General features: G+C 43.5%; 3 protein-coding genes and 1 long non-coding RNA gene across 5 annotated transcripts in view; 1 reads left to right on the plus strand and 3 right to left on the minus strand.

Annotated features, from left to right (window-relative positions):
* Positions 1-3,160: 3,160 nt before the first annotated feature.
* LOC121554036 (poly(A)-specific ribonuclease PARN-like) lies at positions 3,161-22,454 on the minus strand. The gene is made up of 26 exons (XM_045219085.1): positions 22,353-22,454; positions 22,064-22,141; positions 21,827-21,906; positions 21,264-21,331; positions 20,760-20,841; positions 20,538-20,598; positions 20,240-20,405; positions 19,372-19,434; positions 19,165-19,203; positions 18,829-18,871; positions 17,593-17,673; positions 17,239-17,295; positions 15,332-15,409; positions 15,174-15,217; positions 14,688-14,730; positions 14,504-14,579; positions 11,739-11,849; positions 10,807-10,876; positions 10,627-10,682; positions 10,048-10,134; positions 9,246-9,320; positions 7,581-7,776; positions 7,222-7,370; positions 5,492-5,558; positions 5,204-5,364; positions 3,161-3,265 (listed from the first exon to the last, which is right to left on the minus strand). Exons 1-26 carry the CDS (start codon positions 22,369-22,371, stop codon positions 3,219-3,221), a joined length of 2,097 nt encoding a protein of 698 aa, XP_045075020.1. The 5' UTR covers positions 22,372-22,454; the 3' UTR covers positions 3,161-3,218.
* A 9,003-nt stretch (positions 22,455-31,457) lies between these two features.
* LOC123488190 (gastrula zinc finger protein XlCGF57.1-like) lies at positions 31,458-33,743 on the minus strand. The gene is made up of 2 exons (XM_045219088.1): positions 33,283-33,743; positions 31,458-32,345 (listed from the first exon to the last, which is right to left on the minus strand). Exons 1-2 carry the CDS (start codon positions 33,703-33,705, stop codon positions 31,458-31,460), a joined length of 1,311 nt encoding a protein of 436 aa, XP_045075023.1. The 5' UTR covers positions 33,706-33,743.
* A 22,629-nt stretch (positions 33,744-56,372) lies between these two features.
* LOC121554035 (zinc finger protein 883) lies at positions 56,373-66,667 on the minus strand. Of its 2 annotated transcripts, none has more exons than XM_045219086.1 (3): positions 66,500-66,667; positions 58,976-59,552; positions 56,373-58,531 (listed from the first exon to the last, which is right to left on the minus strand). In XM_045219086.1, exons 2-3 carry the CDS (start codon positions 59,489-59,491, stop codon positions 57,053-57,055), a joined length of 1,995 nt encoding a protein of 664 aa, XP_045075021.1. In that variant the 5' UTR covers positions 59,492-59,552; positions 66,500-66,667; the 3' UTR covers positions 56,373-57,052. The 2 variants fall into 2 exon arrangements, with proteins under 2 accessions (XP_045075021.1, XP_041723408.2); XM_041867474.2 differs by lacking the exon at positions 66,500-66,667 and adding an exon at positions 60,000-60,084.
* A 5,286-nt stretch (positions 66,668-71,953) lies between these two features.
* LOC123488191 overlaps positions 71,954-72,089 on the plus strand; it is a 1,007-nt gene continuing 871 nt past the window's right edge. The window contains exon 1 of the long non-coding RNA XR_006659945.1: positions 71,954-72,089. This exon is cut by the window's right edge and continues 125 nt beyond it. This is a non-coding gene — a long non-coding RNA (uncharacterized LOC123488191).

The following is a 72,089-nucleotide window of genomic DNA, read 5'->3' on the forward strand; positions in this document are numbered from 1 at the left end:
TTGTATTATCTTTTACCAGATCTAATGTGTTATATTCTCCTAAATTAATTTCAACGTGTTCAAACCTCAACGTGTTTCCTTTCAAATGGTATCAATAATATGCATATCCTTGCTTCAGGTCCCGAGCTACAGGCAGTTAGATTTGGGTATCAGTTTAGGTGAAAAAAAAGGTTAATGCGTTTGAGCCAATCAGTTGTGTTGTGACAAGGTGGGGGGCGGGGTATACAGAAGATAGCCCTATTTGGTAAAAGACCAAGTCCATATTATGGCAAGAACAGGAAAGGAAGACCCAGAGTTACCTCTGCTGCAGAGGATAAGTTAATTAGAGTTACCAGCCTCAGAAATTGCAGCCCAAAAAAATGCTTCACAGAGTTCAAGTAACAGACATCTCAACATCAACTGTTCAGAGGAGACTGTGTGAATCAGGCCTTCATGGTCACAATTGTGTATTTCCCACCGTAAAGCATGGAGGACGAGGTGTTATGGGGTGGGGGTGCTTTGCTGGAGACACTGATTTATTTAGAATTCATGGCACACTTAACCAGCATGGCTACCACAGCATTCTGCAGCGATACGCCATCCCATCTGGTTTGGGCTTAGTGGGACTAGGATTTGTTTTTCAACAGGACAACGACCAAGAAGGAGAGTGATGGCGTGCTGTTTCAGATGACCTGGTCTCCACAATCCCCTAACCTCAACCAAATTGAGATGGTTTGGGATGAGTTGGACCGCAGAGTGAAGGAAAAGCAGCCAACAAGTGCTCAGCATATATGGGCACTCCTTCAAGACTGTTGGAAAGGCATTCCAGGTGAAGCTGGTTGAGAGAATGCCAAGAGTGTGCAAAGCTGTCATCAAGGCAAAGGGTGGCTATATGAAGAATCTCAAATATAAAATATATTTTGATTTGTTTAACACTTTCTTGGTTACTACATGATTCCATACGTGTTATTTCATAGTTGATGTCTTCACTATTATTCTACAATGTAGAAAATAGTACAAATAAAGAAAAACCCTTGAATGAGTAGGCGTTCTAAAACTTTAGACCGGTGGCGTAGGTGATGTGGATCTATGTCTATACAGGTTTGTGTTGAAAAATATACAAAAACTGAACTATAAGAAAACACCTATACCAAAGCCTGACAGATGTAATGTTGCCATGGATACAGAACAGTTCTAAACAAGATTAAAAAGGAACACTGGATTACTAAGAAACCTTTAATTTTTCCTGTTCATAAGGAAATATTTGTTTTAACATTTTTCATACAAAAACAGCATACGTATTCTTAACGTTGACACATTTTGCATTGAAACAATCTTTTGACACAGTTGCAGGGGAGGAGTTACAACAAGGGGGAAGTAAGACTGTAAAAGAATGACATTTTATTATAATAAACGACCACAAAAATGTCTTCCATACAAAAGTAATAATGCCACAAGACCGTCTGTTGTAAAAGACCAACCTCTCTCTGGTTCCGTCCCAAATGGCACACTGTACCCTTTATAGTACACTGCACTGTACCCTTTATAGTACACTGCACTGTACTCTTTATAGTACACTGCACTGTACCCTTTATAGTACACTGCACTGTACCCTTTATAGTACACTGCACTATACCCTTTATAGTACACTGCACTGCACCCTTTATAGTACACTGCACTGTACCCTTTATAATACACTGCACTATACCCTTTATAGTACACTGCACTATACCCTTTATAGTACACTGCACTATACCCTTTATAGTACACTGCACTGCACCCTTTATAGTACACTGCACTGTACCCTTTATAGTACACTGCACTGTACCCTTTATAGTACACTGCACTATACCCTTTATAGTACACTGCACTGCACCCTTTATAGTACACTGCACTGTACCCTTTATAATACACTGCACTGTACCCTTTATAGTACACTGCACTATACCCTTTATAGTACACTGCACTGCACCCTTTATAGTACACTGCACTGCACCCTTTATAGTACACTGCACTGTACCCTTTATAGTACACTGCACTGTACCCTTTATAGTACACTGCACTATACCCTTTATAGTACACTGCACTATACAGGGTATAGGGGGCCATTTGGGACACACACTTGGAGAAGGTTCTAGCAGGATTGATAAAATTAGAGGGGAGGGGGCTTTAACTTTATACATTTTTTCTTTTTTAAAGGAAGGACAAAAGTTATTTGAATTACAATTAAAATATTACAGCACCAGGACAATATTACACTAGAATCAGTCAGGTGGCATTGATGGTTTAAGAGACACTTAACGGTTTCACTATGAACTGGACTTGGGGACGATATTTACGGTTAAAACTAAACCGGTTTGGCACCGGCAACAGACGCAGAGGGGGGGGGGGAAACATTTCAGACTCGGTGACAGTAACTAGGTGGTAGAGGAACCACTAGCCTGGGCTGGTGTTCAGGAGGATATCATGTAGAAACGCACACACCAGATGAATGACACTATTCCCTCTTCCATAGAACAAAGCAGCACGTCAAATCTAGATGGTGTATTTCTAGATGAATATTCTGTAACGTTGCTCCTCATGGAACACTGACCCCTGGCTGTGTACTAAATGGTACCCTATTTCCTATATAGTGCACTACTTTTGACCAGAGCACCATGGACCCTGGTTTAAATGGTAGTGCACTGTAACAGGGATAAGGCTGCCATTTGGGACAGACCCTGATGGTTAGGCGCTAAGAGCTAAGCTTGGGTGTGCGTTATGCTCTCCGTATTGAACAGCTGTCACGACATGCAGAGTAGTAACTAGCCAATCGATCACGATACGGGGGGTTTATCAAATCAAAAAAATCAGAATTGAAAAACAGTGAAAGAGCAAAAATACAAATAAAAGGACAGTGAAAAATGATTGATTGTGTCCCAAATGGCAGCCTATTCAATCCATAGTGCACTACTTTCAACCAGACCCTATTGACCCTGGTTAAAAGTAGTGCACTATATAGGGAATAGGGTGCCATTTAGGAACATCCTGCTATACCACATGCTGAGGACTCCGATCATGACTTATGGCTTTAATAGGGCTCTCTCAGCCAGTCAGATAAGCGCAGCTGGGTTGAAATTTCAGGCCTAGTTCCAAACCCGGTCCTAGGGGTAGGAGTCAAGTGCCCAGGGGGTAGGGAAGTAGGAACCAAGGTGGTAAGGAGAGGGACCTAGATCGGAGTCGGTGGCTGGGTTCCATCGCTACCACACCTGAGGAACTTCGAACAGAGAAGACGTGGTCTCTGCACCTAGAGGGAGGGAAAAGGGAGAGGTGAGACAGAGAAGACGTGGTCTCTGCACCTAGATGGAGGGAAAAGGGAGAGGTGAGACAGAGAGACAGTCAACCTGAGGTACACCACCGGTGATGGTGCCGTTCACAACTCTTCAATAAGGAGAAGTGGAGATCAAACTCTCTTGGGCTCTAACTATCAGGGTCCGTCACCAGAGGACTTCAGCTCCACAGATAAATTAAGACTATTAAGTGATTTAAACACTTTGGATGGCTCACAACTTCCTCCAGCTAAATCAAGACAAGACCAAGATACTTATTATTGGAGCCAAAGCGCAGAGAGAGAACATGGCCACGCATTTTAATTCACGGGCCATAAAGATGAAAAACCTAGGTGTTATTTTAGATTCTGAACTAAATTGAATCACATTAGGATTGTGACCAACGGCATTTTACCACCTGAGGAACATTGCCAAGGTGGGGCTGTTTCTCTCTCAGGCTGATACAGAGAGACTCAGCCATGCTTTTATTACAAGCAGGCTTGACTACTGTAATGCTCTCCTGTCTGGTCTAACCAAGAAAGCCTTTGGTCAACTGCAAAACATACAGAATGCTGACCAAGACCAGACGGTTTTAAGGCCTCTGCACTGGCTGCCTGTGAGTTTTAGAATTAAATGTTAAGATTCTTCTATTGGTTTTTAAATCAATCCACGATTGTGCACCCCAATACATGTCAGACATGCTTTTAAGTTATGTACCCAGTAGGTCCCTCAGGTCCTCTGGCACTGGCCGTTTAACTATCCCAAAGCCTAGGGCCAAGAGGCATGGAGAGGCAGCCTTTAGTTACTATGACCCCCAGAAACTGGGGACAGCCTAGGGCCAAGAGGCATGGAGAGGCAGCCTTTAGTTACTATGACCCCCAGAAACTGGGGACCGCCTAGGGCCAAGAGGCATGGAGAGGCAGCCTTTAGTTACTATGACCCCCAGAAACTGGGGACAGGCTAGGGCCAAGAGGCATGGAGAGGCAGCCTTTAGTTACTATGCCCCCCAGAAACTGGGGACAGCCTAGGGCCAAGAGGCATAGAGAGGCAGCCTTTAGTTACTATGACCCCCAGAAACTGGGGACAGCCTAGGGCCAAGAGGCATGGAGAGGCAGCCTTTAGTTACTATGACCCCCAGAAACTGGGGACCGCCTAGGGCCAAGAGGCATGGAGAGGCAGCCTTTAGTTACTATGACCCCCAGAAACTGGGGACAGGCTAGGGCCAAGAGGCATGGAGAGGCAGCCTTTAGTTACTATGCCCCCCAGAAACTGGGGACAGCCTAGGGCCAAGAGGCATAGAGAGGCAGCCTTTAGTTACTATGACCCCCAGAAACTGGGGACAGCCTAGGGCCAAGAGGCATAGAGAGGCAGCCTTTAGTTACTATGCCCCCCAGAAACTGGGGACCGCCTAGGGCCAAGAGGCATGGAGAGGCAGCCTTTAGTTACTATGCCCCCCAGAAACTGGGGACCGCCTAGGGCCAAGAGGCAGCCTTTAGTTACTATGACCCCCAGAAACTGGGGACCGCCTAGGGCCAAGAGGCATGGAGAGGCAGCCTTTAGTTACTATGACCCCCAGAAACTGGGGACAGGCTAGGGCCAAGAGGCATGGAGAGGCAGCCTTTAGTTACTATGACCCCCAGAAACTGGGGACATATTTAAAAGAGATCTTAAAACACTCCTTTTTAGCGTTGCTTTTCCTCAGGCTGCTTTTTAGTCCTTCAGTTTTATTGTTATTCTTTAGTTTTTTTATCCTCTGATGTTTGTTGTCTAGTAAATATTTCTGTTTTATTTTCATTGTTTTTATTAGTTTTTTCATGTGAAGCACATTGTGTTGCATTGCATGTCTGAAATGTGCTGTATTAATAAAAGCTTGATTTGATGGGGCAATATACACTTTAAAAACACACTCGTCTCACCATCAGTCTTCCTCTTCTTGTTGTTCTTGCGGCCCTTCTTGCTCTGATTGGCTGAAGACTGCTGTTGCCAGTCGCCCGCCGCTGGATCACTAGCGTCGTCCACCGCCTCTGACCCCACCTCTTCCTGGATCGGACTCATGCTCGACGAATCAGACCCAGACCTACAGTGAAGAGCAACCAATCACAGACTTAACTTCCTTCAACGAACACCCAGGTAGTTTTTCTAGTTTAAAGCACCACTAAAAGTTCTAGAGTTACATGTTCAACTGTTCACAAATCTTTACTTACTGAGTTTTCAGCCAACCTTCTGACGTCCTGCTGTCCACTACTCCTGCATACGTCCGTACACACCCCCCTGGAGGAGACAACACCACATCAGGTCTACACCCCCCTAGAGACAACACCACATCAGGTCTACACACCCCCCTGGAGGAGACAACACCACATCAGGTCTACACACCCCTAGAGACAACACCACATCAGGTCTACACACCCCCCTGGAGGAGACGACACCACATCAGGTCTACACACCCCTAGAGACAACACCACATCAGGTCTACACACCCCTGGAGACAACACCACATCAGGTCTACACACCCCCCTGGAGGAGACGACACCACATCAGGTCTACACACCCCCCTGGAGGAGACACCACCACATCAGGTCTACACACCCCCCTGGAGGAGACAACACCACATCAGGTCTACACACCCCTAGAGACGACACCACATCAGGTCTACACACCCCTGGAGACGACACCACATCAGGTCTACACACTGAGACCCCTGGAGACACACATAGGTTAACGAGACAACACCACATCAGGTCTACACCCCCTGGAGGAGACAACACCACATCAGGTCTACACACCCCTAGAGACGACACCACATCAGGTCTACACACCCCCCTGGAGGAGACAACACCACATCAGGTCTACACACCCCTAGAGACGACACCACATCAGGTCTACACACCGCCCTGGAGGAGAAGACACCACATCAGGTCTACACACCCCCCTGGAGGAGACGACACCACATCAGGTCTACACACCCCCTGGAGGAGACAACACCACATCAGGTCTACACACCCCTAGAGACGACACCACATCAGGTCTACACACCCACCTGGAGGAGACGACACCACATCAGGTCTACACACCCCTGAGAGACAACACCACATCAGGTCTACACACCCCCCTGGAGGAGACAACACCACATCAGGTCTACACACCCCTAGAGACGACACCACATCAGGTCTACACACCCACCTGGAGGAGTCGACTCCACATCAGGTCTACACACCCCCCTGGAGGAGACAACACCACATCAGGTCTACACACCCCTGGAGGAGACAACACCACATCAGGTCTACACACCCCTGGAGGAGACGACACCACATCAGGTCTACACACCCCTAGAGAAGACACCACATCAGGTCTACACACCCCCCTGGAGGAGACAACACCACATCAGGTCTACACACCCCTGGAGGAGACAACACCACATCAGGTCTACACACCCCTGGAGGAGACGACACCACATCAGGTCTACACACCCCTGGAGGAGAAGACACCACATCAGGTCTACACACCCCCCTGGAGGAGACAACACCACATCAGGTCTACACACCCCCCTGGAGGAGACAACACCACATCAGGTCTACACACCCCTAGAGAAGACAACACATCAGGTCTACACACCCCTAGAGAATACAACACATCAGGTCTACACACCTAGAGACGACACCACATCAGGTCTACACACCCCTGGAGGAGACTACACCACATCAGGTCTACACACCCCTAGAGAAGACAACACCACATCAGGTCTACACACCCCTAGAGAAGACAACACCACATCAGGTCTAAACACCCCTAGAGAAAACAGACCACATCAGAACAGGTGTTTCTCGATCAGTGTTTTCCTCTGAACATTCTGTTCATGATTAGTACACTGGTGATGGATATATACACTTAGTTACTGTCCGTCTCCCAGCGGGGGGGGCGGGGGGGTCCTTACCGTCAGTCCTGATCTTCTTGCTGCCCGTGTCGGAGTGTGTGTGACAGTGAGCGTAGCCACTCCACCCGTCAGTGTGTGTGCTCAGTGCCCCTCCCTCCGTAGGCTGCTCCTCCTGGATAGGACTGATGCAGCGTTTCCCCGACGACTGCCTGACACGTACAAAAGAGTGCACACAAGGACCGCCTTCACATTTTAAAAAAAATCTACCTGCCTTAGAGAGACTCCACCATGAACGGTGGAGCAGATTCTTTGCTTCTTTTAAATAATACAAAAAATAACATTGACAGACGCCTTTCAATACACTCAAGGACCCCCTTGCATTAAAAAAGTATATGAAATAAAGTGGTGTCTGTGTAAACCTGTTGTGACCGTAGCTGTAGCCAGTAGGTCCATCACCAACGGTAGAGGGGGAGATGTAGTGTGGTTTAACCCAGCCGTCCTCATCCCAGGACTGGGTAGTGTGGCCCTGGCTCTCCCTGACTTGCTGTCTGCCCTGGACGTACTCCGCATACGTCTGGATACGGTAGCTCTCCGCATAGCGACTCGTGTTAATCGCTATACAGACAAACGGAGACGGCCACACAAAGGAGAGAATGGGAGTCTAGTCAGAACGATCGCAAAAAAATATATAGAAAAATATCAACTTTGATTCATTTGAAGTGAAATGTTGAGTTTTCTAGAGCAGTGTTGCTCAACCTTTTGTGTACCAAGGGTTGGAGACAGACTGACAGGAACAGAGTGAGACCACACCAACAGTACAGCCAAATAAAGCGCTGGTTAATAGTAGTGCAGGAGGATTGGGTAACGTCTCTGGCAGCGCTCCACTTGGCCTGAAACAGCTGGTTAATAGTAGTGCAGGAGGATTGGGTAACGTCTCTGGCAGCGCCACTTGGCCTGAAACAGCTGGTTAATAGTAGTGCAGGAGGATTGGGTAACGTCTCTGGCAGCGCTCCACTTGGCCTGAAACAGCTGGTTAATAGTAGTGCAGGAGGATTGGGTAACGTCTCTGGCAGCGCTCCACTTGGCCTGAAACAGCTGGTTAATAGTAGTGCAGGAGGATTGGGTAACGTCTCTGGCAGCGCTCCACTTGGCCTGAAACAGCTGGTTAATAGTAGTGCAGGAGGATTGGGTAACGTCTCTGGCAGCGCTCCACTTGGCCTGAAACAGCTGGTTAATAGTAGTGCAGGAGGATTGGGTAACGTCTCTGGCAGCGCTCCACTTGGCCTGAAACAGCTGGTTAATAGTAGTGCAGGAGGATTGGGTAACGTCTCTGGCAGCGCGCCACTTGGCCTGAAACAGCTGGTTAATAGTAGTGCAGGAGGATTGGGTAACGTCTCTGGCAGCGCTCCACTTGGCCTGAAACAGCTGGTTAATAGTAGTGCAGGAGGATTGGGTAACGTCTCTGGCAGCGCTCCACTTGGCCTGAAACAGCTGGTTAATAGTAGTGCAGGAGGATTGGGTAACGTCTCTGGCAGCGCTCCACTTGGCCTGAAACAGCTGGTTAATAGTAGTGCAGGAGGATTGGGTAACGTCTCTGGCAGCGCCACTTGGCCTGAAACAGCTGGTTAATAGTAGTGCAGGAGGATTGGGTAACGTCTCTGGCAGCGCTCCACTTGGCCTGAAACAGCTGGTTAATAGTAGTGCAGGAGGATTGGCTAACGTCTCTGGCAGCGCTCCACTTGGCCTGAAACAGCTGGTTAATAGTAGTGCAGGAGGATTGGCTAACGTCTCTGGCAGCGCGCCACTTGGCCTGAAACAGCTGGTTAATAGTAGTGCAGGAGGATTGGGTAACGTCTCTGGCAGCGCGCCACTTGGCCTGAAACAGCTGTTCATCCTCAACCATTTAGATTTAGGTGCAGGAACTCTGCAATAGTTCTAAGTCTTCTATAAGAGGTGCCAGAACTCAAGCAGTAGAACATTTGGAGGTGCCGGCCCAAGTCAAGTCCTGGTCTCTGGTCAAACGTAGTGCACTATATATAGGGAATAGGGTGCATGTTGGGACGCTAGTTGAGGCCAGTACTCACCGATCTGCACCTGCTCCGTCTGACTCAGAGACACAAACGCTGACGTGTCATCAATCCACGACACCTGGATGTTACCTAGGAGACATGCGGGCAGACACGGGCATTAAAAGCTGTCCTGGTGTGTGGCCCAGTTGGAAGTTACTGGTTTGTGTGGTGTTTGGTGTCCCAGTTGGTAGTTACTGGTTTGTGTGGTGTTTGGTGTCCCAGTTGGTAGTTACTGGTTTGTGTGGGGTTTGGTGTCCCAGTTGGTAGTTACTGGTTTGTGTGGGGTTTGTGTGTCCCAGTTGGTAGTTACTGGTTTGTGTGGGGGTTTGGTGTCCCAGTTGGTAGTTACTGGTTTGTGTGGGGTTTGGTGACCCAGTTGGTAGTTACTGGTTTGTGTGGGGTTTGGTGTCCCAGTTGGTAGTTACTGGTTTGTGTGGGGTTTGGTGTCCCAGTTGGTAGTTACTGGTTTGTGTGGGGTTTGGTGACCCAGTTGGTAGTTACTGGTTTGTGTGGGGTTTGGTGTCCCAGTTGGTAGTTACTGGTTTGTGTGGGGGTTGGTGTCCCAGTTGGTAGTTACTGGTTTGTGTGGGGTTTGGTGACCCAGTTGGTAGTTACTGGTTTGTGTGGGGTTTGGTGTCCCAGTTGGTAGTTACTGGTTTGTGTGGGGTTTGGTGACCCAGTTGGTAGAGCAGAGCACTTGCAACACCAGGGTGGTGGCTTTGATTCACACTGGGACCACCAATGTACATTGCTTTGGATAAAAGTGTCTGCTAACAACAGCATATATTATTTTCATATTATGTGGCGTGTGTCTTACCAAAGGCACTGAATAGCTGGTAGAGGTCACTGGTCTTCCACTCCTTAGGGAAGGTGACGTACAGAACATGATCCCTCTTGGGCTGGACTGTAGAGGAGGAGAGGGGGGAAGAGGGGAACAGAGATGGATAGAGAGAGAGGGGAACAGATGGATAGAGAGAGAGGAGAACAGAGATGGATAGAGAGAGAGGAGAACAGAGATGGATAGAGAGAGGGGGGAACAGAGATGGATAGAGAGAGAGGGGGGAACAGAGATGGATAGAGAGAGAGGGGGGAACAGAGATGGATAGAGAGAGAGGGGAACAGAGATGGATAGAGAGAGAGGGGAACAGAGATGGATAGAGAGAGAGGGGAACAGAGATGGATAGAGAGAGGGAACAAGGAACATTATTAGTTCTCACCACTGCCCAATGATGGGTTTATATACATCATTGTCACGGCCCATTTCTATATGTCATCTTTAATAAACTCTCTCCATTTTCTTTGGCTGCTGACTATACGCAGGTGAGGCAGTGTATAATACTACCGTTCTGTAGGATACGGTGTTGGACAGTATATTGTATCACATAGAACTACTCACGGTCTGGTCCGCTGATGTTGAGGTAGGGGATATCTATGATCCTCATCAGGAACAGTCTGGAGAAGACATGAGACGTAAATGTAGCATTATAAGGCTTCATACACTAAGACATGTTGAGGTAGGGAATACCTACGAGTCCCCATAGGAGGTAAAGAAACTGAAGGGGAAAAAATATCTTACTTGTTGACGAAGGGTTCGATGAGTTTAGATCGGGACGGGATGTGGGCTTTGGGGGGAGTCAGGAAAGTACCTGAGGTGGAAAGAGATGAACAGCCACCGATGACAAAAACGTTACAGCTTCTACTGCTTTAGCCTATATGCCGTCACAGAGACTCCAAGCTGTCCATGCCTACGGTACTGTCCCCATCCATTTTCACTAACGGTAAGTGGTAGTGTTACCTAGGTGGCTGGCCATGGAGATGGCCTTTTCTCAATTGGATTTGCTCAACTCCTGCATCCTCTCTCGCCTCCTTCTGAAAAAGGTCGAAGGTCACGGAGGAGAGGCGGTGGAGGAGAGGGAACGTGGATGAAAACGCGCCGGTATGAAATGATCCTTCTCTACTCGCGCCACATAACGCGGATGACGTTTCCAGGGGGTGGATCTCGGAATAAATGTGTAAAGTGATGAAAACTAATGAAGGTAGTTGACATTTTCTAGATAAAACGATATGCTCCTTATGGTGAGCGCATGCTTCTCTCCTCTGACAACCTGACTGGAAGGGGGCCTGGCAGATCTTCCACCAAGGACTTAGGTAGGATACACGTGACTATCCTCAATGAAAGGTGGCTGTCGACGAGGGGAGGACACGCTTCTGTTCCCTACTCTCTCCTCGACCACGGAGGAGAGAGCGTAAGGAGGACAGACTTTTACCCAAATGAGAAAAGGCCAACGAAGCAGAGGCCAGTGATGTAGGGTTAGAGCAGTAGTAGTAGTAGTAGTAGTAATAGTAGTAGCAGTAGTAGTAGCAGTAGTAGCAGCAGTAGTAGTAGTAGTAATAGTAGTAGTAGTAGTAGTAGTAGTAGTAGCAGTAGCAGCAGTAGCAGCAGCAATAGTAATAGTAGTAGTAGTAGTAGTAGTAGTAGTAGCAGTGTGTATAGGTAGAGTTAGGTACCTAGGTAGTTGGCCATGGCGATGAAGCAGAGGCCAGTGATGTAGGCATCGTAGCCCGCCTCGTGGAGCTGTTCCTGGGCTGTATCGTAGCTGGGGAAATCCTCCGCCGTCACTGGTCCATGGAGGAAAGAAGAGAAGCAGGGCTAAATCAGACACTACACTTTAATAGATGTCTCTCATTATTGTCCCTGGCCATAGACATTCCAGCAGGAGTATTCAAAAGTTCAGCAGGGACACCATTTTTCCCGCCAGAATTTCTGGGGACCCCATTTTTTTTTTAAATGACTCTAGCGACCAGTGGCATGTACTCATGGATGCCAGGGGAAGCCAGGCTTCCCCAAAAACTTTACCAATTTAAAAAAAAAAAAACATTAAATAATGTCTCTTTCGTCTCAGTTTCATAATTTTCCTTCAATTCGCTAGAGGCTGAATGTATCTCACCGGAGAAAGCATCCGAGTGAGCGAAACAGCGCCCCCTCTGTCTCAGTACGTGTAGCCCATCTATCTGATGCTGTCTGGTCATAAAGAGTATGACATTGTTGCCGACCGTAGGATTGAATGCCAGGGAAGCCAGAGAGCATTTGGCCTCCCTTGATAAAAATGACAAACCTTTCCAAGCCAAACCATATCATAACTGCTACACACAGCCTACATCATATTAGCTAAAGTAACATCATAGTCAACATAGCTAATAGAACTAATGTGCAAGTAAACTCGCTACAATCATGCAGTAACGTTACAGTGTACAGTCAAGTAAGCAGTTTAGCTCTTACACCGGCGGGCCCTGGTGGCAATACATTTATAAAACCAGAAGCTTATCTTGACTTGGAAGAGTTCCAGTGTTGGATCTTCATAGCCAGCTAGCTAACATAGCATCCCTATGTTTGAGCAGGGCGTTTCAGTAGGCTAAACTAGCTAGCTGCATTTGCTAGCTAAGTAAGTGAAACTGAAAGAAAATGAACTCTTAGCTTCTCCTTTATTTAGGAAGAAATTACTTTATTAAACACTGTTCAACTATTGCCTTTGAGTCAACTACTCACCACATTTTATGCACTGCTAGCTAGCTGTAGCTTATGCTTTCAGTACTAGATTCATTCTCTGATCCTTTGATTGGGTGGACATGTCAGTTCATGCTTGTCGTAGAATTACAATATTATGTTAAATCACATTACTTTTATATTAGAATATATTCCTATATTAGTACTTTCACAATTTCTGTTCTTCCGAGAGGAGCCTCTGAGGCTTAATGCTGACAGTTGATTTACGATGGCCTGGTGATAAGAAAACACTCCATTCCATTAGCAGTGTCTATGTTGAATGCTGGTCTGTCTGCCAGGGAGAGGAGAATCCTCCCTCCAGATTATTAATGAGCACTGGACTTCATAAATTAAGGGAAGGACTTAGTATCCCATGTTGCATTAGTGTTTCTGTATAAACAAGTAGTAAATTAACTAGAGATATTTGGCGCCATGTAAATCTTGCTGTCTGTTGCATGAGAACACAATGTACCTTTGTATAAAGTCACATCTGTTCGTCGTCACGAGGACTCAGAAATACTAAAAAGTTGTAACCTAACCCTGCTTATTTGGGCATTAACTCTACACCATTGGGCGACCGTTAACGCTCCATTACTGCAGTAATGATTAATAAAGTTTGATGGTTATGAAGAAATCTAAAAGTCTCTCTTTTGGTTAGAATAATTACCACGACATGCTGCAAGAGCTTTGATAGGTTGGAGGACGTCCTCCGGATGTTGGTCATAACTGTTTAAGTCTATGGAAGGGGGTGAGAACCATGAGCCTCATAGGTTTTGTATTTAAGTCAATGTACCCAAAGGAGGACAGAAGCTAGCTGTCCTCCAGCTACACCCTATAGAGTGCTGTTGAGGCTACTGTAGACCTTCTTTGCAAAAATAGTGTTTTAATCAATTATTTGGTAACGCGATATTATATTTAGTATAGTTTTATCTAAAAAGGATAACTTTTATGTTTTACAATTTTTATGAAATTCAAATATGTACTTTTTTTTCCTGGCTTGGCTTCCCCAGTGATCTAATGACGATAAACATAGATTTTTGTTAGTATATGGTCCCATACAATAATCTGTAAAAAGGGAACCCCACTGCAGTTGCCCTGGGGTCGCTTCCCCGACTTGGAATACCACTGCATTACAGTATCTACACAGGTCCAATAGATCAATGGTTCTCAACCTTTCTTGGTTACTTATACCAGCAAGTACATGTGGCTCTGTCTGGAGTACCCCTGAAGTACTCCCTCTTGCATTCTACCAGTAAACCTATGGTCTTCATCAGTCTTCAAGTACCCGCTGTGGATAAGCCAAGTACCCCCAGGGGGTTCTACTATCCCTGGTTGGGAACCACCGCTATAGATTTTTGTCCCTTACCATAAACATAGGTTGATTAAGTTAGATTTGTACACAAATGTACCAACATTTCTATTATGTGTCAATTGTTGTATGATTAGTTAATGCGATTATGTAGTTATTTTGTTAGATACATCTCCCTATTAGCTGAATTCTTATTTTTCCAAAGCCGTTTTAGCCTTCGAGCTAGCTGTTTGATCATTAGCTGCCGCGCTAGCTGTTTGATCATTAGCTGCCGCGCTAGCTGTTCGACCATTAGCTGCCGCGCTAGCCGTTCGATCATTAGCTGCCGCGCTAGCCGTTCGATCATTAGCTGCCGCGCTAGCTGCTAGCTTCTGAAATAGCTTACTCTTAAACATGGTGTAGTTGTAAATGTTCTCTTACCAACTTTAGGAGGTTTGAAGGGGCTCTCTTTCAGCTGTTTCTGCAGCTCTGCTAGAGATGTGATGTTGATCAACTCCTAGAGGGGTTCCAATAACATTTCACAATAAATACTATTCAGATTTCAACAAGGGGGTTTCCTTACATCGTTTTTAAACTAACATCTAAATACTTTAAATATTATTACCTTGAACGGTTGTGTTGTGGCCATGAGCTTGGTGTCCAACAGCCTGAGAAGAGGATAGAGGAGATACTTTATTGTCCATTGGTTAGAGCGGAATGTCTGCCTTTCCCAACAGCCCCAGATATACACGCGCGTTGAGAGGCAACGTGTTGACAGGGAGGCAACGCGTTGAGAGGCACAGGATCAGACGCAATTGCAGCGCTCCTGGATCAAAAACATGTGGTGGGTTAAGTGCCTTGCACAATGGCAGGAGACGGTATATGGGATCAGACCAGCAGCCTTTCCAGCTGCCAGTTCATTCCCATTTGTGTCGCCGGCCTTTCCGGCTGCTGGTCCACCATTCCAACCTCTAGGCTACTGGAGAAGTTTATAGATTAACAGTACACCAGATAAATAGACAGACTCCCAGAGAGATTAGGTCAAAGTAGTGGTAAGCCTTGTCGGAGCCAGAACGGCCCATAGAGAGAAGTAGCAGCAGTATGTCTTTACCTGGGGAAGACACACTGAGTGACCTCTTTAAAGTCATTCAGGTCCTGTGGGGGAAAAAAGAAAAGACTGTTTGTCAAACAGGAAAGAAACAAGGTTCCGATTCTAAACCATTGCGTGCGCATGTCTGCGATGTTCATCTAATTGGTGCGTGTTTGTACCTCTGGCAGTACGCAGTAGAACTGATGGATGGTATGCATGACATCCAACAGCATGTTGTGGCCAACCACCAACTTTCCCTGTGTTGGAGAGAGGGTGAAAAGAGATGAGTCCCATCCTAAAAGGTATAAAATAGTATAGCACCCAAGTGAGAAAAAGGAGAACTCACTCAACTAAAATATTCCTTATAGTTTCAGTGCTGGATTGCAAAAGCAGCTGGCATATACAGTGGGGAGAACAAGTATTTGATACACTGCCGATTTTGAAGGTTTTCCTACTTACAAAGCATGTAGAGGTCTGTAATTTTTATCATAGGTACACTTCAACTGTGAGAGACGGAATCTAAAACAAAAATCCAGAAAATCACATTGAATGATTTTTAAGTAATTAATTTGCATTTTATTGCATGACATAAGTATTTGATACATCATAAAAGCAGAACTTAATATTTGGTACAGAAACCTTTGTTTGCAATTACAGAGATCATACGTTTCCTGTAGGTCTTGACGAGGTTTGCACACACTGCAGCAGGGATTTTGGCCCACTCCTCCATACAGACCTTCTCCAGATCCTTCAGGTTTCGGGGCTGTCGCTGGGCAATACGGACTTTCAGCTCCCTCCAAAGATGTTCTATTGGGTTCAGGTCTGGAGACTGGCTAGGCCACTCCAGGACCTTGAGATGCTTCTTACGGAGCCACTCCTTAGTTGCCCTGGCTGTGTGTTTCGGGTCGTTGTCATGCTGGAATACCCAGCCACGACCCATCTTCAATGCTCTTACTGAGGGAAGGAGGTTGTTGGCAAAGATCTCGCGATACATGGCCCCATCCATCCTCCCCTCAATACGGTGCAGTCATCCTGTCCCCTTTGCAGAAAAGCATCCCCAAAGAATGATGTTTCCACCTCCATGCTTCACAGTTGGGATGGTGTTCTTGGGGTTGTACTCATCCTTCTTCCTACAAACACGGCGAGTGGAGTTTAGACCAAAAAGCTCTATTTTTGTCTCATCAGACGACATGACCTTCTCCCATTCCTCCTCTGGATCATCCAGATGGTCATTGGCAAACTGTAGACGGGCCTGGACATGTGCTGGCTTGAGCAGAGGGACCTTGCGTGCGCTGCAGGATTTTAATCCATGGCGGCGTAGTGTGTTACTAATGGATTTCTTTGAGACTGTGGTCCCAGCTCTCTTCAGGTCATTGACCAGGTCCTGCCGTGTAGTTCTGGGCTGATCCCTCACCTTCCTCATGATCATTGATGCCCCACAAGGTGAGATCTTGCATGGAGCCCCTGACCGAGGGTGATTGACCGTCATCTTGAACTTCTTCCATTTTCTAATAATTGCGCCAACAGTTGTTGCCTTCTCACCAAGCTGCTTGCCTATTGTCCTGTAGCCCATCCCAGCCTTGTGCAGGTCTACAATTTTATCCCTGATGTCCTTACACAGCTCTCTGGTCTTGGCCATTGTGGAGAGGTTGGAGTCTGTTTGATTGAGTGTGTGGACAGGTGTCTTTTATACAAGAGGGAGGTAATGAGTGGAGAACAGGAGGGCTTCTTAAAGAAAAACTAACAGGTCTGTGAGAGCCGGAATTCTTACTGGTTGGTAGGTGATCAAATACTTATGTCATGCAATAAAATGCAAATTAATTATTTAAAAAATCATACAATGTGTTTTTCTGGATTGTTGTTTTAGATTCCGTCTCTCACAGTTGAAGTGTACCTATGATGAAAATTACAGACCTCTACATGCTTTGTAAGTAGGAAAACCTGCAAAATCGGCAGTGTATCAAATACTTGTTCTCCCCACTGTACGTCGCAACATAACAGAAGATACAGATAAAACAAAGCAACAATTTGATAACAGGTTGTCAGGAACTCCGGTATTTGATAACAGGTTGTCAGGGTAACTCACAGATTTGGAGATGGCGTGTATGACCCTGGAGAATCCCACAGCGTCATTCAGCTCCTCCTGTAAAGATTGACACGGGTCATGTTCAGTAGGAAACATGGCAAAACGTCGCAAAGAAAAACTACAAAGAAATGTCTCTTATTGGACAAGTAATCTCCCAGATTCAAAACGTTACCTCCTGATCATGTTTATTCAGGGGGGGGTGAAGGTTTGGAACATTTCCAAGAAGAAATGTAAAGTTTGCTTTTTAGAGACGGTAGAAGGAAATTCAGCTGGTCATGTCAGTTTGTCGTTACTGTGTTTAGACCGTCTCCGTTTAGTTGGTTTGCTTTTTAGAGACGGTAGAAGGAACGTCACCTGTTCTCTCTCCTGTTTCTGCCGTTCTCTCCTCTTCCGCTCCTCATCGTCCACCTTGCTGATCTGGATGTAGCGCTCTTTCTGAAACACCAGATATCAGAATATAATATAGAATACATGATGTATGTTAAACACCAGATATCAGAATATAATATAGAATACATGATGCATGTTAAACACCAGATATCCGAATATAATATACAATACATGATGCATGTTAAACACCAGATATCCGAATATAATATAGAATACATGATGCATGTTAAACACCAGATATCCGAATATAATATAGAATACATGATGTATATTAAACACCAGATATCCGAATATAATATAGAATACATGATGTATGTTAAACACCAGATATCCGAATATAATATAGAATACATTATGTATATTAAACACCAGATATCAGAATATAATATACAATACATGATGCATGTTAAACACCAGATAACCAAATATAATATAGAATACATGATGTATGCTGTGTCTATACTGTACATAAACCGACTGACTGGAGACACTCCCACAGTACGACAGACTCACATCACATGACACATGATAGTATTTCTGTGCTCTAAGCATTGTGTTGTGCCTTCTAGATCTGGATGTGCTGCTCTTTCCGGAACACAACACCATATATAGTATAAACATACATGTGTTTATAACATATACAAACATACACCTCACTCTGTCCAGAGACAAAAAAGGCCCTCTAAGCACAGGTATACTCCAGAGAAAAGAAATGCCTTTCATTCATCCTGATGACCGACATGTAGAAAAATCCCAGAGTAACTCGACCAGAGGTATAAAATAACGTTTTCAAATGGAGCAGTAAACTAAATAGTTGAAAACGGTATCACGCGTCACATCCTCTCGCTTAAATGGTTTTCAAACCTCTCCTCGGGGGACACCCTACGACGTTCCACCATTCTGCTGCAGCCCTGAAGTAGCTCACAGTTGCAAACGGACAGTTTCTCAATGTAAAATGAGTTTATATTGGACAAATTCAGGTAGGCCCCTTCCAGTTGTATTCAGTTTGGTTCCCTAGTCACCATATAAAGGGCTTGGTGACAAGCTGAATCAGGTGTGCTCGTTCTGGAATAGATCAAATACATGGAACGGCTGGGGGGTCCCAGAGGAGAGGTTTGAGAACGACTAGCTAGCAGACTTACCTTCTCTGTCTCCAAGGTCTCTACGTGAAGTTGGAGAACCACTAGCTAGCAGACTTACCTTCTCTGTCTCCAAGGTCTCCACGTGAAGGCCCTTTGGGAACCTGTCGGAGATTAGATCAACATTAGCCTTCTATAAAGATACTTCATCTCTGTACAATATACACACACACAGTACTAGAAATATATAAACTAACATTTTATGATTAACATTAACTGTCACTAAGCAGCGTAAAACGACGGTAATAAACACCAATTCGTTTTAGAAATATCAGAATGTAAACAAACAGTTAAAAAGCGGGCTTCATTCATCTCCCTGTATTCTTGGGGTGGAACACTGAATTATATCTGCAGAGTTCAACAACACTGCTGCTCTTGAAGGAGAGCCAGTACTTACTTCCAGTTGAGTGTCTGGTAGATCAGTTTCCTCTGAAACCTGGAGCAGAGCAGAGAAAATAACAGGAGGAATGAAGTTTGTAAATAAACAAAACGACGGTAAATGTTGCTGGGGGAGTAGGAGAGCCATGTTTACACGGTAAAGCCCTTTGAGACTGAAGAAAGTGCTGTATAAATGCACATTCATCTCACACACACGTTTCTTTACCCAGTGCAGGGCTCCAGGTCCACAGTCTTCTCTGAGGTAGTGAACAGCGATTCCACCTTCTCTCTGCAAGGGACAAGAGGCAGGAGGAAGACTTAACAAAAAACAACTACAGGGATGCATTCAGGGCTGGAGCTGAATGGTGGTGTACGGGCTGTTAAAATGGATTTCTGCTCCGCTAGACATAAATCAGTCCCATGTGACTTCACTGTGGACCGTAGGACAGGTTCCGCACTGAGGCTGTAACTTCTGTTTGGAGGAGTTTAAACCACGCCTTATATAAAGGAGCAAATATGAAGGAACTGGTGTCAGCAGGTGGCTAGGGAAAGGGGCTAGGGGTGGATGGAGGAACTGGTGTCAGCAGGTGGCTAGGGAAAGGGGCTAGGGGTGGATGGAGGAACTGGTGTCAGCAGGTGGCTAGGGAAAGGGGCTAGGGGTGGATGGAGGAACTGGTGTCAGCAGGTGGCTAGGGAAAGGGGCTAGGGGTGGATGGAGGAACTGGTGTCAGCAGATGGCTAGGGAAAGGGGCTAGGGGTGGATGGAGGAACTGGTGTCAGCAGATGGCTAGGGAAAGGGGCTAGGGGTGGATGAGGAACTGGTGTCAGCAGGTGGCTAGGGAAAGGGGCTATGGGTGGATGGAGGAACTGGTGTCAGCAGATGGCTAGGGAAAGGGGCTAGGGGTGGATGGAGGAACTGGTGTCAGCAGATGGCTAGGGAAAGGGGCTAGGGGTGGATGGAGGAACTGGTGTCAGCAGGTGGCTAGGGAAAGGGGCGGATTTGGGACCAGGCTCTCGTCTCTCATACCACTCCGTTATCACATGCAACTACAGTCTAAAGTTGTAACTAGCAATGGGAGTCAGGTTTAACTTACATCACTCGTCCGATGTACTCCCTGTGCTCCTCTGGGATGCTGCCAGGGCCTTTGTTGGAGTTGGGGGAGATGTAGGAGGGGTTTCCTGATCCGTTACTCTGACTCCGCCTCTCCTCATATTGCTCCCGCAGCTGCACTTCCTCTTCCTGGTTCAGGTACGGGATCCCTATGGCAACCAGAAAAAGGAGGCAGGGTTAGATAGCTAGGTGTCAGCTAGGTTAGCTTCAATCAATAAAATAAAATCATCTTTATCGTCCCAGTTAGGATTTCTTTGGCAACCAGACAGAATGCATCCTACCGTGACGGAACACTTTGTTGAAGTCAAAACCCTGACTGGCCAGAAAGTCTATGCTGGAACTCTGAAATAACAAACATAATCATATTTAACAAAACACCACCAGGAGAAACATGGGTCCTATGTTTGTTTTCTATTTCTATAGCAAACGTTTTAAAACATTTCCCGTTGCATGCCCTAATGACTACCACCCGGATTAAATAAGACAGACCAAGGTTTTCTAACCTGGCAGATGAACTTGATGTCTGGTGAGGTTCTGTTGAATGGCTTTGGGAATATATAAAAATTAAAAGTCTTTATGACGTACCTGTGGGACAAAAACACAGGGAGAGAGAACAGCAGGTCAGGTTGGTTAAAACATGACTATAGCCTGCATAGAGATCACATTCAAAATGGCTGACCTAGTCTTCTATTTAATACTAAATCAGCGTTCTATTTAATTCTGTGACAGCCTGGTCCCAGATCTGTGTTTCAGACACAACCCGTTTGGCATGACAGTGAACCAACACAGCAGAGAAGAGTTGGCTTAAGCACAAACTGATCTGGAGTCAGGTCAGGGGTCGTATGCGTCAAGCTTATCTAAGTAAGAGGGCAGATATAGGGTCAGGTCCATGTAGTCTCATTCAGTATGATCCGAAAGGCTAAAAACTGATCCTAAATCAGCACTCCTACTCATTGTGGTGAAGGAAGGAAGGAAGGTTAAATCTAAGAAAGAAAGGTCCCACTCACTTGGACTCTGCCTGGTCATATGTGAATGTACACAGTCCAAACTGAAACAGCAAGAAGTCCATGGAATGCTGCAAGGGGGTTGAGAGGGGGTGGAGAGAGCCAGAGGGAGAGATACAAACGTGTAGATTTAAAGCCTGACCGCTAGCACATTACCTTGTTGTGGCCCACAAGGGGCCATACATGTAGACTCCAGTAATCAAAACACCTGAAAACCATAAAACCATGATGAAATTCAGCCATGAAATAAAAAAAAGTTGTGCGAGTTACCTCGCTATACTATTAGTTATATAGTTACTGACTCAGTACCCGACCGACACCGACAGTTGTAACCAGAGCCATATACTTAGTGTTACGAAATATTTTAGAATATTGTTCTAATTCTAGACTTTCAGTTACATAGCATTGTTAAATATTCCCCCATGTAATGTTAACGGGGACCTAACATGGCTGCCATAAAATGTTGTAGTGTCATGTAAATCATGCACCATAATGCAGAAACCGCATTGCCCCAACTCTAAACGCATGCCTCTGGCTCTAACGAGTTAGCATCTCTTGACCATTACCTTTTTTAGCTTCATGTAGCGCTCCTCTGGCGTGTCCAACCCGTTAGTTAGTGCGCTGACGTTGGGCCCATCGCTAATACCTGAAGTCGAAAATAGCGTATTAGCTACTGTATCACTCAGTTCAAAAGCGACTGCGTGTGTGGCTTGTAGCAGCCACGGAGACGGGTTGGCCAGCGAGCTAGCTAAATTGTAGCTAGAAATGTTTGCTAGTTAAATAGTTAGCTAACAAGGGCTTACCTGAAAATTCCCCATCGATTGCGAGAAAGTCCGCTTCCTCTATTGCGCTGTACACAGTGCTTAAACTGTCTTTGAAATCTGTAATACAAATACAACAATCAGCCAGTTTGTGGTACACTCAACGTGCTAGCTAGCTAGCGGGTTAGCATTCGCAACCTCGCGGACATGAACGGAATCATATTTTTGCTATTCTTCGGGGAGAAACGACAGCTAACGTTGTGTATCTAATAGCATATTAATATAATCTTGGTGTATATTATCTATAAGGGTGCATAAAGAGGTTAATTACTTGTTCGTGTCACCTCCATCCCTGCAGAAAAACAAAAATACAATGTATCAACCCGCTGCTGTCGCTCAAGTGGATTTTAACCTTTTCCTAAGAACACTTCCGGCGTAGTGACGTGTTTGACACGACGTCACTCAAAAATATGGCTATTACAAAATAAAGCCGTATGATGCGCGAATCACGGTTATGCGCTTTTTTAGCTCGAATGTACATTATGGGTTTATTAAACGCACGGTGAGCAGAACTGAACTTGTTGTAATGACTGTGTCCCCCCCCATTTTGAATAGCAATTTCAATGTTTCTTATCATGTCAGAGAGTTGCACCCCTCCTCAAAAAACCTACACTCGATCCCTCCGATGTCAACAACTACAGACCAGTATCCCTTATTTCTTTCTCTCCAAAACTCTTGAGCGTGCCGTCTCTAGCCAACTCTCCTGCTATCTCTCTCAGAATGACCTTCTTGATCCAAACCAGTCAGGTTTCAAGACTGGTCATTCAACTGAGACTGCTCTTCTCTGTGTCACGGAGGCTCTCCGCACAGCTAAAGCTAACTCTCTCTCCTCTGCTCTTATCCTTCTAGACCTATCTGCTGCCTTTGATACTGTGAACCATCAGATCCTCCTCTCCACCCTCTCCGAGTTGGGCATCTCCGGCACTGCTCACTCTTGGATTGCGTCCTACCTGACAGGTCGCTCCTACCAGGTGGCGTGGCGAGAATCTGTCTCCGCACCACGTGCTCTCACCCCTGGTGTCCCCCAAGGGCTCAGTTCTAGGCCTTCTCCTATTCTCTCTATACACCAAGTCACTTGGCTCTGTCATATCCTCACATGGTCTCTCCTATCATTGCTACGCAGACGACACACAATTAATTTTCTGATAACCAGGTGGCGAATCGCATCTCTGCATGTCTGGCAGACATATCAGTGTGGATGTCGGATCACCACCTCAAGCTGAATCTCGGCAAGACGGAGCTGCTCTTCCTCCCGGGGAAGGACTGCCCGCTCCATGATCTCGCCATCACGGTTACAACTCCATTGTGTCCTCCTCCCAGAGTGCAAAGAACCTTGGCGTGACCCTGGACAACACCCTGTCGTTCTCCGCTAACATCAAAGCGGTGACCCGATCCTGCAGGTTCATGCTCTACAACATTCGCAGAGTATGACCCTACCTTACACAGAAAGCGGCACAGGTCCTAATCCAGGCACTTGTCATCTCCCATCTGGATTACTGCAACTCGCTGTTGGCTGGGCTCCCTGCCTGTGCCATTACATTTACATTTACGTGATTTAGCAGACGCTCTTATCCAGAGCGACTTACAAATTGGTGCATTCACCTTATAGCCAGTGGGATAACCACTTTACATTTTTTTTTTGGGGGTGGGGGTGAGGTAAGGGGGGGTTAGAAGGATAACTTTATCCTATCCCAGGTGTTCCTTAAAGAGGTGGGGTTTCAAATGTCTACGGAAGGAGGTGAGTGACTCCGCTGTCCTGGCGTCGTGAGGGAGCTTGTTCCACCATTGGGGTGCCAGAGCAGCGAACAGTTTTGACTGGGCTGAGCGGGAACTGTGCTTCAGCAGAGGTAGGGGAGCCAGCAGGCTAGAGGTGGATGAACGCAATGCCCTCGTTTGGGTGTAGGGACTGATCAGAGCCTGAAGGTACGGAGGTGCCGTTCCCCTCACAGCTCCGTAGGCAAGCACCATGGTCTTGTAGCAGATGCGAGCTTCAACTGGAAGCCAGTGTAGTGTGCGGAGGAGCTGGGGTGACATGAGAGAACTTGGGAAGGTTGAACACCAGACGGGCTGCGGCATTCTGGATGAGTTGTAGGGGTTTAATGGCACAGGCAGGGAGCCAGCCAACAGCGAGTTGCAGTAATCCAGACAAGTGCCTGGATTAGGACCTTCGTAAGGCAGGGTCGTACTCTCCGAATGTTGTAGAGCATGAACCTACAGGATCGGGTCACCGCCTTGATGTTAGCGGAGAACGACATGGTGTTGTCCAGGGTCACACCAAGGCTCTTTGCACTCTGGGAGGAGGACATAACGGAGTTAAACCCCTACAACTTATCTAGAACGCTGCAGCCCGTCTGGTGTTCAACCTTCCCAAGTTCTCTCATGTCATCCCGCTCCTCCGCACACTCCACTGGCTTCCAGTTGAGGCTCGCATCTGCTACAAGACCATGGTGCTTGCCTACAGAGCTGTGAGGGGAACGGCACCTCCGTACCTTCAGGCTCTGATCAGACCCTACACCCAAACGAGGGCACTACGTTCATCCACCTCTGGGCTGCTAGCTCCCCTACCTCTGCGGAAGCACAGTTCCCACTCAGCCCAGTCAAAGCTATTAGCTGCTCTGGCACCCCAATGGTGGAACAAGCTCCCCCACGACGCCAGGACAGCGGAGTCACTGACCACCTTCCGGAGACATTTGAAACCCTACCTCTTTAAGGAATACCTGGAATAGTATAAAAGTAATCCTTCTACCCCCCCCTCCCCCACACACACACACACACAAAAAAAAAAGTGGTTGTCCCACTGGCTATAATAAATTGAATGCACCAATTTGTAAGTCGCTCTGGATAAGAGCGTCTGCTAAATGATGTAAATGTAAATGTAACGTCATCAAGGGTCACTCAATGCAAAAGCACAAAACTCTGCCATGAAAGACAGACTGAAATGAAGATCCACATTTTTTTAGATAGGTGACAAATAAAGGTACTGTAGCGATCTTATCCAGATGAATGTGTTTATGTTAAAATTACACATATTACTATTGTTAACTAACTGAAGCTAGAATTACACTATTATTAATGGCATTATTGATCAATAATAATTAATAACAATCAATAACAATAACAATTTGTGCACAGGGGCATTGTCATGCTGAAACAGGAAAGGGCCTTTCCCAAACTGTTGCCACAAAGTAGGAAGCACAGAATCATCTAGAATGTCATTGTACGCTGTAGCGTTAAGATTTCCCTTCACTGGAACTAAGGGCCTTGCCAGAACATGAAAAACAGCCCCAGACCATTACTCCTCCTCCACCAAACTTTACAGTTGGCACTATGCATTCAGGCGGACTTTCCTGGCTACCGCCAAACCCAGATTCATCCATCGGACTGCCAAATGGTGAAGCGTGATTCATCATTCCAGAGAACGCATTTCCACTGCTCCAGAGTCCACCACTCCAGCCGTGCTTGGCATTGCGCATGGTGATCTTAGGCTTGCGTGCGGCTGCTTGGCCATGGAAACCTATTTCATGAAGCTCCCAACTAACAGTTATTGTGCTGACGTTGCTTCCAGAGGCAGTTTGGAACTCGGTAGTGAGTGATGCAACTGAGGACAGACGATTTTTACACTCTACGTGTTTCAGCACTTGGCGGTCCCGTTCTGTGAGCTTGTGTGGCCTGCCTATTCGTGGCTGAGCCGATGTTGCTCCTAGACATTTCCACTTCACAATAACAGCACTTACAGTTGACCGGGGAAACTCTAGCAGGGCAGAAATTTGACGAACTGACTTGTTGGAAAGGTGGCATCCTATGACGGTGCCACGTTGAAAGTCACTGAGCTCTTCAGTAAGGCCATTCTACTGCCAATGTTTGTCTATGGAGATTGCATGGCGGTGCGCTCGATTTTATACACCTGTCAGCAACGGGTGTGGCTGAAATAGCCGAATCCACTAATTTGAAGGGGTGTCCACATACTTTTGTATATATAGTGTATCCAAACATCAACTGTTAATACAAAAACTCCCAGGCTAAAATGTGAACTCAACATGAACGGAGAGACGATCAGCATAATTTCAGTTTGAGACAGATTGACAAAATATAATTATATTCCAAGTCATACAAACAGAATACAACTGCATGGCATTTAGCATTTAGAATGAACTAGTCACTGTGGTAAGATTGCTGACAAGTCTTTTAAAACCAGCAATCAAGACTCATGGACCCAATCCTAAATTTCCCCCTAGACCCTATGCACTTGTTGAGATCTGAGAGGATTTGAGCCGTTTGTCTTTGGTAACCTCAGTCATCTTGTCCCAAATCCCTCTCTAGATCTGCCAACATCGAAGGGTGAGGGCTAGGGCTGTTAAAGTGACAGTGACCGTATTACCACCACACAGGCGGTCACGAGGCATGATGGCAGTCAAATTCCATGTGACAGTTTAGTCACGGTAATTAGGCTTCTCCAAGCTCTGATGCTGCTGATGGTCATTAGTAGCCTACCAAACTTGCTAACTGCCTGGTACTCAGCACTCTATTGTCCCTCTAATCACTCTGACATCAATGCAAATGTCATCTAAAATCTAATCAAACACTTCATGAGAGCCCATGAGCTCATGTTGTGCAACATTTCTATAGCCTACGCAATTGCTTGAGAAAACAGTTTCGATGGACTATTAAAAAGAGGAGGATCCCATCAGCTTTCTATAGGCTAGGCCTACTATTTATCAACTTTCCTAATATTACCCACATTGCTTCGCTTTACAACAGGAGTATAGCCTACCTGGCTGGCATGAAAATTAACCACAGCTGAACCGTCCTCCATTCGCTATTTAAGTGCATAGTTGACACATATTTTTTCACCCATGCCCCTGTTCCAAGACAGGTGCATGATAATGGTCCTTCTAAATCAAAACTCATTTCACACATATATTACTAGTATATGTAAAGACAACATTAATCAGGAATAGTCTGATGGGTGACAATATTAGCCTATCACTTGTGGATGATGTATTATCACTTGTGATGATGCGGGCCTCTGTAGCTCAGCGAGGAAAGAGGGCAAAAAATGGCCGGAAAAGGTCTGCTAATGGCAAAAATTATGCCCAGCTTGTGCAGTAAGGCAAGGAATAGCTCATGCCTTTTTTTGTGACTTTTTCAAATCATAGTCGCACACCTGATGTAGCTTAGACCATAATAGGCCTATATGTTTTGATAAGGTTTGTATCACAACTAAAGTGACCAAATAACTCCTTAAAATGAAGCACATGAATCCGCTTTATAACCGGTGTAGAGCCTAACAGGCATACATAGTGGGGAAAAAAAGTATTTAGTCAGCCACCAATTGTGCAAGTTCTCCCACTTAAAAAGATGAGAGAGGGCCTGTATTTTCATCATAGGTACACGTCAACTATGACAGACAAAATGAGGAAAGAAATTCCAGAAAATCACATTGTAGGATTTTAATGATTTTATTTGCAAATTATGGTGGAAAATAAGTATTTGGTCACCTACAAACAAGCAAGATTTCTGGCTCTCACAGACCTGTAACTTCTTCTTTAAGAGGCTCCTCTGTCCTCCACTCGTTACCTGTATTAATGGCACCTGTTTGAACTTGTTATCAGTATAAAAGACACCTGTCCACAACCTCAAACAGTCACACTCCAAACTCCACTATGGCCAAGACCAAAGAGCTGTCAAAGGACACCAGAAACAAAATTGTAGACCTGCACCAGGCTGGGAAGACTGAATCTGCAATAGGTAAGCAGCTTGGTTTTAAGAAATCAACTGTGGGAGCAATTATTAGGAAATGGAAGACATACAAGACCACTGATAATCTCCCTCGATCTGGGGCTCCACGCAAGATCTCACCCCGTGGGGTCAAAATGATCACAAGAACGGTGAGCAAAATCCCAGAACCACACGGGGGACCTAGTGAATGACCTGCAGAGAGCTGGGACCAAAGTAACAAAGCCTACCATCAGTAACACACTACGCGCCAGGGACTCAAATCCTGCAGTGCCAGACGTGTCCCCCTGCTTAAGCCAGTACATGTCCAGGCCTGTCTGAAGTTTGCTAGAGTGCATTTGGATGATCCAGAAGAGGATTGGGAGAATGTCATATGGTCAGATGAAACCAAAATATAACTTTTTGGTAAAAACTCAACTCGTCGTGTTTGGAGGACAAAGAATGCTGAGTTGCATCCAAAGAACACCATACCTACTGTGAAGCATGGGGTGGAAACATCATGCTTTGGGGCTGTTTTTCTGCAAAGGGACCAGGACGACTGATCTGTGTAAAGGAAAGAATGAATGGGGCAATGTATCGTGAGATTTTGAGTGAAAACCTCCTTCCATCAGCAAGGGCATTGAAGATGAAACGTGGCTGGGTCTTTCAGCATGACAATGATCCCAAACACACCGCCCGGGCAACAAAGGAGTGGCTTCGTAAGAAGCATTTCAAGGTCCTGGAGTGGCCTAGCCAGTCTCCAGATCTCAACCCCATAGAAAATCTTTGGAGGGAGTTGAAATCCGTGTTGCCCAGCGACAGCCCCAAAACATCACTCCTCTAGAGGAGATCTGCATGGAGGAATGGGCCAAAATACCAGCAACAGTGTGTGAAAACCTTGTGAAGACTTACAGAAAACGTTTGACCTGTGTCATTGCCAACAAAGGGTATATAACAAAGTATTGAGAAACTTTTGTTATTGACCAAAAACTTATTTTCCACCATAATTTGCAAATAAATTCATTACAAATCCTACAATGTGATTTTCTAGATTTTTTTCCTCATTTTGTCTGTCATAGTTGACGTGTACCTATGATGAAAATTACAGGCCTCTCTCATATTTTTCAGTTGGAGAAATTGCACAATTGGTGGCTGACTAAATACTTTTTCCCCCACTGTATGCTGCTCATGAGTTTCAAGTTTGGGGAAGATCATTTTCACCATAAATATGCACCTTTTTAATAAAGCATTACATGTATAATCACATTTGCCTTCACTTTCGAGAACAGTGTTTTCCCGCGAATTGATTCCATTTTGGAACTTTCGCGCTTATAGCCTACAGCCGTGTGCGCATTGACGCGTTTATAATGTGAATAAATAGCCTAATAGTTTACCAACATTTTAAACTAAACGTTCTCATCTGTTGCATCAGCCTCATTGCTTTAAAAATGTTTGTTTTTTTATGCGAGTGGTTGTATTAATTTGGGATCTATCGCATCCCACAACTGTCCCAAGAGTATGTTTGGATATTTATTTCTTGCACAAAAGAACAGTTGACCAATAGCATAGGTCAACTTTTTGCACTATCAGGGATAGCATGAAAATGTATACACTCACTAACTGTGGTCCTCTGTAGCTCAGCTGGTAGAGCACGGCGCTTGTAACGCCAAGGTAGTGGGTTCGATCCCCGGGACCACCCATACACAAAATGTATGCACTCACTAACTGTAAGTCGCTCTGGATAAGAGTGTCTGCTAAATGACTGAAATGTCAAATGTAAATAGTAGATTGACATAAGCCAGTGCTTTTTGCTGTTCGTTCGGCCGACTCATCTGGTTGGCTGACTTGAAGTAGGCTAAAGGTAGACGGTTCTAACATCGTCAATATGCGCCTCGGGATTCGATAAGAGGGGACGTGGGCAGTTGCGCGCCCGATGTGTCCGTCTTTATTCACTTGTAGCCTACTTCCTAGCTGAAAATGACTGTGAGTATGGAACTGATCATGTGACGGGCATTGGCTACATCTGAAGGACCATGTGAGTGAGAGGTGTTTGAGCACCGCAGCCAGGATAATTATTATTAATATATTCAGACGAAGGGCACAACGGTCACAAAAGGCATGATTATTTTTTTAGTGGGCATTATGGTCACACAAGGGGATGCTGCATGGAAATTCGAGGCCTGGTGATTATCAAGTGATTGTAAATTGTGAATGAGAGACTGATGAATGTGTGCAGCTTGCGACTTTTTTCAAATCATCCTTAGAGTCCCATTATGCAGCCTTAGAATGTATTAAAAATATAATATATAGCGCAACGTTTGTATCACAACTAAAGTTGAATAAATAACTCTAAATGAAGCATATAGGAGGACCAGTTTCCTTTGTTAACCGCTTAACACAGAATAGCCGCATGTGAGCACTTCCTTTGAAATCATTTGTAGAAAATATCCTTTCTATTTTATTAAGCTGTGTTCAACTGTATTCGTCATACTATAAAATAATTTAAAAAAATAATGCCATGGAATTCTAAGCAAATCTTGTCTGCTAAATGAACTAGTGTAGCCCACAGCCATATGGCATAGCCAGATCAGGGCCTAACATAAGGACAACTCAGAGTATGCTATTCTGTTCTTCTGAAATAGACTACATTTTCTTCATATCGTGTTTCTTTAGAACTGTCTAAAATAAATAATGGATTTATTGTGATGTTGTAGGCTATATTAAATTAATGTATTACACTGTAGACGTTCCAAAAGGTCTGCGTCAGTGGATTTTAGGCTATGCGTGGAAGCCAGGAGATTTTGTATTTATTTATTTTACCTATATTTAACTAGGCAAGTCAGTTAAGAACAAATTCTTATTTACAATGACGGCCTACACGGCCAAACCCGGACTACGCTGGGCCAATTGTGCGCCGCCCTATGGGACTCCCAATCACGGCCGGTTGTGATACAGCCTGGAATCGAACCAGGGGTCTGTAGTGACGCCTCAAGCACTGAGATACAGTGCCTTAGACCGCTGAGATGCAGTGCCTTAGACCGCTGAGCCACTCGGTCTGTAGTGACGCCTCAAGCACTGAGATGCAGTGCCTTAGACCGCTGCGCCACTCAGGAGCATCGGGAGATGCTAAACATGTTTATGTTAATTAACGGTAAATTACCATGAGACCGGCAGTTATTTGCTTGACAATCACCTGCTGACAAAATGTCATGACCGCCACAGCCCTAGTGAGGGCCAAGCAAGGGTACGTGGTAGGTAGGGGTTTGGGATGTGCTGAGTCCCAAAAGGCACCCCGTTCCCTGTAGAGTGCACGCCATTGGGCCGTGCAAGGTCAAAAGTAGTGCACTATATAGAGCATAGGGTGCTAGTTGGGCAGTGTTCCAATACTTTAGACATGTTCCCTTCTGTGCATAGCCTGTGGTCTTGTGGTAACACAGCTGGATGCTCTATGTACGCCTCAGCCTCCCCACTGGAGACCAGGGTTCAATCCCTGCATCAACTCTTCACTGTCTTCCCTCCTCATCTGTCTCCCCCCTCTACTTCTAACCTGTCTCAATTAAAAACATCAATTATACCCCCTAAAAAAAACACATCCTTCCCATCTTCTTTCCTTGAAGTAGTAAACAGATCTATAAGGGATTGGACAGGTTTTAAAACCAGGTTACAATTGAGTCTGATGTGGGTAGGGATTAGGGATTATCTGATTGTGTGGTGGGTGAGTTCTTTTCATGTGTCTCCTTAAGTTTCCAGAATCACTCCAAGCCTTCCCACAAAGAGGGCAGATGTAGGGTTTCTCCCCTGTATGAGTTCTCAGGTGTCTCTTAAGACAGCCGGCCTGATGGAATCCCTTTCCACATTCAGAGCACACATGTGGGTTCTTCAGAGGATCATTTGGCGGGTGTTGTGTCTTTATGTGTGATTCCAGTCTTTCTGCAGTTATGAAGCTCTTCTTACATTGACCACAGCGGTGAGGGTGGTCTGTATGAAAAACAAGCCGGTGATGTTTAAGGCTTGATTTTACAATGAATTGCTTCCCACAATCCAAGCAGTGGTGAGGTTTAACTGTGTGTTGTTTAACAGTATGACTTCTCATGTGTCTCTTTAAGTTTCCAGAATCACTCCAAGCCTTCCCACAACGAGGGCAGACGTACGGTTTCTCCCCCGTATGAGTTCTCAGGTGTCTCTTAAGACAGCCGGCCTGTGTGAATCTCTTTCCGCATTCAGAGCACACGTGTGGTTTCTCTCCAGTCAGATACAGTAAATGTGTTTTCAGATTGGTAGCTGTGACAAAATTCTTCCCACAGTGATCACAGATATGGGAGCTAGGCCTGTCTCCTGAGAGGGTTTTGTGTTGTCCAGCATTAGACGAGCTGTGGGGTTTCTCTCCTGTCTGTGTTGTCTTGTGTATTATATGGCCACTCTGCCCCGGTGTTTTCCTGCAGTCGACCAGCCGCACAGACACCGTCTTCAGACCCCACAGTAAGGCACTACTGGGAGAGGCAGGACCCGGGGACTCTGGGAGGCTGGAGGGGGGCCGGGGAGGCTTGTCCTGGAAATCAGAAAAATATACATGGAGAAAAGATAATGGAGCGATACATTTTAAATAATATCATCTTTGAAAACGAATAATCATCAAAATAAAAGCTAGACAGTCAGGGAGAATAAACAATGCCAAAAACAATTAATTTAGCAGTATTGATTTTGCTATTATGTTTGAGCAAAATAACTTAACTATGGACGAATGCATAGAATTCAAGGAAATTAGCTTTAAACTGCAACATCTTCTCTCAGGTCCGTGGCAGAATACATAGAAACACAGGAAATTTGCTTTACAAATGTGTTAATATATCGCTCAGCTCCATGGAGAAATTTGTAGAGTTGCAGAACATTTCCTTAAAAATGCTAAGAATTCTCTACACCACCAAGATGGGGGCCTCTAAAATGTTGTCCAAAATTCAATTGCGCCGATGGGCCGACCATTGACACGCCCCCATGCAGCGCCCATTGACACGCCCCCATTGACACACCCCCTATGCCACGCCCACCACCTAAACCCCATTTTGATCCAGAAAAATCCCTAGCGAGAAATGCTCTCCTACCTAGCAAGGAATAAATCCCTAGAGTGAAACGCTCTCCTACCTATCAAGGAATAAATCCCTAGAGTGGGAAACGCTCTCCTACCTATCAAGGAATAAATCCCTAAAGTGGGAAACGCTCTCCTAGCTATCAAGGAATAAATCCCTAGAGGGAAACACTCTCCTACCTAATAAGGAAGTTTGAAGTTTCAAAAGTCTTTCCTTGATTCCTCTCATCCTCGATTACTCTGCCGCCTCCTCAAAATGCATTGGAGGAGAAAGACCAAGACGTGGAGCCTCAGTTATTCTCCTCCCAATGCATTTGTAGAAGGAGGTCGAGGAATCAAGAATGAGAGGAATCAAGGGAAGACTGTGGAGAAACCAAATACATACTGACTGAAAAGTACTCACGCCACTCTCCCTCTTTTCTGCTGTGTGCCTCTCTGGAGCTGACTCCGCCTCCAATCTGTTGCTAGGCAAACTAGCGCCTCCCTCTTCGTTCCATTCTTCTTTGCAGTCTGCAGCGTCATCACCATCATCGGATTGGCTGGGACTCATGGGCTCCGCCTTCAGTCCGATGCTAGGCAACCAATCCCTGTCCTCAACGTTGCAGTCCACATCATCATCATCAGCCTGGCTGGGACTCACGGGTGCACCGCTACCATCCTCCTGTATCCCTCTAATGTCCTCTTTCGGTTGGAGTGACCAAGACGTTCCCTGCTCCTCCCATTTCATTGAATCCACATTAATTTCCTCCACATTTCCTGTAGGGTTGCTCCTCTGATTGGCGAGCCTCTTAACAACCATCTCTTCTCCTGGGTGAGTTTTTCTCATGTGTCTCCTTAAGTTTCCAGAATCACTCCAAGCCTTCCCACAACGAGGGCAGACGATACGGTTTCTCCCCAGTATGAGTTCTCAGGTGTCTCTTAAGACAGCCGGACATTTTGAATCCCTTACCGCATGTAGAGCACAAGTGTGGTTTGCGAAATACACTTTCTGACTGGGAAGTACTCACACCACTCTCCCTCTGCTCTGGGGGTGTGCCTCTCTGGAGATGACTCCGCCTCCAGTCTGTTGCTAGGCAACCTAACTCCTCCCTCTTCGTTCCATTCTTCGTCGCAGTCTTCAGCATCATCGGCTTGGCTGGGACTCATTAGTGCACCGCTAGCATCCTCCAGTATCCTCCTGATGTCCTCTTTCAGTTGGAGTAACCAAGACATTCCCTGCTCCTCTGATTTCATTGAATCCGTATTGTCCCACATTTCCTCCATGATTTTACGCCCGTAATAAGCGATGATTCATTCCCTTTAATTTCGGGCCGTCTTTGCCATCTTGACCATGACGTTCACACAGGTAACGTAAATTGTCCTCAGTTAAATTCCATAAACTCTTTTCGATTTCATCCATCAACGTTTCCCTTCTCAGAACTCATTTTGTCTCAGCAGTTAGAATGTTTCTTTCTAAATAATACAATTAAAATAACAACTTGTTATTGAACGGAGCTGTCACTAGTGTGAGGTGTCTCTCTCCTGTGTATTCACAGGTCTCCTATATCTCCCTCCACACTGGGAACTTTAGGTAGGTGCTGCTTTGCGAGTCTCCGGCCAAGACAAGTTATTCCAGGGTCAGAAACAACACCAGATCTTCTTCCTGTCACCAGAACAGTGGAATCCCTTGTGAGGTCACCTGTGTAAACAGGAAGACATAGTGTAAAGGACGAGTCGAACGGGATTAGTTTGACCAAACTGCCCCCTGTAATATGTTTTTGTCTCATTCAAATTGACCCTTATGATGGAAGCCTGGAGGCTGTTCTAGGCGTGCAGATATTTCAACTTGTCTAGGTGATCCCCAGTAAAACTAATCCCGTCCTAATAGGGATTTGTACCGTCAAATATGAAGTGACATTCTATTTTTGTCAAGTCCATCAAATGTTTAAATATTCTCTATTTTACTGTCACTATTTCATTTTTACTTAATAGAACAATATAATAGAACAATATAGTGATCATTAAAATAAGTAAAAATGTTTCAACATTATAATTAAATTGAAAGGTTCCCAAAATGAGAACTTTTATTTTGAAGGTTCAAATTTGGAATTTTGGAAGCAAACTTGCTAAATAACATAACACGAACATTAGGTACAACAGCTCATTCATTATATGTACAGTCGCTCTGCCTGTTCTTACCATACAGAAAACAATAGTCGTTTTATTCCTGTATTGACTATGATTGAGCAGAGCTTCAAATTAGTTAGCAGGAGCTATTAAGCAGCTAGCTACCAAACTGAAAAAAGTAGCAGTCTGAAGAGCAGGTATATAACAGTAACTAACAGTTATGCAACCTAACGACTAGGTAACTACATCGTTTGAACAACCCCGACACCTAATGCTTTACCGACCAGCTATATTCCAACATTTTCCCATTCTTGCCTCAATCAAAGAAGAATGGCGTCCACCATCTTTGGTATTGACCTGTGGTATTGATACCGTTGTGAAGCGGGCAAGAGTAACCAGAGATACCTTTATGGAGATGGTAAACTCCAATGGAATCGTATTAAGGCACATTGTGTACGTTGCCCATGCTTCGTCAATGGGCCGCGCGGTGCATTCTGGGTGATTCTGGGACAAGGAACTCACTCCTTCAAGAAGTAAACGGCAGTCCATTGGGCGCTAGCTCAAAAACCCAACATTAGCATGAATTACGTGAACAAGAAGTACAACATTAAACATTTTTATCGGGGTATGGGATAATTAACTTGTTCTCTGTAATATCGTATAGCTTTGAAATCGTGACATTACGTACTATTGAGGAAAATAGGCAGGTTTCTCGACTCATACCCTGACTTTTAGAAGGGATTGCGTGCCGATTAGTTTTACAATTACGTGACGCAGCATGACAACGTGAACGCAATTGGTCGACATTCATATTGGCAGTGGTGGAAGAAGTACCCAAATGTCATACTTGAGTAAAAGTAAAGATAACTTAATAGAAAATGACTCAAGTAAAAGTGAAAGTCACCCAGTAAAATACTACTTGAGTAAAAATCTAAAAGTATTTGGTTTTAAACATACTTAAGTGGCGCAGTGGCTAAGGCACAGCATCGCAGTGCTAGCTGTGCCACTAGAGATCCTGGTTCGAGTACAGGCTCTGTCTCAGACGGCCGCGACCGGGGAGACTCACGGGCGGCGCACAATTGGTCCAGCGTCGTCCAATGTAGGGGAGGGTTTGGCCGGCAGGGATGTGGGTTCGTTTCCCACGGGGGGCCAGTATGGAAAAATAAATAAATGTATGCATTCACTAACTGTAAGTCGCTCTGGATAAGAGCGTCTGCTAAATGACTAAAATGTAATTGCTAAAATATACTTAAGTATCAAAAGTGTAAATAATTTCAAATTTCTTATATTAAGCAAACCAGACAGCACGATTTTCTTGTTTTTTAAATGTACGGATAGCCAGGGGCACACTCCAACACTCAGACATAATTTACAAACAAAGCATCTGTGTTTAGTGAGTCCGCCAGATCAGATGCAGTAGGGATGACCAGGGACTTTCTCTTGATAAGTGCATGAATTGGACAATTTTCCTGTCCTGCTAAGCATTCAAAATGTAACAAGTACTTTTGCGTGTCAGAGTAAAAAGTACATTATTTTCTTTAGGAAGGTAGTTTAGTTAAAAAAAATAACTTGTCGAAATATATTTTTTTTATTTTACCTTTATTTAACTAGGCAAGTCAGTTAAGAACAAATTCTTATTTACAATGACGGCCTACACCGGCCGAACCCGGAAGACACTGGGCCAATTGTGCGCAGCCATAGGGACTCCCAATCACAGCCGGTTCTGATACAGCCTGGAATCGAACCAGGGTGACGCCTCAAGAACTGAGATGCAGTGCCTTAGACCGAGCTGCGCCACTCGGGAGTAAAATATAAATAGTAAAGTAAAGTACAGACACCCCAAAAAACGACTTAAGTAGTACTTTAAAGTATTTTTACTTAAGTATTTTACACCACCATATGTTGGTCGACATTCATATCCCACTGAGATTCTTATCTCCTCATTCTCTAATTGCTCTGGAATAACTAAGCACTTCCGTGTCACGATTTTTGGAATCTTTCAGAATAAGAGTCCCGTCCTGTATACTTTGTAAATCAATAATCTGGGAGAAAATGATGGAAAAGGTGCACAATTAAAATGGTCAACAATGTTTTTTTTGTGTGTGTGTACTCCTATAATTTATTGGACTGTACATCATTGTACGTTGTGTCTCAGTAAGGGCTGTCCATTCTATTCAGGAGCACTTCTACTTTCCAAATCCACAGAGTTTACACCCAGACGAGCGTCGCTGCTCATTTCGCGGCTCTTAAAGCAGTAGAGAGGTGAGTGGGTAAAATCACTGGGGCCAGTAAAAAAAAGCCATATTACAACCTATGTTGTGATAATTGCGTTGTTTGCTCTACAACCCATTCGTTCATATGCCACCGTGACAATACAATAAGGCCGAGACGACAAAAAGACAACAGTCACACAGTGGCTAAATATACTGAGCAAAATATAAAAAGCAACATGCAACAATTTCAAAGATTTTACTGAGTTACAGTTCATATAAGAAAATCAAGCAATTGAAATAAATTCATTAGGACCTAATCTTTGGATTTCACATGACTGGGCAGGGGCGCAGCCATGGGTGGGCCTGGGAGGGCGTAGACCCACCCACTGGGGAGCCAGGCACAGCCAATCAGAATGAGTTTCTCCCCACAAAAGGGCTTTATTACAGACAGAAATACTCCTCAGTTTCATCAGCTGTCCAGGTGGCTGGTCTCAGACAATCCCGCAGGTGAAGAAGCCGGATGTGAAGGTCCTTGGCTGGCTTGGTTACACAGGTCTGCGGTCTTGAGGCTGGTTGGACATCACAGGAGGTTGGTGGCACCTTAATTGGGGAGAACGGGTTCGTGGTAATGGCTGGAGCCGTTCCGGACATTATTATGAGCCGTTCTCCCCTCAGCAGCCTCCTGTGTTGGACATACTGCCAAATTCTGTAAAACGACATTGGATCTAAAAATGGGAGCCTCTTCAATAATAATAATAATAATAATATGCCATTTAGCAGACTTTTATCCAAAGCGACTTGTAAGTGTGCATACATTTTTACGTATGGGTGGTCCCGGGGATCGAACCCACTACCCTGGCGTTACAAGCGCCGTGCTCTACCAATTGAGCTACAGAGGACCACAATGTCCTTATCAGACCAATAGGGGGAGCTGTTGCTATTGCCCATATTGTGAATCACTGGTCTGGGAATACAGTAGTTTGACTGGCTCCTATCCAGATTAGGTTTATTATGTTCTGCAATATTGTTGCTACTGCTTTTTTTGATTTGAATATTGATATTGTTGCATATTTTTTGAATATTGTATGGCTTATGGTAGAGAAATGAACATTCAATTCTCTGGCAACAGCTCTGGTGGACATTCCTGCAGTCAGCATGCCAATTGCACGCTTCCTCTAAACTTGATACATCTGTGGCATTGTGTTGTGTGACAAAACTGCACATTTTAGAGTGGCCTTTTATTGTGCCCAGCACAAGGTGCACCTGTGTAATGATCATGCTGTTCAATCAGCTTCTTGATATGCCACACCTGTCAGGTGGATGGATTATATTAGCAAAGGACAAATGCTCACTAACAGGGATGTAAACAAATTTGTGCACAACATTTGAGAGAAATATACGCTTTTTGTGCGTATGGAACATTTCTGGGATCTTTTATTTCAGCTCATGAAACATGAGACCAACACTTTACATGTTGCATTTATATTTTTGTTCAACATAAATTCAACTACACATTTGTTTGTGTCATCACAAAACAGGAGAGCAACATCTGTCCGGTGAAGTCCACAAAGCAAATACTGCATGTAACAAACAGTTAGGCCTACATGACTTACAGTCAAGTTAATGTTTTCAACAGTTTACTAAACAACTACTGATTTAGAACCACAGAGATACCGCAAGTCAGCCAAAAGACAACAGGAGCACTGCCTCCCAAGTCAGCCAAAAGACAACAGGAGCTGCCTCCCAAGTCAGCCAAAAGACAACAGGAGCTGCCTCCCTCCGCTATTCCTGCACCATTTCAACTTCAACATTTCAACATCATCAAATCAACTAGGCTACATATGCTTAGTTTAATACAGTGAAAACAAACTTTACGATACCAAAAAACATTTTAGTCCAATCATTGTTGCTAAATATCATGTGGCTGTCCATGGTACTGATTTCAGTGTGTGTGTGTGTGTGTGTGTGTGTGTGTGTGTGTGTGTGGATTGGTTCTTCTATCCTTGTGGGGATCTAACATTCCCAAAAGTCCTCAATAGTAAAACAAGGAACATTTTCCCTCATGGGGACAAACCATTTCTGTATGGACTTCGCTTTGTGGACGGGAGCATTGTCATGCTGAAATAGGAAAGGGCCTTCCCAAACTGTTGCCACAAAATTGGAAGCACAGGATCGTCTAGAATGCCATTGTATGCTGTAGCGTTAAGATTTCCCTTCACTGGAACTAAGGGGCCTCGCCCGAACAATGAAAAACAGACCCAGACCATTATTCCTCCTCCACCAAACATTACTATTCATTGGGGAAGGTAGTGTCCACATATATATCATACAGTAGACACCTAAGCCTATAGACCTTTGCATGCAATGCCCTGATACATTTAGTGCTGAAATATCTGACAGCTGAACCGTGAGGTGGACAATGATTGTTTTAGAAAAGTAGCCTAAAACAATAGGAAAGTGTTTTTAAGGACACGTAAATGTGGCTAATCTGGCCAACATCCCTCGTTTATTGATGGCACTGGCTGTGCCAGGTTGGATCTGAATGCATATGGATGTCCATAAAATTTATCAAATAACCGGTAAATTAAAATCTTCCCTGTCGTGTTGTCCGCTGCCAAATTTTCCTAAAACAAACTAGGAAGGATTTTAGAATATTCACATGAAAATCTGTCGCCAATTGGATGGAAGCCTGGCTATAGACACCCTAAAGACTCTGGCAAGTGCGTTAGTCCAGTGTCACTTTGATTATGCCTGCACATGGTTCACCAGCAGCCCCAAGCTTGTAAGAATTGTACTTAAACTCCCCCCTTGTACTTATCTGGAGGTTGAGAATTTTTTCATCTCTATCTCTGTAATGGGTCTATATCTATGTAATTGTATATGTACAGTGCATTCGGAAAGTATTCAGACCCCTTGACTTTTTCCACATTTTGTTACGTTACAGCCTTATTCTAAAATTGATTAAATATTTGTTTCCCTCACCAATCTACACACAATACCCCAAAATGATAGGGTGAAAACAGTTTTTTATTTTTTACATTTTTGCAAATGTATTAAAAATAAAAAACAGAAATACCTTATTTACATAAATATTCAGACCCTTTGCTATAAGACTTGAAATTGAGCTCAGGTGCATCCTGTTTCCATTGATCATCCTTGAGATGTTTCTACAACTTGATTGGAGTCCACCTGTGGTAAATTCAATTGATTGGATATGATTTGGAAAGGCACACTCCTGTCTACATAAGGTCCCACAGTTGACAGTGCATGCCAGAGCAAAAACCAAGCCATGAGGTCGAAGGAATTGTCCTTGGAGCTCCGAGACAGGATTGTGTCGAGGCACAGATCTGGGGAAGGGTACCAAAAAATTGTTGCAGCATTGAAGGTCCCCAAGAACACAGTGGCCTCCATCATTCTTAAATGGAAGACGTTTGGAACCACCAAAACTCTTCTTAGAGCTGGCCGCCCGGCCAAACTGATCAATCGGGGGAGAAGGGCCTTGGTCAGGGAGGTGACCAAGAACCTGATGGTCACTCGGACAGAGCTCCAGAGTTCCTCTGTGGAGATAAGAGAACCTTCCAGAAGGACAACCATCTCTGCAGCACTCCACCAATCAGGCCTTTATGGTAGAGTGGCCAGATGGAAGCCACTCCTCAATAAAAGGCACATGACAGCCTGCATGGAGTTTGCCAAAAGGTACCTAAAGGACTCTCACACCATGAGAAATAAGATTCTCTGGTCTGATGAAACCAAGATTGAACTCTTTGCCCTGAATGCCAAGCGTCACGTCTGCAGGAAACCTGGCACCATTCCTACAGTGAAGCATGGTGGTGGCAGCACCATGCTGTGGGGATTATTTTGAGTTAATTCTATGAGGGGGGAGGGTGTTCAATTTATTTAACAGTACAAGGGGAGGGTAATGTGAAAATATGTTTAACTTTGGGGAGGAGGTACATTTTTTTTATGACACTTTTAGTTGGACCAGCCCCTCACCCCCAGTAAATTTCGATCTGTCCCTAATATGGCAAAAATGAGCTAGCTACCCAACCAACAAACTTAAAGATGTATTTGAGAGACAAAAACTGGCAAGTCAGAAACATGTTCAGGTCTTGTGTTGAAGCAACGTTTTATGTATCATTGGAAATAAACCAGTGGAACAGGTTGAGAGCTTCAAGTTCCTTGGTGTCCACATCACCAACGAACTATCATGGTCCAAACACACCAAGACAGTCGTGAAGAGGGCACGACAAAGCCTATTCCCCCTCAGGAGACTAAAAAGATTTGGCATGGGTCCTCAGATCCTCAAAAAATTCTACAGCTGCACCATCGAGAGCATCCTGACTGGTTGCATCACCGCCTGGTATGGCAACTGCTTGGCCTCCGACCGCAAGGCACTACAGAGGGTAGTGCGTACGGCCCAGTACATCACTGGGGCAAAGCTTCCTGTCATCCAGGACCTCTATACTCAGGCGGTGTCAGAGGAAGGCCCTCAAAATTGTCAAAGACTCCAGCCACCCTAGTCATAGACTGTTCTCTCTGCTACCGCACGGCAAGCGGTACCGGAGTGCCAAGTCTAGGTCAAAGACTTCTCAACAGCTTATACCCCAAGCCATAAGACTCCTGAACAGCTAATCATGGCTACCCGGACTATTTGCACGGCCCCCCCCACCCCATCCTTTTTACGCTGCTGCTACTCTGTTAAGTATTTATGCATAGTCACTTTAACTCTACCCACATGTACATATTACCTCAACTACCTCAACTAGCCGGTGCCCCCGCACATTGACTCTGCAACGGTACCCCCCTGTATATATAGCCTTCCTACTGTCACTTTATTTTACTTCTGCTCTTTTTTTCTCAACATTTTTTTGTTGTTGTTTTATTCTTACTTTTTTTTGTTTAAAATAAATGCACTTTTGGTTAAGGGCTGTAAGTAAGCATTTCACTGTAATGTCTGCACCTGTTGTATTCGGCGCATATGACCAATAAAATTTGATTTGATTTGATTTGATTTGAAAAGTAGCCAAGAACTAAAAAGTATAACGGCTGTAGGCTACTGCAGCCTCACTCTACCCGTGGCGCGAAAATGAAATAAACGATTTGGTATATTTTTTGGAGGAGGGTGGAAGTTGAATATGTGTGCTTCAAACTGTTTGCTTGGAATGATTTGTAGCTACCATCTATATCTGGGTTTTCATTAGTTACCTCAGCCACGAAGTCAAAACTGTCTATTGTAAAAATGTATGAAAACAAAAATGAGTTTTTTGGTCTTAATTTAAGGTTAGGCATAAGGTTAGCAGAGTGGTTAAGGTTTGAAATCATATTTTAAGAAGATAAATTGTATAAATAGGCAATGTAATTGTGCCCAGCACAAGGTGCACCTGTGTAATGATCATGCTGTTCAATCAGCTTCTTGATATGCCACACCTGTCAGGTGGATGGATTATATTAGCAAAGGACAAATGCTCACTAACAGGGATGTAAACAAATTTGTGCACAACATTTGAGAGAAATATACGCTTTTTGTGCATATGGAACATTTCTGGGATCTTTTATTTCAGCTCATGAAACATGAGACCAACACTTTACATGTTGCATTTATATTTTTGTTCAGCATAAATTCAACTACACATTTGTTTGTGTCATCACAAAACAGGAGAGCAACATCTGTCCGGTGAAGTCCACAAAGCAAATACTGCATGTAACAAACAGTTAGGCCTACATGACTTACAGTCAAGTTAATGTTTTCAACAGTTTACTAAACAACTACTGATTTAGAGCCACAGAGATACCGCAAGTCAGCCAAAAGTCACCAAATAATTGATTAAAACACACTGTTTCGCAATGAAGGTCTGCAGTAGCCTCAGCAGCACTATGGTGTAGCCGGAGGACAGCTAGCTTCTGTCCTCCTCTGGGTACATTGGCTGCAGTCCAAACACGTTATTTTTATCCCCTCAGCCCTTGCACTAGCCACTTTCCCTCGGGTGAATCCCTGTTGAAACCGGATGCAGTTTGATTACCATCTTAAGTGGAGGTCCAATTCACAAACTTTTCCCCCTCGGCCCTCAATTTAGCTCGAGGGAGCGAGTGAAGAACTTTGGTCACTTGCGGGGTTGATGTGACCCACAATTCAATGCAAACTGTAGTCACATGTTAGACTCCAGTGGCCGCTAAGTGTCAAATTTAATCAACAAGGCTGCATTTTCGGCATGTCAGAAAAAATATGAAGCTAGCTTGCTAAAAAATACATATAAACGACATTGATTTTAGCATTGGCAAACTGGCTTAGTCTCGTAGTGAGGAGCATATAAAATGTAGCTAGATTCATAATATTTTCTTGAAATTCTGAAATGTATTGGAATAAATTACCAAACTATAAAACTAGCTAGCCAGCTATGGGTAACTGTAGCTAGCTACGTTAGCTTACTAGGTACATTAATAGCTTTAGGTTGGTTGTTTTTAAGCTCAACTTTCCACCAAGGACGTTGCCTCTCCGATCATCACTCTCCCTCGCTTGGGCAAGGGACTTTTAAGGTACACTCGGATGTGACGATGTAAAACGTCATTCAAGGGCTGAGGGTTTAGGGCCGAGGGCTGTCTACTTTGAGTTTGAAATGCAGCTATTGACTTCAATATAAAACCTAGGAGGCTCATGGTTCTCACCCCCTTCCATTGACTTACACAGTAATTATGACAACTTCCAGAGGACGTCCTCCAACCTATCAGAGCTCTTGCAGCATGAACTGACATGTTGTCCACCCAATCAAAATATCAGAGAATTAATCTAGTACTGAAAGCATAAGCTACAGCTAGCTAGCACTGCAGTGCATACAATGTGGTGTGTAGTCGACTCAAAGAGAGTGAAAGACAATAGCTGAACAGTTTTTAACAAATTAATTTCTTCCAAAATTAAGTAGAAGCGAGTGAGAGAGAGAGGGCTAGCTATATCTGGTTGTATTTTTTAAAACGTTCACTTAGCTAGAGAATGCAGCTAGCTAGTTTAGCCTACTCAAACACCCGGCACAAACATAGAGGGATGCTATGTTAGCTAGCTGGCTATGGCTATCCAACACTGGAACACTTCCAAGTCAAGGTAAGCTTTTTGGTTTTATTAATTTGTTGCCACCGGTGTAACTGCTAAACTGCTTTCTGACTGTACACTGTACTGCATGATTGTAGCTAAGCAGGTTTACTAACACATTAGTTCTAGTAGCTATGGTGACTATGACATGACAACGATGTCATAGGTTTGGCTTGGAAAAGGTTTCTTCGCCTGGTCACAGACAGCTGATGTGTTGTGCACTGAAGTCCACAAGCGAAGGGAAAAGGTGAGAGGAGGAGAGCGCGTAGATAGTTGCGAGAAGGAATTCTATATACAACGAGCAAAGTGATCGTTCTGTTTTTAAGTGGCTGCTATGAAAGTGAACTTTGTTTGCGTGTGATCAGGGGTGTGTTCATTCCGCCGAAAATGTTTCTTAAATGGAAGCAAATGAAACGGGGATACCTGAATTTGTCCAATAGAAATTCACATTTGCAACTGTTGGACTAATGATTACTCCCCTAAATCAGCTAGATGCAGGCAAGAGTGCGCAAGGTGGTATTGAATGTGTCACTATCTGTCACCTTGATTACTCAAAATTCTCTCGTTGTAAACTTTTATTAGTAGGCTAGGTTGTAGCAACCTCATGATGGGTACAGGGAAAATTAGAGTATCATGTAGTAGCCTAAACCTATCGATGTTACATTGAGCTCATAAAAATAAAAATCACCCTCCCCCATCTTAAACGGCACCGACCGCCACTGGTTTGTTTGTCAGATACCACCTATCCTAACTGCCATTGGTAATAGAACAGTGACTGTATGTATGTGTTCACAATCTATGGAGCCAGTACTTGGAGACTTGCGAGATGATGTGATGGAGTCCTGACTGACAGACAGGCTTGATATACTGACATCTATGAATGAAGATGAGACCTGGCACTCGGCATTCATATTTTACTAGACAACTTTCCGTTGTATTGTCTTTTTAAATTATTGAATTGAATGATATCAGTCAATATGGGGAAGGAGAAATCCTGTGTATTCTGCACCAGGATCAGAGAACTCCTGTTGTATACGGAACACCACACAGGAAGGTATGACCACTGTCGTATCGAGTGAGTGGTGGCAGTTATTGCTGATAAACAAAGGAGTCCGCTCATACTGAATCCTTGATCATACGTTTATTCAGATCACAAGCTTCAGCATAAGTGACAGGTGACATGACACCCGGAGAGACGCCTCAGAATGGCCGCTCTGCCTCTCTTCTTCGTTTACCCCTACTTATAAACAATGCAAAAAGATGGGCTCCCTCTTCTGGCCAATCACCAGTCTCCCCTGTCTACAACACACTTCCTGTCTGTTGTATGTGGCGTTACACTAAAACATTCCCTCTTCTGTTCCTCTAAAACAGTCATAATGTTAATACACCACATATTCCCCCCTTCGAGACAAATTAAAAGTCTCGACAACAAACAGAATAGGATTATGACTAGTAACAATTTATCCTATTGAGTATCTTTAACATTGAACCAAAAAACATTCTCCTCTAGAGTGTAAATACCTTTCTATGAAATATGAACAACTGTTTATGAAGTGTGAATACATTACTATGACATATGAACAAATCTTTATGGAGTGTAAGAGCGAAAAACTGTCCGGCAACCTTCCATCCATCAATCAAGACAGTAAAATTCTCTCACGGTCCCTCTGCCCCAGGCAACCACCTCGGTACTCCAGATAACCTCATAAACAATGTAAATGCATTTGAAACTATGATGCAATTAAATACACATGTAAGCCCCTGCAAACAAAATCCTATCCAAAAACATCCACTCTAAGGCTGGTCAACCCATTGGACCCTACAGTGAACCTCTCCCTGCCTAAATTCCCTGTCCCTAAACATCACCGAAATAAACAAAAACATCTAAGATCCTCACATGTATTCAATAACATCAAATATCCTTCTACAAAAATTAATCCCTAAGGCTATTACACAAATTATGTATTACACATGTCTATATTTCATTGCAGACACTGGAATGTAGTCCCTACACTTCATCTCCCCGTAGTCTCCTCTTCCAATGGATTTGTTGATGATGGAATCAGCCACACCCTCCTTGTTTCATCTCCTCCAGTCATATTGTCCCTTCATATTGTCGTTGTTTGAGTATTTCAATCTCCATATGTTCCCCAAATGCTTCTGGAAGAAAAGGAAAAACCAAACAGTATCTTTTGCAAAACAACACTTTCAAATTAAACATCAATATCAACTAAGAATATAAAAATGATATATAAATGATGTATGAATCACATAAACCCATTCCCCCCTTTGATTCATAAATCATACTACAAATCACACTAATATTGGAAAAAAAATTTTTGGGGAAAAATGATCAAAACATCAAAAATGATATTTATCCATTCAGGTCTATTTGTCCATCTTCCTCCAGATCAGGAACAGTCAACACCGGCATCTGAGTGTTGTCTCCAGGCATCACTCTCCAACCTATCTCAATATCATAGATTTCTCAAAGGTCAGTAACATATTAGAAACATCACACAGTGTTATCAAAGCTGCCATTAAAATGTAACCCATCACTGCCCCTACTGGCCTACCTGATCTTGCAACCAAGTCTTCTCAGATCTCCCAAACGCATCCCTTATATTCTTCAATGCATATATAACTATCTGAACTATCTGGACTCAAAGTATACCTAATATTATCAATATGATCTTCCCAAATGTTACACCATACCATGGAAAAGTCCCCCTTCTCCCCTTAGATTTATCCTTCAATGATAGACTTGAAGACTATGACATGTAGCCATGTCTCTTTTCATCAATTTCAAATATAGCTTCAGATTTCTGTGTCCAGTGCTACCCCTCTTATAATGGTAGAAACCTCATATGGAAGCTTCAACGTTGACATGTAACAAAATCCTATCCCTCCATAGGGTAAGAATATATACGCTTTATCACCACAAACCCTCCAAATATCTCTAAAATTCCCCATAGTCACATTGTCAGGCAAAAGCTAATCTTTTAACCATCAAAGTCCTGCTGTTCTTACTACCTGGTACATAAAAAGTAACATATTTCTCATTACTACCCTTAAGGTCATACATACCCAAAGTTATCATATAACATCACAATCTGATATTCCCATAAACATACCCCTTACCTCATATGTTTTATTAGAACAAAAACAACTTTTAGCCCTCAATGGTTACACCTCAAATGCTTCAGTTACGCTGTTACCTGATTTTACTTTACCATCCAACAACTTCACACAAGTTAATTCACTTAACCTAATAACACCTAACCCTAGGCTTAAACAAATGTTTTGACAATGACATTATTTTATCTGTTACTGACTGTTGCTGATACCACAGTCATGACAACGCATAAGATTGACACATACTTGATAGAGGTCGAGCGACCGTCTCTAACATGTTTGGTGGTGGAATTCTCACCAGACATGGACCCTCAAGATTCCTCACTGATCTTACCGAATGAGCTGACCGCTGGAACCAAAGATTCCTACCTGCCATCTATCTCTAACTTTCACAACAGAAGAATCAAACTACATGCATTTAGTTTCTCTCTTCCCTAACGAGCGGTACTGATCAGATACCTCTCCTTGTCTGTCATTAAAATCAAAGACCTCCTCCTGTACCTCCATGATGAATCTATATTCTCTCTACTACTATCTGTTCTCCTATTTTAACCCTATTCGTCTTGCTACCCCCTTTAATTTCAGAAAAGTTGTTGTCGGTGTCATACTTCCGACATTTGCTTATTGCCATCAGTATCATTAATCCCTTCCAAAGTTACCATTAAAGTAGTTGATGTATTAACCTTAATTACTTCTAGTGCGAAAGTTCCCCGTTATCCTCTGTGTATTATCTACTGTTGGAGTGGCTACTGTAATCTACTCCTCCTGAACTCCCTCAATGACTGTGGAGGCTACAACAGACCTCAACTCTTCCATTATAAGCGTTACTTTATGAATTACATAGCCTTTTAACCAATAATTCTTAACCAGACCAAATTCTAATGCTTGCACTAGATAAGTACACATATATTCTCCCTGACCTTTCTCTGTAACATTACGCAACATAAGTGAACAGTCACTCCTAACCCTCTTCCAAACTATACCTCCTTTGATTAGGTGCCACAGCTTCTACTCTTGGTCCTGATAACAATACTTCTTCTCCATAATTATCTCTCCATGTGGGAGGAACGTCCCCATCCTAACCCTAATAAGTATTTTTTCCCCTAAAATTGGTGAGCTATTGGTTCCCTTATAATCAAATGCGATATATTTATGGCTTTAATAACTATCAATGTTGAAAGAGTTAAATTGCTTCTCACTGTTGTTATAATAGACTGAAGTGTTAATGTCCTTAGTTACTTCTAGTTTCCCCAAAGAAAAGTTGTCTTTGCTTGTACTTCCATCTATCACCACTAGTGTCACTTTTTCCCAACTCTCAGTCCTATCTCTAATCCCTGACTTTCAAACTTTTGATTATAAAAAATACACCTATAATTACCTTGATCTCCCTACTCTAAAGTGTCCTTCACTACTGTTCTCTCTCTCTTACTACTAACTTTGAAACTTAGCTTACTGTCTTCAACCCTAGTTCTCCTAACTTATTTTAATCTAATCTTTTCTCTCATATCCTTTAAAACTTTTTCCACTGATTTATTCACAAAATCCCTTTACCACCAAATTTTTAGAATACGTGATTGGGAAAGTCCCCACCTGCTTCTGACTTTTTTTACACACAGACTTGGCAAACGACTAAACACCTTTTAGCCTAGCCTGAAATCTCTTAGTGTAAGAATGCAACACAGAATAACAGTCACCCCTTTTAACTTTATTTTTTAGACAGATTGTCTAATAGGCAGTCTAACAGATTATCATCCTTCCTATGATATTATCTTTTTAAGCAAACAGCCGTTTAGTGTACATCCTATTGTACAGTTCAATTCAAACAATGCATCTCTTCCCAACACTGCAATAACAGTATCTTCTAATATTAGTATGTCTATTTTGATTTCTCTTTGAGTTCTATAGCAGAGATCAATTGGTTCCCTAAGAGTAATTAACTGTTTTACTACCTCAAATCCCTATCCTAATTAGTTAATTTTACATAGTGAGATGTTTAACCTCTTTAGGCTGAACACAGATAAGTTTTTACACTATTCACTATCACTTCTCATAGTCCTCTGGTTTTACTTCAATTGTTAGCTATTTTCTCTTCTTCTCTAATCGATGCTATCAGCTGACACCCCCCTTCCGGATCTTCTAGGCACTCTAGAATCTTTAGGATTCACCTGGAGAACAGGTGATCTTGAATTGCCCCTGTATCTTCCTTAAAAATGTTCTCTGTTTTTTCCTCCTGACTTGTTGCACTCACAGGTAAAGTAACCAATCTGTCCACAATTATAACAGTCTTCTGAAAGTTGCTGGAAGTGTAGCTGAAATCTTCCTCCTCCTTCTATTTCTTCTCGTCCTCTTCCTCTCCAATTCTGTGTCTGTCCAGAAACTGGCTGTGGATATGGAACATTTGGTACCCCCCTTGGCTGGTACAATTGCATTTGATATTGTTCAGTTGAAGCTGTAACCGTGATTGTTGATTTGGTTCACTCTGATTCTTCATAACCAAAGCTTCTCTTCTCCACCAGTTGTATGATTGAGTTTTCTCAGAGTTTCTTCGTCCTGTTCTTTCTTGCTGTTGACATATCAGGATTCTTCAAAAGCTATATTCTAAGTTCTGTCCTCAAAATATCATCTTCCATCATCTTCTTCAGCATCTTTGCCTCAATGTATTCTTCTTCTCCTCCAATTCTTGGGATTAAAAATGTTCTCAGCAGGTTTTCTCCTTGTCTCTTCAACGTCTCGAGCTGTTCCTCTAGCTCTCTTACCTCTCCCAAAGTCCTCGCTTCCTCCAGGCCTGATAAGCCTCGGTCTATATCTCCTTCTATTTCTTCTGTGCCAGTCCTTGTAGGACAAACTCCTCTTGAACATAAAGCACCTTTAATCTCCAAATCTTCATCGCTTTCTTCATCTTTGCTTCCATCAGAGATCAAATCTCTAGTATCCTTCTTCTTTCCTCTCTTGCCAACTTCCTTCTGATCACAGAGTCATATCCACCCATGACCTCTTCTCAATCACTCATCTTCATCATCCTCGTCCTCTTTAACCTCACTCTTCTCTTCCAGACATCTCATTTTCTTCCTTCTGGAGTTTTGGATTCATCTTTATCGTCGTTTCTGCTTGTCCTCTATCTATTATTCGTTCATCTTCATCTCTAATGCAACAATCACCCTCCTGGATGATCACTGGAAGCTGAGGATAAACATCCCTAAGCTCTACTCCCTTCTCGTAAGGTGGGTGTCATTTTGCTGAATCCGTATGTGAGAAAGGTGTACTAACTTCTGCCATTAGTTTTTCTAACACTACTTTAGTTAAAGGATTACTATTTTGTACTATATCAATCGGTGTAATCACCTTCATATAGCCTTGCTGTCCTTTCTCCCCATTGTAACTACTCTTTTATATTCCTTTATTATGAATTATCTTATTTTAGACTATATAGCCTATGGCTTCCCCCCTGTAATTATTAATATAAACCTTTTTTTATTTTTTTCCCCCCAAAATCAAATCAACTAAAATATGAATATTAAAAAATTCAATTAAATGTTTTATTCAAAAACCATTTCTAATTAAAATAAAAAATCAATTAAAAAATCAATTAAAAATTATGAATAATTTAAAACCAATTCTTTATTTCTATATCCTATGTCACCAATTTATCAATTAGTGGTGGCTATCTTACCACAACCCATCAAATGCAAATGTAAGTTAGTCAACTTCAAAGAAATCCCAAAACAAAGCCTGTAACCCTACCATTACTACAATTCCCATAAACCCCCTTGCTCTATAGGCACCTAATTATCTTAAATTTACAGAATAATGTCAGTCCTTGATTCCCAACCCATCTGTAATTAACCCAAGTGATGCACATAGCCTCCAAAATGCAATTTTTAATGAATCATTTGCCAAGCCTATGCAAAATTGTCATAACATCACATATTTTGTAAGGGATGATTTTGTGAACTAGCCTGATATCTGATCCTCTGCCTGCGTCACACCTTGTCACGTGACGCACGTCAGCACTTCCTGTATCTCCTCTCTCTCTCGTCTGTCGTCTAGTCCTATTGCTCCTCTCATATGACAGAAGAACATACACAGAAAAAGACTTTAGTAGTTAATGCAATCACTGAGTATTTCCAACCATATTCAACATTCCTTCGTTCTACATTATTCACTCTAAGACTAAACTCAGAACTAAATAGATCGCTCAAAAACATTTTTATTTTATTTTAATCCGTCATTTAATTTAATTCATTATACTCCGTCAACATATATTTAATGTATAAATTCAATAGGTCACAAAACAAGTTTCATCTTTAACCATCCGCCGTTTAAACTAGAATACTCGTGTCAAAATATATCTTCTCTTTGTTTCCTCGTCTGTGTCTATTTCTCTCCCTGCGACACGCAGCCCCCCAGAAATATGACACGTTACCCACAATCCCGTTTTTGTAGTTTTACTATACCCTCGTGGTGTAGGTTTAGTACGGAACCCAACGTCTCCTAATCTCGTGCCATAAACTCCAAATCCACGTTTTGCAGTGTAGTGTCATAAAATTAAACGCATGCGCAAATGCATTCAATGATACGATTCCCAAACACTAGACCGATAGCATTACGCTACAGCTTCACTATTTTATACCTTATACTCACACAATTACACATAACAGAGCTCACATTTGCGTAGAACTTTAAATTCTACACACACATACATATTTTAAGAGGCTTAGTCCATCGCAATGGGACCTCTAAGGATACATTAGCATGTAGCACACAACACAATTAGCATTTAGCATTAGCCGCCATATACCATGTAGCATGAAACACACTCCCATTTAGCATTAACCTTAGCCTTAGCCTTTAGCTAACTGCGGCCTACCACGCCCTAAGTAACCTTGCATTGTGCCCAAATCATTATCCATCATTATCCATATCTCCGCCTAACTTTATGCTGCCTTGAGTTCTGGATAATTATATGAGCGGTTACCCCACACGAATAATCCGTCAACTATAAGATGAGCATAACATACAATATCATCGTCCAGCTCATGGTTCCCAGAACCAACCTGACAAAGTCTAATACGTCGTCCAGGATTTGTAGCCCACTCCTGCGAGTCGCCCCCGCTGGGGGTCTTTCCAGATTCACAATGCCATAAATATGCATACGTTTTCCAGCTTTTATTCACTACCAATCCATTATTCTAGCCTTCATCAACCAAATTTAGAATATTTTACTTCAGCCTCCTAGTCAACAGCAATAACGCCACCCGAGGCACGGTCGTAATGGTACATCTCTCCAGTGTACACAAGTCGTATCCAATCTAACAAGCTCCCAAGCGGTAAGAAAAACTCACCCTTGTCTGGCCATGCTTCAAAGCGAGTTAGCCTGGCGACTGAATGAACCAAAGGAGAGGTGCAGACCAGCCCCACGTTGGGCGCCATTTGTCGTATCGAGTGAGTGGTGGCAGTTATTGCTGATAAACAAAGGAGTCCGCTCATACTGAATCCTTGATCATACGTTTATTCAGATCACAAGCTTCAGCATAAGTGACAGGTGACATGACACCCGGAGAGACGCCTCAGAATGGCCGCTCTGCCTCTCTTCTTCGTTTACCCCTACTTATAAACAATGCAAAAAGATGGGCTCCCTCTTCTGGCCAATCACCAGTCTCCCCTGTCTACAACACACTTCCTGTCTGTTGTATGTGGCGTTACACTAAAACATTCCCTCTTCTGTTCCTCTAAAACAGTCATAATGTTAATACACCACACCACTCTGACATGTTACCAAGGTAACCCCATTACCACCACACAGGAAGGTATGGCCACTCTGACATGTTACCAAGGTAACCCCATTACCACCACACAGGAAGGTATGACCACTCTGACATGTTACCAAGGTAACCCCATTACCACCAGACAGGAAGGTATGACCACTCTGACATGTTACCAAGGTAACCCCATTACCACCAGACAGGAAGGTATGACCACTCTGATATGTTACCAAGGTAACCCCATTACCACCACACAGGAAGGTATGACCACTCTGACATGTTACCAAGGTAACCCCATTACCACCAGACATAATGCAGATAGACACTGTATCTGTATCAGCTGGGAATAACAATGAAAGGTGATAAGTGCACATTGTTATATTATATCTTCTATGGTTTTATGTAAAGGGTTGTTTATTCTACATGGACCTGTTACTACATTTAAAAGTGATCAAAACACTTACAAATTCAGCAATTGCATTCTTCTCATATTACTCTGTAGACTACTGACCTATTCAAAGCTTCCTCCGACATCTCACCATACATCCGCCTGTAGTTATTGAACTCAACCTGCAGGAGGTTTGTTTGCTGTGATTGACTGGGGGAAACAGCTGCGGGCAACGTTCTGACAGATGTTGGTGGCAAGGACACAACCAAGAAACACCCACACTCCCAAGCCAACGTTTGGCTTCTGCCTCATTTCTTGAGGCGCAAGCCAAAAAAAGAGGCCAAATAGAGAGTGCAGTTCCCCTTTAAAGGGATAGTTCACCCTAATTACAAAATGACGTATTGGTTTACGCTGTTAGCAGTCTATGGACAAGATATGACAGCACTCCACGCTTTAGTGGTGTTTTACTGGCCACTGTTTCAAATGCTAACTTTTTAGCATTTGTAGCATAAATCCAATTCAAGTCAATGGTACCTATATGAGCATTTTCACACTTCATGTCCAAATCATCCTAAAGTATCAAAAAATGTATTGTGGAACTGTATTAAGTTACTATCCCTTTAATATTCAATATTTTTCCACCTAATAGCAGGAACAGACATAAACCAAACAACTTCAATGACTAATTTCTCTGAACAGGTGAAAATAACCATCACCAAATCCACTGGGGATACATTACATAGTATGAAGAAACAATACTCCAAGCCGCTCAACAACCAGTTGATACTGATACTGTATACTGGTTGTTGGGCGTGGGGGGTCTGCGGGTGGTTTTTATCACACTTTCTTGGGGATTCCTCATGTCTTACTCATTGGTAGAAAAAAGTTTGGTTCAAATCGGATGTTGGGTATTATATTTATTGAATATTATTATATGAATCCTATAAATTAAAATGGCCAAGTTGGGTGCAATCAATTAGCTTAATTTATCAGAGATCAAATATATTTCAACAAAATGTTGCAGGAATGCTTATCTTACCTGTTTCTAACTGCTGAAACAATTTCAGAACAATCTGAGATGGTGGGTGTCATGGCATGAGGATACATGCACTTTGCTTGTGATGCTTGGACCCTATGCTAGGACCCTAGGTTATTCTTGGACCCTTGGTTAAAATCAAATCAAATGTTATTTGCCACATGCGCCGAATACAACAGGTGTAGACATTACCGTGAAATGCTTACTTACAGCCCTTAACCAACAATGCATTTATTTTTTAATAAAAAAGTAGAATAAAACAACTAAGTGTTGAGGAAAAAAGAGCAGAAGTAAAATAAAATAACAGTAGGGAGGCTATATACAAGGGGGTACCGGTGCCGAGTCAATGTGCGGGGGCACTGGCTAGTTGAGGTAATATGTACATGTGGGTAGAGTTAAAGTGACTATGCATAAATAATTAACAGAGTAGCATCAGCGTAAAAAGATAAGATGGGGTGAGGGGGGGGCAGTGCAAATAGTCTGGGTAGCCATGGTTAGCTGTTCAGGAGTCTTATGGCTTGGGGGTATAAGCTGTTGAGAAGCCTTTTGGACCTAGACTTGGTGCTCCGGTACCGCTTGCCGTGCGGTAGCAGAGAGAACAGTCTATGACTAGGGTGGCTGGAGTCTTTGACAATTTTGAGGGCCTTCCTCTGACACCGCCTGGTATAGAGGTCCTGGATGGCAGGAAGCTTGGCCCCAGTGATGTATTGGGCCGTACACGCACTACCCTCTGTAGTGCCTTGCGGTTGGAGGCCGAGCAGTTGCCGTACCAGGCGGTGATGCAACCGGTCAGGATGCTCTCGATGGTGCAGCTGTATAACTTTTTGAGGATCTGAGGACCCATGCCAAATCTTTTCAGTCTCCTGAGGGGGAATAGGTTTTGTCGTGCCCTCTTCACGACTGTCTTGGTGTGTTTGGACCATGACAGTTCGTTGGTGATGTGGACACCAAGGAACTCTCAACCCTCTCAACCTGTTCCACTACATCCCCGTTATACTAGGACCCTAGGTTATATATACTAGGACCCTAGGTTATACTAGGACCCTAGGTTATATATACTAGGACCCTAGGTTATATATACTAGGACCCTAGGTTATACTAGGACCCTAGGTTATATATACTAGAACCCTAGGTTATATATACTAGGACCCTAGGTTATATATACTAGGACCCTAGGTTATATATACTAGGACCCTAGGTTATATATACTAGGACCCTAGGTTATACTAGGACCCTAGGTTATACTAGGACCCTAGGTTATATATACTAGGACCCTAGGTTATACTAGGACCCTAGGTTATACTAGGACCCTAGGTTATACTAGGACCCTAGGTTATATATACTAGGACCCTAGGTTATATATACTAGGACCCTAGGTTATATATACTAGGACCCTAGGTTATATATACTAGGACCCTAGGTTATACTAGGACCCTAGGTTATATATACTAGGACCCTAGGTTATACTAGGACCCTAGGTTATATATACTAGGACCCTAGGTTATATATACTAGGACCCTAGGTTATATATACTAGGACCCTAGGTTATATATACTAGGACCCTAGGTTATATATACTAGGACCCTAGGTTATATATACTAGGACCCTAGGTTATACTAGGACCCTAGGTTATATATACTAGGACCCTAGGTTATACTAGGACCCTAGGTTATACTAGGACCCTAGGTTATATATACTAGGTCCCTAGGTTATATATACTAGGACCCTAGGTTATGCATAAACCTTCTTACTCATAAAATTCTACTCCAACAACACATTGCTGTCACCCTTTTTATTAACTTCAGTTGGGGTTCGGACATATATTCAAAACACCCTTTGAAACGGACAACTTATTTAAATATCAACTGTTAATAGAAAAACTCCCAGGCTAAAACGTGAACTCAACTTGAACGGGGAGCCGAGCAGCATAATTTCAGTTTGAGAGAAAATATATTATTTGCTATACATACAAAATACTAGCCTGGGTACCAGTCCTACTTATGCTTACATTCCACTCCTTGTACACAGTACCAGTTTTTCTAATTCTAATATGTCAAACATGGCATAGAGAATGTTAACACAAAACGGGTCTGGATTTCATACTAACAGCAGACCCACATTTGTCATTTAGACTGAACTGGTCATGGTGGTAAGATTGCTGACAAGTCTTTAAAACCAGAGATCAAGACACGCCTGATCCAATGCCTTCCGATGGCCCCAATGAGAGGAAGTTCGGCTATATAGAGTTCTATTTCCAGCTGTTTGTCTTCGGTAACTTCAGTCACCTGGTCCCAAATCCCTCCCTAGAACTGCCAATATGGAAAGGAGACGGCCAAAGGGGCGTGGTTGGTAAGTATTTGGGACGGACTGATTGTGTGGTACATAGGGATTCCTGACAGAGACAGGCTGAGTTTGTGTCTCCGGATGTTTCTTCAGACTGCTCAACTGGGCTTTATCGCACAGGATGATTATTACTATGTGTCTCCTGATGTTTCTTCAGACTGCTCAACTGGGCAAAGGCTTTATTGCACATGCGGCACTGGAACGGTTTCTCTCCTGTGTGGGTCCGCTGGTGGTTTTTCAGGACATTCCCGTCAGCAAACCTCCTCCCGCAGTCAGGGCATTGGTACGGCTTCTCTCCAGTGTGGATTCGCATGTGGCTATTGCAGTGGCTCTTACTTGTGAATCTCTTGTCACAGTAAGTACAGCGGTAAGGCTTCTCACCCGCATGAATCCGGAGATGAAGTTTTAAACTCCCTGCCAGAGAGAAACTCTTCCCACACTGAGGGCAAAGGTAAGGCCTCTCTCCAGTGTGTTTCCTCTGATGAACAATTAAGTTACCTTTATTGGAGAAGGTCTTGTCGCATTGGGAGCAGTGGACCCGGCTAGAGTGGGTCCGTAGGTGATCCTTTAGAAGAGCCTTGGTAGAGAACTTCTCCCCGCAGTGGGCGCATGGAAGAGGGTCTTGATGCCTGCGGATGGGACCCAGTGTCTCCCCCTTGTGGTTCTCCTGGTGATGCCGTTGTAACGTTTTTGTATGACGAAACTTCATCCCGCACACCAAGCAGTGGTAAGGTTTTTCTTCTGTGTGCGTTCTGATGTGTTTCTTTAAATTTCCACGATCATTGTAACTGTTTCCACACTGAGGGCAAACGTACGGTTTCTCCTCAGAATGAATTCTCAGGTGTCTTTTAAGACTGGCAGCCACAGAGAATCCCCTTCCACATTCCAAGCACACGTGTGGATTCTTCAGAGGATCACTTGGCGGGTGTCGTGTTTTTATGTGTGATTCCAATCTTGCTGCAGTTATGAAGCTCTTCTTACATTGACCACAGCAGTGAGGGTGGTCTGTGTGAAAAACTTCCCGGTGATATTCAAGGCTTTGTTTCCCAATGAATTGCTTCCCACAATCTGAGCAGAGGTAAGGTTTCACTGTGGGGGTCGCTGTGTGTTGTTTAACAGTGTGAGATCTCATGTGTTTCTTTAAGTTTCCAGTATCATTGTAGTCTTTCCCACAATGAGGGCAAACAAACGGTTTCTCCCCAGTATGAGTTCTCTGGTGTCTCTTAAGATTGCCGGCCTGTGTGAATCTCTTTCCGCATTCAGAGCACATGTATGGTTTATCTCCAGACAGACACAGTAAGTGTGTTTTCAGATTGGAAGCTTTGACAAAATTCTTCCCACAGTGATCACAGATATGGGAGCTAGGCCTGTCTCCTGAGAGGGTTTTGTGTTGTTCAGCATTAGACGAGCTGTAGGATTTCTCTCCTGTGTGTGTTGTCTTGTGTTTTATACGGCCACTGTGCGCCAGTGTTTTCCTGCAGTTGACCAACCGCACAGACACCCTCTTCAGACCGCCCAATAAGGCCCTGCCAGGAGAGGCATGACCTGTGGACTCTGGAAGAGGGGAGGGGGGTGGTGGAGGCTTGTCCTGGAAATCATAAAAATAAAGAATCAAGGTGAGCAACACTCTCATACTTGTCAAGGAATTTTGAAGTCTCAAAAGGTAGCCTAGTGGATAAGAGCGTTGTGCCAGTAACCGAAAGGTCGCTGATTCGAATCCCTGAGCCAACTAGGTGAAAAATCTGTCAATGTGCCCTTAAGCAAGGCACTTAACTCTAATTGCTCATGTAAGTCGCTCTGGATAAGAGCATTCTGCTAAATGACTAAAATGTAAACTTTAAAAAAGGTGATCTCAAAGCTCTTTCCTTAATTCCTGTCATCTTTGATTACTTGGCCTTCTTAAAATAAATTGGAGGATAAAGTCCAAGAGGAGGAACCTCGGATATTCTCCTTCAATGCATTTATAAAAGGAGGTTGAGGAATCAAGGAGACTGTTGAGAAACAAAACCCTTTCTGACTGGGAAATACTCACGCAACTCTCCCTCTCCTCTGGTGTGTGCCTCTCTGGAGCTGACTCCACCTCCAGTCCATTGCTAGGCAACCTAGCTCCTCCCTCTTCGTTCCATTCTTCATCATCACATTGGCTGGGATGCAAGGGCTCTGCTGTCAGTCTGTTGCTAGGTAACCAATCCCTGTCCCCCTTGTCGCATTCTTCATCGCAGTCTACATCATCATCATCATCATCATCATCATCAGACTGGCTGGGACTCATGTGTGCACTGCTACCATCCTCCTGTATCCTCCTGATGTCCTCTTTCAGATGGAGTAACCAAGACATTCCCTGCTCCTCTGATTTCATTGCCTCCGTATTGTCCCACATTTCCTCCATGATTTTACGCCTTAATAAGCGATGATTCATACCTCTAACTTCGGAGCCTTCTATTCCACAACGTTCACACATGTAGCGTAAATTGTCCTCAGTTAAATTCCATAAACTCTTTTCGATTTTATCCATCAACGTTTCCTTCTCTGAACTGAGTGGATTCATTTTGTCCTGCTTGCGTAGCAACAACAACAACAATGCAGTCAATGGCAGGACTTTAGAGTACCTGTAAAAAAAAAAAAGACATATACATAAAAAACACTCGCATCTGTAATTAAATGTAATTATTAGTTGTGAGATCAGCCTGGAACGTGGCCATTGCTCTGTTATCTCGAATTAGCTGGCTAGCTAGTTCCTTAGCTATTCTAGTCATGTTCTGTAAGGGACCCAAATCAGTTAAATCAATTTACAGCACCTATAATCATTTTCAACTTGAACTTGCACCAATGTTTGGGACGTAATTAGCAAGCATAATAAACCTTACAGTCCACACTACAACAACTATAGCTAGATAGCGGTGTACAAAGCAGCTAACGTTAGCGTAGCTAGCTAGATCAGCGTGTGCTAATGTGGCTAGCTATCCATGTGGAACTAGCTAGCTAACGACTACATGGTTCTGGCTATACCTATCTACAAAGCGAATAAAATGTCGCTATATACGCATACGAAATACCTGATTACTCTTAATAACTTTTATTATATCGTCTGTGACTTTCCTTCCGATGTGTTCTAACCTATACCATTTGACCTCCGGCAACATGTCGATGGTGTCACTTCCGGTATGGCAATAAGAAAACCTTCAAAATAAAAGCCCTTATTTCAAGACTAGACATTTCCTCAAACCTTCACACCAACTCCATCCCTTCTCTCTCTTCCGATGAATGATATAGGGAGTCAGTGGCGGCTCCTGAAAAAATTCTCAGGAGGGGCAATTTTTCTGATGATTTAGGTGACCTACACACATTTAAAAAAAGATATGTCCAGCAACAACATGAAGACAGGGGCAGCATATAAATCAATACCAGAAGCATTTATTGACTGATCTGGGGAGATGGATTCCAGTTTCTGTGACAGATTATAAATAATCTCTGATGCCTTTGTTATATTAGCTTTTGGTTGAATGTACTGTCGTAGTAAATATATAATGTTATAGCTTGGTCTGACTAAAATCTTGTGCATGACCCATTTTGTGTTGGGCGTTTGTTTTCAATCAATGCTGTTCCTATCCTATAACAATGGACAAAAGAGTCCTATCTTGTCAGCCTTGTCAGCAGGTGGCCAAGGACAACACCCACGCCATAGGTCTCTCAGTTCTTCCAACTCACGAGTTCTTGCTCTGAGGACACACACACACACACACACACACACACACATCATCACTGATAACACACACACACACACACATCATCACTGTTAAACACACACACACACACACACACACAAAAATCCCCTCTCTTTAGGCTGAACATTTGAAGACAGAGAACCCGACTCAGAGCCAATGCAACAGTGGAGGGGACCTCGCCCAACTCATCAGGACCAATCAGAAGATCAGAACTACTAGATTCAACCTACATCATTTATTGTATAAAATGTCTGCACACAATGTTTTCGGGCTCTCTTCAGATAGCTCCCTAAGAGTTTGATGAACAAGTCCGTGCACGCGATTCCAGATATCTTTACCTCTGAATAAACTGCCTTTATTATACCATATCCACCCTGTCCAAAGTCTCTACTTGGTCTCAGTTCTCCAGTAAACTTGTGATTATCAACAGTACACAACGGTAACAAACAATTGGGGGAACTCACGGGGCAGATAGTAAGGTCGCAGTGACACAGAAAGCAGTTCAATGTCGGGGGTACAGAGTCGCTCTCTTACCAGGATCGCGGTCCGCTCTGACCAGGGTGAAGCCGGCTGGCTCCACTTCTCTGTCCGGGACTCTGTCATCCAGCCAAGTCTCCTAGCTGTATTGGATTCCGCTGCCAGCAGCGTTTTCATTATTTAGTCCGTTCGTAGCGGGTATGTACACGATCAACAAGATCAGTCCAAAACCCACCACTGGAAATCCATGGTTGGCAGAATGTTTGTAAACTAAGTCTACAAATTAAAAACATAAAATAACGCCACTAAGTGTACAAATTAAAAACATAAGATAACGCCACACTGCAGGTCGCAACAGAGACGCTGCTAGCCGCTATTTTCTTAGTTACGTTTCATGGTTACGTCACGTATGACGAAGCGCGTAAGTGCAAGCCCACAGACACCCATAGAGAATGTATTGAAAGCTTTGAAATTTGAAAAAAATAGATTTTACATGACAGGCTATGAGAGACTTCTGGGCGATTTTCAACCTGACTGAAATCGCCCCAAAAACGGGCGGGGCCATTTGAAGCACGACTTTAGCCTGATTTGACATTTAGTGGCAGTCAGATCAGATTACAACACTGATAACTACTGTTGCCGTGATATAATTGATTAGAAAAAAAATCCCTTCCTTTTCCCGTTTGGCAGTGCGTCGCCCATATCGCCCTATTGAACAGGCCGTCCCTGTAGGGAGTTATAAATGTACTACCAGACAGTAGAAGCTCCCCATTAAATGACCGAACCAATTTAACAACAATCACCTGTTTATTAGGTGGACATTTGTATTTGCATTTATTATGGATCCCTATTAGCTGCAACCAAGGCAGCAGCTACTCTTCCTGGGGTCCAGCAAAATTAAGGCAGTTATACATTTTAAAAACATTACAATACATTCATAACAGATTTCACAACATATTAAGTGTGTGCCCTCAGGCCTCTACTCTACTACCACATATCGATAACACAAAATCCATGTGTACCTGTGTGTACAGTATGTTATTATTGTGTGTTTGTATGCATGTGTCTATGTTTGTGTTGCTTCACAGTCCCCGCTGTTCCATGATAAAGACAACACAAGGCATGTGATTACAGTCAACACTAGTGCACTGCCAGAAGCTGTACCTAGGACCAGTGGTGAAAGGATATTCCATTTCTTACCGGTATGAGACCTACCATGTCTTTTTACTTGTCTATTCATATCATTACATATAGATGCATAGAGTACATAGCGCTTTCAGAAAGTATTCATACCCCATAACTTATTCCACATTTTGTTGTGTTACAGCCTGAATTCAAAATGGATGAAAACAAATATTTCTCACCCAGCTACCCCATAATGGCATAGTGAAAACATGTTTTTAGAAATGTGTGCAAATTTATTGAAAATGAAATACAGAAATATCTCATTTACATAAGTATTCACACCCCTGAGTCAATAATTTGTAGAAGCACCTTTGGCAGTGATTACAGCTGTGAGTCTTTCTGTCTGTTTTTTTATATTTTTTACCAATCTACCAATAGGTGCCCTCCATTGCCAGGCATTGGAAAACCTCCCTGGTCTTTGTGGTTGAAATTCACTGCTCGACTGAGGGACCTTAAAGATAATTGTATGTTTAGGGTACAGAGATGAGGTAGTCATTCAAAAATCATGTTGAACACTATTATTGCACACAGAGTGAGTCCATGCAACTTATTATGTGACTTGTTAAGCTAATGTTTAATTTAATTAATTTGTAAAAATTTCTAAAAACATCATTCCATTTCGACATTATTGGGGTATTGTGTGTAGGCCCGTTACAAACAATCTCAATTGAATCCATTTTTTTATTCAGGCTGTAACACAACAAAATGTTAGCAGTGTGTTTCCAGGACAACAACCTCTCCCTCGACATCAGTAAGACCAAGGAGCTGATCGGGGACTATAGGAGAGAGGAGAGACCACGCCCCCTTCCGCATCGACGGGGCTGTAGTGGAGCGGGTCGAGAGCTTCAAGTTCCTTAGCGTCCACATCACTAAGGACTTAACATGGTCCACACACAACCGCTCAGTCGTGAAGAGGACACGGTAACGCCTTTCCCCCGTCAGGAGGCTGAAAAGATTTGGCATGGGCCCTCAGATCCCAAAAAAAGTTCTACAGCTGCATCATCGAGACCATCTTGACTGGCTGCATCACCGCTTGATATGGCAACTGCACCGCTCCTTGACCACAAAGCGCTACAAAGGGTGGTGCAGAGAGCCCAGTACATCACTGGGGCCGAGCTACCTGCCATCCAGGACCTATATATCAGGCGTTGTCAGAGGAAGGCCCAAAGAATTGCCAAAGAATCCAGCCACCTAATTCATAGACTTTTCACTCTGTACCATCCGGCAAACGGTACCGTAGCATCGGCTCTCGGATCAACAGGCTCCGAGACAGCTTCTACCCCCAAGCCATACGACTGATAAATAGCCAGACTGATAAATAGTCAATTAATGGTACCTGAACTATATGCTGTCATGACTACGAGAATGTTATTTTGTTTGTTATTTTGTGATGTCATTAAAAATGTTATAAAGGAAATACTGTAACTTGGAAAGTATACCCACTACATAGATGAAGTTTCCATACTATTGGTTGTAATATGAAAAATGATGAAAGTGTTTTTGTTAAGAGAGGGATGTGATTTGAGAAGTTATAAGAGATGATTGTTTTCCAAAACTTTGCACAGCGAGTAATCACCGCCCCGAAGGGAGGTCAGGGAGTGTGCCAGCCTGCTGGAACCGCCCCTTTCGAGCAAAAGGTATAAATGATGGGTTACGAATTAACACATTAGACCAGAAAAACATGAAGCTGCAGCTGCGTGTTTAAAATGGTTTGAACTTTGAATCGATAAACTCACCTCCCGGACAATCACTGGTACGGCTGATTAGCTGTCGTAAGTAAAGTATCTTTGAAAGCGAATTCAAGTTGGATCATCCTGTTACTCTGCTCAAAATATCATATTACGCTACTCTCATCACCCCACTGGGGAACCATGGATTTTTCTCAACACTTTTTTTGTTGTTGTTTTATTCTTACTTTTTTTGTTTAAAATAAATGCACTGTTGGTTAAGGGCTGTAAGTAAGCATTTCACTGTAATGTCTGCACCTGTTGTATTCGGCGCATGTGACCAATAAAATTTGATTTGATTTGATTTGATTTGATTTGATACGGCTGGCTAGCCTATTTTCAAAGAAGCATCTTCAAGACCGAATGGAAGGAAAATCAACTCTGTAGTTCTGTTCAGGACTACACGACAAGTCACCGGATACCGGACAACTAGGAAGAAGGACAACGGGAGAAGAGTTGTTGGAACCATTTCGGACAATCAGAGCCTTACAAGCGTGCCGCGAAAGGGCCCAAACCCCTTTCCAAGGCTGCCCCGTTCACAGAGAGATCCCCACGTAAATACATTCATGATTTCTTGCTCAAAGCGGGAGGCGGTTCGTATGCAAAGTATATGGTTACTGTAGGTGAGAGTAGTTTTCTGAATGTGGCAACGTTAAGTGTCTCGGTCCCTCTCTCTCCCTCTCCATCTCTTCTTTAACTACGTCCATGTTGTTGTCATTCCGCTTGGGACCTGTTTTCAACGTATTATGTCACCAGTCAATAACCGGTGCAGAGTGTGTGTTTATCCTGTGTTCCCATTTAATTAGCTAGTAAATAAATAATTAAACCAATTTGTGTAGTACTGAATCATAAGTAAGGCTCGGTTTTTTGCAGATGCAAGGAGGATACGACTGTTCAGAATGATGATATGATACGAGGTTATGATTAATAAGTTGACTGTTTATAGATGTGATAGGTAAAGACCTTTTAGAGTTTAATTCAGGAGATGGTGACTCTTTAAAGAATCGCTCTCGTGGTGCCCCAGATCCTAATGAGTTAATTTTTACATGATTAATTTAAAATCGGGTAACAATTAAACATAGTTAGTTAATTAGAGAAATAACAGTCTTCGGATTAATGTTAAAGTCACGACAATGCACTAATTCTATCTCGCACTGACCCTTTGCACACTCACTAGACTATATATACACAGCATATACACACTCACTAGACTATATATACACAGCATATACATACTCACTAGACTATATATACACAGCATATACACACACACTACACTGTCACTCCCCTCCCACACATTCACAAACACTACATACGCACACATACTAGTCACTTTACCCTGCCTTCATGTACATACTGTATCTACCTCAAGTACCTTGTACCTCTGCACATTGATGTGGTACTGGTACTCCCTGTATATAGCTTAAGTATTGATCTGGTACTGGTACTCCCTGTATATAGCAGCACATTGATGTGGTACTGGTACTCCCTGTATATAGCTTAAGTATTGTGTATTTTATTCCTCTTGTGTTAGTCACTATTTAATTTTTTATTATTATTTTTAAACATTCTGCATCGTTGGGAAAGGGTTTGTAAGCACGCGTTTCACTGTGAAGTCTACACCAGTTGTATTGGGCGCATGTGACAAATAAAATTTGTATTTGATTTTCACAAAATAATTCCAGCATCCAAACAGTGCACTGTGCACCCACAATTTGATGACTGGAAAGAGACATCTGTTACTAAATTGTAGTCATTAGGCCCAGTACACTTGTAGCCTGAATTGATGCATCCACTGCTGTACGTCTCGACCACTTATCTCCTCCCCTTTGGCAACATTTTAGTGTTCTCATGGAACTACAATGTAATATACGGCCAGTTTTCAAGTCAAATAGCTCATTTTCATGCAGCTGACATGTGGTAATGTTAAATAATGGTGTAATTGACTATAGTTTTCTTGGCATTTCATTTTTAATTATTGTGATAGGTTCACATTTTACCGGTACACGGCGTACCCCCTGCTATTTATTTTTCAGGGACGCGGCACGGGAACGTACTGGCTTACTTTGACCCCTGCCTAGGACCCTTATTAATGCACTTCTTACTCAAAGAATTAGAAAAAAATAATTACTTCAACAACACATCCTTGTCACCATTTTATTTCTACCAGTTGAGGTTCGGCCATGAATTTTAAACACCTTTTAAAAAATGGACAACGTATCCAAAAATCAACTGTTAACACAAAAACTCTTGGGGCTAAAATATATAATTAGTTTGAGACAGATGGACAAAATACCATTCTATTCCAAGATCTATATACAGTATATCAATCCTCATCGACTGCTAACCCGTCTCAATAAAATCATAACAAATAAAAATAAAATAAATGGATCCTTCCATCTAGTTAACTAAAAGGGATTGGGACAGGTTTAAGAAACTTACCATTTATTGAGTGCGTGGTAGGTAGGGTTTTGGGATGGACTGAGTCTAGGGTCCTGTCCCAATATGTTAGAAATGCATCATCCTATCTTGGACTGGTGTAAACCAGGTTACCATTGAGTCTGTGGTGGGTAGGGATAAGGTACATGCTGATTGTGTGGTAGATAGGGATTAGGGGAGTCTTGGGACAGAGACAGGCTGAGTTGGCCTGTGTGTCTCCTGATGTTTCTTCAGACTGCTCAACTGGGCAAAAGCTTTATCGCACAAAGCGGCACTGGAACGGTTTCTCTCCTGTGTGGGTCCGCCGGTGGTTTTTCAGGACATTCCCGTCAGCGAAATGTCTCCCGCAGTCAGGGCACTGGTACGGCTTCTCTCCAGTGTGGATTCGCAGGTGAAGATTGCAGTGGCTCTTACTTGTGAATCTCTTGTCACAGTAAGTACAGCAGTAAGGTTTCTCACCCGCATGAATCCGGAGATGAAGTTTTAAACTCCCTGCCAGAGAAAAACTCTTCCCACACTGAGGGCAAAGGTAAGGCCTCTCTCCAGTGTGTATCCTCTGATGAACCAGTAAGTTACTTTTAGTGGAGAAGGTCTTGTCGCATTGGGAGCAGTGGACCCGGCTAGAGTGGGTCCGTAGGTGATCCTTTAGAAGAGCCTTGGTAGAGAACTTCTCCCCGCAGTGGGCGCATGGAAGAGGGTCTTGATGCTTGCGGATGGGACCCAGTGTCTCCCCCTTGTGGTTCTCCTGGTGATGCCGTTGTAACGTTTTCGTATGACGAAACTTCATCCCGCACACCGAGCAGTGGTAAGGTTTTTCTTCTGTGTGAGTTCTCATGTGTTTCTTTAAGTTTCCACGATCATTGTAACTGTTTCCACACTGAGGGCAAGCGTACGGTTTCTCCCCAGTATGGATTCTCAGGTGTCTTTTAAGACTGGCGGCCACAGGGAATCCCCTTCCACATTCCAAGCACACGTGTGGATTCTTCAGAGGATCACTTGGCGGGTGTCGTGTTTTTGTGTGTGATTCCAATCTTGCTGCAGTTATGAAGCTCTTCTTACATTGACCACAGCGGTGAGGGTGTTCTGTGTGAAAAACCTCCCGGTGATGTTCAAGGCCTTGTTTTCCAATGAATTGTTTCCCACATTCAGAGCAGAGGTAAGGTTTCACTGTGTGTTGTTTCCCCATGTGACTTTTGATGTGTTTCTGTAAGTTTCCAGAATCACTGCAAGCCTTCCCACAATGATGGCAGACGATCGGTTTCTCCCCAGTATGAGTTCTCAGGTGTCTCTTAAGACTTCCAGCCTGATGGAAGCCCCTTTCCACATTCAGAGCACACGTGAGCTTTCTCTGCATTCAAGTTCTCTCTCCTTCTCTGCAGGGACGTGTGTGTAGTTTTAGACTTCTTGCTGTGGTGAAATTCTTACCACAGTGATCACAGATATGGAAGCCATCTCCGGAGTGGGTTTGCTTGCGTTCTTTAGCATTACAAACGCTCTTCTGATAGGCAAGTCTCTTCACAATTACCTCCTCTCCTGGGTGAGTTTTTCTGATGTGTCTCTTTAAGTTTCCAGAATCAGTACAAGCCTTCCCACAACGAGGGCAGACGTACGGTTTCTCCCCAGTATGCATTCTCAGGTGTCTCTTAAGACAGCCGGCCTGTGTGAATCTCTTTCCGCATTCAGAGCACACGTGTGGTTTCTCTCCAGTCAGATACAGTAAGTGTGTTTTCAGATTGGTAGCTGTGACAAAATTCTTCCCACAGTGATCACAGATATGGGAGCTAGGCCTGTCTCCTGAGAGGGTTTTGTGTTGTCCAGCATTAGACGAGCTGTGGGGTTTCTCTCCTGTCTGTGTTGTCTTGTGTATTATATGGCCACTCTGCCCCGGTGTTTTCCTGCAGTCCACCAGCCGCACAGACACCCTCTTCAGACCCCACAGTAAGGCACTACCGGGAGAGGCACGACAAGGGGACTCTGGGAGGGCAGAGGGGGGCGGGGGAGGCCTGTCCTAGAAAATCATAAAAATAGAGATGGAATGAATCAGGGTGGGAAACACTTTCCTACCGGTCAAGGAATCTTAAAACCTTTGCAGGGAAAATCGAGTCTTTCCTTGATTCCTCTCATCATCTTCTGTAGCTCAGCTGGTAGAGCACGGCGCTTGTAACGTCAAGGTAGTGGGTTCGATCCCCGGGACCACCCATTCACAAAATAAAATGTTATGCACGCATGACTGTAAGTGGCTTTGGATAAAAAGCGTCTGCTAAATGGTATATTATATTATTATTACCCGGCATCCTTCTTAAAGTACATTGGAGGAAAAGTCTGAGGGGAAGAACCTAGAAACTTCTCCTCCAATGCATTTATAGAAAGAGGTCAAGGAATCGAGGATGAGAGGTATCATGGAAAGACTTGAGAAACACACTTCAAGCAGGAGGTCTCATTAACGCAGGATTCTGAGTTTTTCATGCATAAAAGGAAAGATAAAACGCATTAAAATGTGTTTTGTAAAACTTCAGTCGGGTTCACGCCAAATCATGAATTTAAAAGGACTAATTTTGTGCTTCAGTTGCACTTCTCCACTCGGATGAAATATCTTTGCTTTCGTCTTGACCAATCACATTCCAACACTCTGACTGCTGTGTACTTTAGTTCAGTTACAATGCTTAAAGATGAACTTCAAGCAAAACATAAGGAAATGTAGCTGGCTCCATTCTTTCAATGATAAACATTAGAAATATGATGGCCATTCATCGTTTTGGTAAAATATACCTTGTGTTTTTATTGTAAGCTAATTTACTTGTGTGGCTGCTAGCCAAATAGCGTTGCACTCCCGTTGTCATCTGATGAAAATCAATCAAATTCAATCAAATGTATTTATAAAGCCCTTTTAACATCAGAAGATGTCACAAAGTGCTAAAAAACAAAGCTATTTTCTGCAGAATGTGTTGCATTAATGTATTACATCTGAAGAAAAACTATAGTTGCATGCCTATTGATCACTCCATTGAAGCAAAAAACACTGTTGACTTTCAATATAAAAACGCAGGTGAAATGGTTTAAAACACTGTTGACTTTCAATATAAAACACAGGTGAAATGGTTTAAAACACTGTTGACTTTCAATATAAAAACGCAGGTGAAATGGTTTAAAACACTTGACTTTCAATATAAAACGCAGGTGAAATGGTTTAAAACACATTTTTATGGTCTGTGTTTTGAAAAGGCAGATTTGTAAAAGCTAATGCGACCCCTGTTTAACACTGGGAAATTCAGCACTCACCCCTCTTACTCTCTGCTCTGGTGTGTCCTCTCTGGAGATAACTCCACCTCCAGCCCATCGCTAGCCATCCAATCCCTGTCCTCCTCGTCCCAGTCTGCAGCGTCATCGGATTGGCTGGGACTCATGGGCTCCGCCTTCAGTCCGTTGCTAGGCAACCAATCCCGGTCCTCAACGTTGCAGTCTACAGCTACAGCATCATCATCATCATCATCAGCACCATCATCATAGGCTTGGCTGGGACTCATTGGTACAACGCTACCATCCTCCTGTATCCCTTCGATGTCCTCTTTCAGTTGGAGTGACCAAGACGTTCCCTGCTCCTCCGATTTCATTGAATCCGTATTGTCCCACATTTCCTCCACATTTCCTGTAGGGATGCTCCTCTGAGTGGCGAAACTCTCCACAACCATCTCCTCTCCTGGGTGAGTTCTTCTCATGTGTTTCCTCAAGTTTCCACAGTCACTGTAGTCCTTTCCACACTGAGGGCAGACGTACGGTTTCTCCCCAGTATGAGTTCTCAGGTGTCTCTTAAGACTGGCAGCCACAGGGAATGCCCTTCCGCATTTAGAGCACACATGTGGGTTCTTCAGAGGATCACTTGGCGGGTGTCGTGTTTTAATGTGCGATTCCAGTCTTGCTGCAGTTATGAAGCTTTTCTTACATTGACCACAACGGTGAGGGTGGTCTGTGTGAAAAACTAGCCGGTGATGTTTAAGGCTTGATTTTACAATGAATTGCTTCCCACAATCCGAGCAGTGGTGAGGTTTCACTGTGTGTTGTTTAACAGTGTGAGATCTGATGGGTCTCTTTTCTGGTGTGTTGCTAAGCAACCTAGCTCCTCCCTCTTCGTTCCATTCTTCGTCACAGTCTTCAGCATCAACGGCTTGGCTGGGACTCATTAGTGCGCTGCTAGCATCCTCCAGTATCCTCCTGATGTCCTCTTTCAGTTGGAGTAACCAAGACATTCCCTGCTCCTCTGATTTCATTGAATCCGTATTGTCCCACATTTCCTCCATGATTTTACGCCGTAATAAGCGATGATTCATCCCTCTAACTTCGGAGCCGTCTTTGCCATCTGGTCCATGACGTTCACACAGGTGGCGTAAATTGTCCTCAGTTAAATTCCATAAACTCTTTTCTATTTCATCCATCAACGTTTCCTTCTCAGAACTCATTTTGTCTCAGCACTGAATGTTTATTTCTAAATAATAAAATGATTGAATGGAGCTGTCACTAGGGTGAGGTGTCTCTCCTGTGTATTCACAGGTCTCCTAGATCTCCCTCCACACTGGGAGCTTCAGGAAGTGCTGCATTATGAGTCTATGTCAAAGACAAGTTATTTCAGGGTCCGATCTTCTTCCTGTCACCAGAACAGCGGAAATTCTTATGAGGTCACCTGTGTAAATAGGACGACATGGTGTAAGACAAAAACATTTTATACAGGCGTCCAATATGTATAGTGGCATACTATTTTGGTCAAGTCCGTCAAACGTTTACATTTTTAAATATTTTACTCTCACTATTTCATTTTTACTTAATAGAACGATAAAATAAAACAATATTAGTGATCATAAAAACATTTGTTTACGATATATATTAAATGTCAAGGTTTCCCACGATCAGGGCTTGTATTTTGAAGCTAACTAATGTAACACGAACATTAGGAAACAACAGTAACTCGTTGATTCTATGTACAATCGCTCTGCCTGTACTTACCAGATAGAAAACAATCGTCGTTTTACTCCTACATCGACTCTGTTTAAGCAGAGCTTCAAATTAGTTCGCAGGAGCTATTAGCTAGCTAACAATACCAAGCTAAAAATATAACGTTAGCGGTCTGATGAGCAGGTACCTAGCTAACAGTTATGCAACCCGTAAGGACTAGCAAACTACATTGTTTGGACAACCCCGCTACCTAATGCTTTACTGACCAGCTTTCTTTTAACATATTTCCATTCTCCCCTCCCCGTTAATAAAATCAAAGAATGGCCAAATCCAACTATGCGGAATGGCGTCCAGTGATGACATCAACTTTCTTCTTCCGGGTTAGTTGCTGCCCCGGAAGTAGTTCCAGGCAGTTCTGTCAACATAGCTAACCTGTTTAGATAAACCTTACTCCAAAGCATTGTAGCTAGAGTTATTTACAAATATATATAAACTATAATTGTCGTAGATTATTTCCATCCAGTGATAACGTAGATATTAAACTATTAAACCAGACAGACATAACGTTATAAACGACAAGTTAAGCTAACATTATTAGCTAGCTAGGTACCGTTAGCTAGCTCTGTATGCTATGCTAACTTAGCCTGCT

Source organism: Coregonus clupeaformis, unplaced genomic scaffold (assembly GCF_020615455.1).
Source record: "Coregonus clupeaformis isolate EN_2021a unplaced genomic scaffold, ASM2061545v1 scaf2032, whole genome shotgun sequence".
NCBI classification, from domain to species: Eukaryota; Metazoa; Chordata; class Actinopteri; order Salmoniformes; family Salmonidae; genus Coregonus; species Coregonus clupeaformis.

What these genes read in the sequence shown, in the direction of transcription:
- LOC121554036 (XM_045219085.1), bottom strand. An exon ending in ATCGAACCCTTCGTCAACAA is followed by an intron (nt 10,683 to 10,806) that starts GTAAGATATTTT and finishes TGTCTTCTCCAG; the next exon opens with ACTGTTCCTGATGAGGATCA. An exon ending in CCAGCTATTCAGTGCCTTTG is followed by an intron (nt 9,321 to 10,047) that starts GTAAGACACACG and finishes CATGTCTCCTAG; the next exon opens with GTAACATCCAGGTGTCGTGG.
- LOC123488190 (XM_045219088.1), bottom strand. Translation starts at nt 33,705, where the DNA reads ATGAGAAAAACTCACCCAGGAGAAGAGATGGTTGTTAAGAGGCTCGCC. An exon ending in CAGAAAAGAGGGAGAGTGGC is followed by an intron (nt 32,346 to 33,282) that starts GTGAGTACTTTT and finishes TCTGATTTCCAG; the next exon opens with GACAAGCCTCCCCGGCCCCC.
- LOC121554035 (XM_045219086.1), bottom strand. Translation starts at nt 59,491, where the DNA reads ATGAATCCACTCAGTTCAGAGAAGGAAACGTTGATGGATAAAATCGAA. An exon ending in CAGAGGAGAGGGAGAGTTGC is followed by an intron (nt 58,532 to 58,975) that starts GTGAGTATTTCC and finishes TATGATTTCCAG; the next exon opens with GACAAGCCTCCACCACCCCC.